General features: G+C 38.2%; 2 protein-coding genes and 1 long non-coding RNA gene across 3 annotated transcripts in view; all 3 read left to right on the top strand.

The window, feature by feature from the left end:
- LOC108674028 (GAS2-like protein pickled eggs) overlaps positions 1-10143 on the top strand; it is an 80330-nt gene extending 70187 nt beyond the window's left edge. Inside the window, exons 4-6 of the mRNA XM_018161926.2 lie at positions 1321-1528; positions 2705-2904; positions 3750-10143. Coding sequence (XP_018017415.2) covers positions 1321-1528; positions 2705-2904; positions 3750-4753 — 1412 coding nt within the window. The 3' untranslated portion in view covers positions 4754-10143. The remainder of the gene's footprint in view (positions 1-1320; positions 1529-2704; positions 2905-3749) is intronic.
- Positions 10144-26989: 16846 nt separating this feature from the next.
- Positions 26990-69610, top strand: LOC108674027 (organic cation transporter protein). The gene is made up of 8 exons (XM_018161925.2): positions 26990-27020; positions 27379-27553; positions 27776-27920; positions 28303-28460; positions 65658-65830; positions 66004-66062; positions 67748-67867; positions 69039-69610. Exons 1-8 carry the CDS (start codon positions 26990-26992, stop codon positions 69267-69269), a joined length of 1092 nt encoding a protein of 363 aa, XP_018017414.1. The 3' UTR covers positions 69270-69610.
- Positions 40731-43730, top strand: LOC125178588. The gene is made up of 2 exons (XR_007156955.1): positions 40731-41204; positions 43184-43730. It is a non-coding gene; the product is annotated as an uncharacterized LOC125178588 (long non-coding RNA).
- Positions 69611-72089: the final 2479 nt, after the last annotated feature.

Below are 72089 nucleotides of genomic sequence, written 5' to 3'. Positions count from 1 at the left end.
TTAGGCCGTTTTACGAAACAACTTACTTTCAAAAATAACTTTAATCAACACTGTATAATAAATGTTAAGTCGTTTTACGAAACAACGTACTTTCAGCTCGCAAACGGCAGAGGTGAATTTCGTATAAACATTAACTTGCAAACAACGTTAGTGTTTGTTGCAAATAACTATAGTCGATCTTACATAAAAATCGATTCATCGTTCAAGCGACGTTAATCCATCTTCAAACAATGTAAATTAAGCTTGCGAAAAATGCAGTTCACGTTGCAGTAATACATTATTCCAGATGCGAGCTATGCTTTCAACGCTATATACACTGAACCCAAATTCCAAAATTGAACAACAATTCAACTTCTTATCAACAAGTAACAGTTCCAAATGAAGCTTTTAGTTATCTTAAAGAAGTAAATACAAGATTTATTTGCACAACAAATCCGCTGCCATATATATTGACATAAGTACCTATATTATCAGTCTGCTTATATCGCAAGTTCACAAGGAATTTAAAAGCAAAGAAAACGATGATGAATCTGGACACCGAAACGTTTTCAATAGCGATATGGTGAATTTTCTTAGCGTTTTCTTTGCTTTTAAATTCCTTGTGAACTTGATATATTAACATGTTACGATACATATCATGTTACGATATATATCAGGTCACGATATATATATATCATGATATATTGACATGTTACGATATATATCATGTTACGATATATATATCATGATTAAAATCACTTGACTGCTTAAATCGCAAGTTTATCAAAAATTAAAAGCAAAGAAAATAGCCAGAAAATTCACCATTTCTTTATACTAGGCTGGCGGAGCATAAAGGAAGGAGTTTTAGAACAGGAAACCTGCTTGTGCATCCCCCTCATTCAGCAGTACGCGTCCATGCCGAGCAGTGAACGTGCCAGTGTCCGATAGTGATTTTCGAATTTTAGCCTCCACGACCGGTGTTTCCGACTTGCGAATTCTAGAGTCCCTTTATATTTTTAAACAAAAGCCTATTTTAAATGCCGCTAATAGTTCATATCCCCTCGAAATCGTAAATAGATAGATTTGTGCCCGTGTTTGCTTCATTCTTGTTTGTTTCTCATTTGACGATTTATGCATCAATGTGAATTTATTGCTAATTGTTTGTACCTGTGTTTTAGGTTTTGAACTGATGATGGAGCTGGTCTCCGAAACGTTTTCCTTTTTAAGAAATGGTGAATTTTCTGGCTATTTTCTTTGCTTTTAAATTTTTGATATATCATGATATATTGACATGTTACGATATATATATCATGATATATTGACATGTTACGACTTGTTCAGGTCACCGCGTGGTCGTGGGTTGCTCACACATCGGCTTCAAGACGACGCCTAACAGTGACCGTCAGCTGTCGTCAGTGACGTACGACAGGTGTGACGAGGGTGGCTCTCCACTGCCGGGTCGTCGTCGCAGCTCTGCTCCTCCACGTCGCGACTCCAGCGCCGCGCAGTCTCTTCGTCAGCGCTCCCAGTCACCCGCCAACGTCACCAGGTCTGAATGCTGCAACTCATACATTTCTGATGGAAGACTCAAATTATGACTCAAATTATAATTAACTTTTTTAACATTGTTTAGAACTGCCTTAATTTTGAAGTTTCTTTCAAATCGCTCTGATTTTGAAGTTTTTTTTCAAATCCCCGGATTTTGAAGTTTTTTAGCGCATTTTCTCATTTATGGAAAAAATGCACCATTGTGCTCGCCATGTCCGTCTGTCTGTCTGTCTGTCCGTCTGTCCGTGACCTCAAGTTTTCGTCGACGAGAAAATGCGCTGTCTGTCACTCACTGCTGTGAGTACTGAGGTATATTTTTTTCATATCGCCCTGATTTTGAAGTTTTTTTTCAAATCCCCGGATTTTGAAGTTTTTTAGCGCATTTTCTCATTTATGGAAAAAATGCACCATTGTGCTCGCCATGTCCGTCTGTCTGTCTGTCTGTCCGTCTGTCCGTGACCTCAAGTTTTCGTCGACGAGAAAATGCGCTGTCTGTCACTCACTGCTGTGAGTACTGAGGTATATTTTTTTCATATCGCCCTGATTTTGAAGTTTTTTTTTCAAATCGCCCTGATTTTAAAGTTTCTTTCAAATCGCCGGATTTTAAAGTATGTTTCAAACAGTCTTCATTTTAAGGTATATGTCTAACTTCATAACCAAGTTTCAAGTTACACTATAGTGCCGGTAACAATTGAATACCTACTGGATTATAGTAATCCCTCACTGTTCGTAGGTTAATTTTTTGCAAATAATCTACTTAACGTTTTTTTTCGTATTATTTGTGGCCTGCATATCATGGATTCATATCACTGATGTATGAGCTGAGGAAATGGTTATGATGAAAAAATTATGCCATTGACCTAAAAATTACGCCCACAATATGGATTAAATCTAACGTGTGAATTGCCAAACATGAAGTTAATGTCCCATCTTAATAAGGAATTTAAGGAATAAAAATGATCCCGGCTCCCAGGACCTAATCAGTCTTACAACATGGGAAACATTTTGAGCAACCGTTCACGTGGAAAATGATTTATTTCAAGTAATAAAACGAAGTTTTCAAATGTCGTATTAAATTTTGTCAATCATTTGGCCAGGAACTAGTGCATGTGTGCATGTGAGATGACTATGTAAACTGACTATAATATAATAAATTGCTTGTAATATTTGTCTATAGGGTTGCTGGCAAAGGACCTTTGCCTCAGTCAACCCTTGCCCTGCCCGAGGACGGGGATGGGAAGTCCCCCGAGCCCAATGCCTGGTGCGATTCATCGTCCGAAGTCAGCGACGAAGGCTACCGTAGTCAGGGAGCTCCCCGACCCTCACCCCGCTCCCGACGCCAACCCTCGAACCCCAAGGCTGCCAACGCCGATACCGGTGAGTGTTGTGACTATGGACCTCAGGGCTGGCAACGCCGATACCGGTGAGTGTTGTGACTATGAACCTCAGGGCTGCCAACGCCGATACCGGTGAGTGTTGTGACTATGAACCTCAGGGCTGGCAACGCCGATACTGGTGAGTGTTGTGACTATGAACCTCAGGGCTGCCAACGCCGATACCGGTGAGTGTTGTGACTATGAACCTCAGGGCTGCCAACGCCGATACCGGTGAGTGTTGTGACTATGAACCTCAGGGCTGACAACGCCGATACCGGTGAGTGTTGTGACTATGAACCTCAGGGCTGCCAACGCCGATACCGGTGAGTGTTGTGACTTTGAACCTCAGGGCTGACAACGCCGATACCGGTGAGTGTTATGACTATGGACCTCAGGGCTGACAACGCCGATACCGGTGAGTGTTATGACTATGGACCTCAGGGCTGCCAACGCTGGTGCCGCTGAGTGTTGTGACTATAAGCTTCAAGATATTGCCGATGCCGGGGAGTTCTTAGAAAACGTCTTGGTTACTTATGCGGATAGAGTTCAATTAAAAAATTTTACCGCTGATATAATTCGACATTTTTTGTGAAATTTAACATTAAAATTCAATACAATGTTCACACTCTTTGTACGAAATGGTAAAAAATCCTACTTTTATAACAAAGCTTGATGGTAGATAAAATAGTTACTTGGAAGATTTTCCCTGGACAGTATCATTTTATTCATCTTCATTATTACTCTATTAATTTCTTAGATCATATTTTGATATAACGTTTACTTATTATTATGTAGGGATGTCCTAAGAAGTGGCGTTTTAGGCCTCATATTTTCTTATACTTTCAGAGCGTCCCGAGTCATCCATGACCCAGACGTCATCGGAGGGCTCGTCTGTGTCGGCGGATGACTTCGGTATGCCATCCACTCCTCCCCGAAGCCCAAGTGATCTGCACAGTTTTTCCCGCACTTCTGCTCCCCAAGCGCCTCCCCGCACCAAAAATTCTCCTGCCAGCGTTGCCGCCAAAAATGCCGCCGCCAAGAAAAAGAAGACGACGGTCCCATGCGAGACTAGTCGACCCGCGTGGAACTTGGCCCCGAGCCCCAAAAAGAAAGAGCCCAAGCGGCGTGGCAGCTGCGCGGATCTGTCCGCAGGTTATCCCATGAGCCGCAGCCGCAGCACCAACAGTGACAACGGCTTTCAATCTCTCAGTCGCAATATTCCCGCCAGAAAATCCTTGTCTGCCTGCCGCACGAATAAAAATACAGTAGAACCTCCTGTACGTAACCCAGGGACATGGAACGGCCGCACGAGCGCGGGCAGGGCCACCGTCAACACTGACATGTACCGGCCTCCTGCCTCTCCTCGAGGTTTTCGGTCCGCTTCGGCTTCGCCCGGTCCTGTTCGACGCAACATGGGACATTCAGCCCCCGTGACTCCCCAGACCCGCTCCCCAAAGTCCTCAACTCCAAATTCTAACCTCGCCTCCCCTACTCACTTGGACGACCTGCCCGACTACCTGCAGCAGCAGGTGTCAGGTCTGAGTGACGTTACCTCTAAACCCAGCGTAGAGATGCTCCAGCAACTGGAAAATCTTGTAAACAGTTACAGGGTAAAAGTTTTAGACCATTTCGCTGAAGAAGGCAAAGAGCCTCCATCGCATCTAGCCGACGACTTCAGCTGCTCATGGGTTCGCAACGCTCACTCGCTCACCAATTCCCCGAAGAAAATTCCCCGACCTCTGCAACCCAGCTCTGAGCGACCTGTCCCCAAGCTAACTCCTCGCAGGGATGGTTTGGGGTCCCGGATCCCCGCCCCCGTATATTACCCTCCGCATAACACCCCATCCTGAAGCTCTCTTTCCTTGGAAGCTTCTGCATTATAGATTTTAATTTTATACGTAGATTTTAAGTTAATTTTAATTTCATTTGTGTATATTTGAAGGACTACTAAATCTTTTTCGTAATGAAGCATTAACTTAACGTAATCTCGTGTTTAGCTTGCTTTGCTGATTTCTAATTATGTAACTAATGAATGAAGTGTAGTCATTTATTGCATATTACGGCTGAATATTACAGGCACCTTATTTATGTCACGTACTTAACGATCGTGAAGCACGTCAAAATAAGTAGGCGAGTGACTTTGGTTCTGTTAAGATTCCAAGCGTTTCTCCAACATTGGTGATGAATGGTATTGTTTTAACCTGAAAATTTTATTTAAACGGTATTAGATCCTAACAAACTGCACTAAATAACTAAAGATAAATGATGTCGTTTTTACCGAATGTCAAACAGCTAACACAAATATATTATGGGCAAGGATTGATGTAGATAGAATGAAATGCAAAGTGATATTATAATTCAGGTTTTTATCAGTAGCGTATTAACAACAAGTTGACGGTATATTTGTAGGTGGTGTTAATTGATGTGCTGATCGCTACTGCGATAGTTATTTGAATTTAATAAATATGTAGAGCTAAAGATAGATGCACTGATGCTCAGGTCAACTATTTAATTGTTGATATTCCCTTTAAACGGTTACTCGTCAACATCGTGAATCTATGCAGCGCTTTCCGTTCTCTTTAGGTGCAATTAATTCAGTGATTAATCAGAATAATGTAATTAATTATTGTTTAGAACTTCGTATTTTATTCTTACTTAACTTGATTCTTCAAAATATTGCTGAAATTCTACTGTTGGATATTGCCTATTTACAGTAGTTGGTTTTTCATCTGTCATATTTTCGAGACTATTATGTCATGGGAGTAATTGTCTTCATGATTCATGGTTAAAATTGGTGCAGAGGCTCGATAACTGCGATATTTTTAAATATAAGTGTAGGTCAATGATAAGGTCAATGTAACTAATGTTTTTTCTAACTCAAAAGAGCGTGCTGCAATGCCAAGCATATTTTCTGCTCCTAAATATGACTGATGATCGGCGATGAGAGGCTTAGCTATATTAGCCATAATTACGACGCTTGTATGAAGTGACCGTTTAAATCGAGATGAATGTTCTCCAAACCTAGAGGCCGTGCGTCTTCACGGCCGTTGTTACGAACATCACTTGTTCTTGCCGGGCGTTTCTTGACCGTAGTTACGTAAATCATTTGTTCTTGCCGGGCGTCGCCGCGGCCGTATAGTTACGAACGTCGTTTGTTCTTGTCGTGCGTCTTCATGGCCGTAGTTACAAACATCATTTGTTCTTGCCGGGCATCGCCGAGGCCGTAGTTACGAACATTATTTGTTTTTGTATTGCGTCCCGTGGCCGTAGTTACAAACGTCGTTTGTTCTTTCCGTGCGTATCCGTGGCCGTAGTTACGAACATCATTTGTTCTTGCCGGGCGTCGCCGCGGCCGTAGTTACGAACGTCGTTCGTTCATGCCGTGCGTTTCCAGAATGCACGTAACTTGCACAATTCTTCTCGCTCTGAACGCTTCGTGGCAGAAATATAATTTAATGTTAAGAATTGATTGAAGCTATTTTATTCGCGCATCTTTGTATTGAGATTATATTTGCTCTAACAAACTTTATCCTTCATAATAAGTTTAATTCGATATTATAATTGGCTTGGATTAAGTGGTGCCTAGTAATTAGTTCTTATATCTATCTATTGTAATCATTTGAACTGTTATGCGAGTAGTCTCTGTTTTAGGATTTAATGTAGATAGTCTTGCTATTCGCTTTCTCTTTGTGGTGCTCATGTTAAATCAAGATTTTGATTGATAAATTCATAATATTTCCTTCGTTATTATGATGAGGCTGGGTTTAAGCCCCTAGAACTCCTACAATAGCCTATTGTCTTCGTGACTTATAATCTTAGCAAATCATGATTATCTTAATGTCATTAATTAGCTCCCTTCATAATCTTAGAGCCTTTAATTAATGATTATCTAAGCGTCCTCAATTTTCAATTTGCCTGCTCCCGCTACGTCTGTGGCTGCTCTGTAACTCTGTCAGTTGTCATACAAGTTTCCTTTGCTTTTAGGAACCCCGCAACACTTAGGCTGTCTTTGCTTTCGAAACTATGTAATACTTTCGAAACTATGCACTATGTTGAATTCTACTAAATTGGTCCTAGCTCGTTACTGTAGCTGATTTTTACTTACAACAGCTCGGCAGGTGTAAGTTTCTCTTACAAATTAGTTTACAAAGTCTAACCTGATTTCTTGGAAATTGGCGGCAATAAGATAAGGATATTAAATTTGAACAGCTTGCTTCCACTCGTAATGTTTTATTGTGGTGTTGTGTAATTAAAGCTTTCCAGCCCTCTGTATTTCCCCTAAGGTTTAGATGTACATTTAACCCTTTGAAAAACGCTTATCCCCAGTACAGGCTTCCTGTCGTTGTCTTGTGTTTTGCTTTTGATGGATCAATCATACTAGCTGGATTAGTTGATAAATGCATGGGTAACCTGTGCAATTAACGCACAATAATCTTGTTTCGAGCATTGAGTCGCTTATCTTCGCGCGTGAGCAAATTTAAAATCAATTACTTCGTTGAAAATTTGTCTGGTATAATTGATGCCTTACAATTTGCCTAGATAAACGGCCTATGACTCCTCACGATACCCGGTATTAGAAAACTAAACTATGACATTGCAGCACGAACGAGGACTGCAAGTCACTCCTCGCAATTTTGATAAAATTTTTCTTCGAGAGGATTCTCATTAGAACCCCTGAAGCCTCTTTTTTCCTTCATCTGCCATGCCTTCTCTAGTGTAGATTATATTAAGAAAATGCCTTTCCTTCGCGTTAATAATTAGAGTTAATTCGCAACGCTTCGTGATATTCAGAATTGACTTTCCTCCAGTAGTGAAATTAACTTCACCAATCGGCGAAGCTTCGGCCTTCTTCGCTTGCGTTCAACCGTCCCATTGCATTGCCTGTGTTCGTCCATAACCAAAACTCCTTCCAAATTCTTGCCAAGCGTAGTCTCGTACTCCACGCTCATTTCTGTTAGATGCACTGCAATTAAACTTCAATTATCTCCAAATGTAATAAATCTCACGGAAATTCATATCTTCTCAAAGGCTCGAGGTATGCTAACAATAAATGGCCTAGTCCCATTATTCAATCTGTATTGTTTTTGAAACGTCGAATAAAATTATTACCTTGCCATGACGAGAAAACTACGCGATTTCAGTAATTCCTCGATTGTTCAAAGAAACAAAATGTCCAGAAAAAGGTCCTTAACGTCTATGGATGTAAATACTGGAAGAATACAGACAGCTTCATATCTCTTAGAGATTGCTTACCCAATGCCACTTAATTAATTGATATCCTGCTGTTGGCACAAATAAATTGTGTTTACTATCCCTCTACTGAATTCTTACTCTCGGTAAACTTTCCCCAGAATAGATGTCGCTGCATGATAATTACTTGATAAGAATTGTTTATGAATCCCTTGTGTAGATCAGCTGTTATTTCTCCAGAACATGAGCTGTTTTTAGTAGAGTTTGACTTAAGGTGTAGTCCATTGCAATCATACCGGGTGACAATTTCAGCTGTTGTGCCAGGAAAATAACGATATAGAATCATGCCAGACCCTGAGACCGCCGATAATGACGACAACTAAGATGGTTTAGGGTGTGAATATCTCCAGCTCTGTGATATATGGCCTCGCGGAAATAGGATGCGAAGTCCATTATGGATGTGTCCTTGTCTGTGAAGAGACGATGCTACAATTTGTGTAACTTAATATTTTCTCCGAGTTTTATGCATCATGCTTTCAAGAATGTAATCTCAATGCTACCACGTATCCTATCTCTTTGACGAATTCTAAATTTTTAAGTTAACAAATTGTTCCCAAAATTCTTTCTGTATGATAGGATCGTTAAAAATTTCTGTTTCCCAAAATAGAAATTCTGCCCAAATCTAAGAAATTTACGCTAAATTTTGAAGAACTAGATGTTGCTGCAAAATAATATATGGATAACCTGATCAATAAATAGTAATATTACTTGTAATTTGCTTAATCGTTCCAGTATTTTATAAATCTCACGAGAGCGTTTCATTCATTTGCAAACTGAGGCGTGCATCTGCAAGTGCCATGTTGAACAAATGGTTTTATCAGTTTGAATTTAGGTTGTTTAGATGGTTTAAAAATAGAATTCGATCGTTTGCTGAATTACCAGTGATACGGCGGCGTGAAACTTCCGCAGTTGTAGGAACTATGAAACTTTCATCATGGTTGGTAACATCGGCACGTGTTTCCAAAATTGTGGTGACAATCGGTCTTAGAGTTACGATTTGCACATGCATTTTCTACTAGCGCATAAGGAAATTTTGCAGTAATTTCTTACATATTTTCTAGAAAAATTTGTGGTCCTATTTTCATGAACATTCTTGTAGCGGAAAATCATTATATTCTTTGTATTCGTTGTAAAACCGTCATGCCGGACATTCCATTTTTGCTTGCTTTTAATTAAAAACGGCAATTGTCATTTTCGAGGAGCACTGAATTGTGCTCTGCTCTTATATACCGGGACTGAGTGCTGCATTTCTCAAGCTAATTTAGTGTAATGATAATCGTATTTTCGTTCATATTTCTTATTATGGAATTTGTGTGAAAACAAATGCAGTTTATATGTAAATTATAAATTGTTCACAATAAGGTGATTTGTTTCCTCAGTTCGAAAGCATAATAATTTGGCGGACTTGAACGTACATCACTTCCTGTCAGCATGCAAGTAGTAAAGAATAAGTGTGTAACTCAGTGGTCGTATAGACGCTGTGCAAGTAGGCTGTTTGGAAGTCCATATTCCAAGATTTTCACACCGGGGGAGGAGGGTTGGGGGGAACGAACAAGATCTGTCATGAAGGTATGAATATTGAGGAAATACTATGTGATTATATTTTATTCTAAGGTGTGTTTCGTTAGAGTTTTGTCTGCAGTTTTGTGAAGTTTTTCTTTTTTTAACTGCTTGATTTATCAGGAATCCTATATTATTTCCATCTTAACGGTTGAAACTGTGTTAAATGGTCATCTGTTTTCCCAAAAAAGTAGTGGATTTAATTAAAATGAAACATTTGGGTCATTATCTCAACAATATGATTAAAAAATCTGTAATTAAGTGTCATCTCAATCAAAATTCACATATCCGATGAATGGAATTGTTTCGGAATGCATTTCTGTGTTTCATGGCAAAAGCAGAGATTTAGCTTCAAGTCAATGAGAATCTGGAAGGGAATATAATTTATTAATTTTGCTGTAGTCTTTCCAATCAATAAACCCTACGATAATGTATTTTTCAATATCCTAGTGCATACGAACTTTCGGGGCTGACTCACAATGTCCAGAGTAAAGTCTTTAATGTCTATGGACTTTTCGTGGCTAATTCAAGCTAAGCGAATGATGTCAATTACTAATTAGGACTTTAACGCTATGTTCTCATGTAACCTTGATTGTAGCCTTCACGTGTTACACGATCAAAAATTTCTTAAAACAGTCACATTTTATTAGTACAAATTTGGTCAATTTGATGTTGAGCCAATTTTCTATTTTGCTGCCAGCCATTTGTGCATTTTATCAAGGATGTGCATATTGTGCAGGTATCCGTTTCGAAGTCAGTGATTTTAATGACATTATTTACTCCAGTAATGACGTTAATTACTCCCATAATGACGGTAATGACTCCCGTAATGACGGGAGTAATTTAATGGCGTTAATAACTCCTGTTACGGTGCTCATATACACGGGGACGGTAGTGGCGTACTCAGAATGCACTCAAATAATTAAGTGGTATATTATTCGAATACTGACCCGCCAATTTACCCACAGCACGAGCAAAGATCGGGCGTAAAAATGGGCTAAACTGGGAGACGATGACCCTCACAAGGGCAGAAATTAGCAGCTGTTTTAACAAGGCCTCTAATTTTTTCACTGCCAACTTTAAAATACTAAATACTAACAGCCACTACGGTATATGTAATGTGCTACTGACATCTTGTATAGGCACTGCCGGCCACGGAGGGACCAAAAGTTACCCTTTATATGAGGCCGGTTTCATGATAATTACTCGAATCTATTATTTGAAAGTTTTACTGGCCCTAGGTACAAGCACCCTGATTACATTAAGTTAATGCTAAATAAATTTCTATTTATCATAAAACGTTCTTTTCAATTTCGACCTCGAAATTTCGAAATTTCGTCGAAATTTCGTCGAATTCGTTTCTGTTTCGGAAAGTATCGAGGATTAAAGTTAGCCAGTTGCATCTTGAAATCGAGGAAAAATGTTAAGAGTCCCTCGATTCCCAACCACCAGAGGCACTTGTGGAGTACTAAGAGCGACTAATATGGTTTATATGTGTATGGGGAGGGTTCATTTCACCAACACAAGTTTTTATACGTATTCTATCCTGATAAATGTGTGCAACACACTTGTTTTCTATCAATTTTAAAGATTTCAGGGGAGCCGTTGACAATATTAATTTTGGTTTAATGAATAAGTGTGCTTGCTACCAAAGTTGACGTATCACACCAATGAAATTCACTCTTGGCGCCTTGGTTAAACTTTCCTTATAATCTGCATAAAAATTAAAAATTCAAAGTCAGTAACGGGGATTTTCTTGTAGTCAATATAAAGCCCGGTCCACACGCTCAGTTTTCACAACGATTTGTCTGCGCAGTTTTCAGTCGGAATGAAATCGTTGCAATTTTTAGAGCGTCCACACGGTACCGACTTATCTGAGTAGTTTGCTCAGTTTTGCGCGATCTCGCCATGGAGACGTCTCGGACAAATTTTACGGCCGGTCTCCCCAAATTCGGCGAGCATAGAATATCTCCCGAAGTAATGAACGTAGGTCGATAAAACTTGATACACGTATTCATTAGGACTTAACAGTGATGTTTAGCTCGTGAACATTTTTGGAATTTCACCTTCATTCCTGAGTTATATGACGATACGTGCTGAAATTTGCAGTGAGCATTCTGCAACGATTAGAACTGCGCAGACAAATCGTTGTGTAAAACTGAGCGTGTGGACCGGGCTTAAGAGACGTCAAAAATCATGTGTACTCTACATGCCTGAATGTGCAGCAAAGTTTTTTGGTTCAACATTTCCTAAACTCCATCGCCAAATTATATTATGAAAAATTCATGGAATATGGTGCACTTGAGGAAATATTTCTGTATTTCTTATGTCTTTAAACTTGGTTTTGTTGCTGTTACCGCTTGCAGCGTAAACCAATGGCAAAATTTTCTCGCTTGGATCGCGTCCGTATTTTTTTCAGTAAGTTTTTCATGATCACTGTAATAGAGATGCGGCCACCAATTAAGTGAAGATTTTAATCCTGTCTGTCTTCGGCAGTTATTGTCTCGTGCTCAATTTACCGTGAAGGCCTTCAATAACAGTATTCTCAACAATTTATATCGATGTTTTGTAACAAATTGATTTTTTACCGAGCTGTGAACTTTCGGGCTTCCAAGCGTCTGCAGCAGAGGCTTGTTGTTGGTCTCTGGCAGCAGCAATATCAGGAAGGCTGCCAGACCGGCGAGAATGGCGTAGATGGTCAGAGGCAGCCATGATAGGTTTGCAGGCTGGAAAAATATGGATGGATACTTATTTATAAGCTACTCTTAAATTCAATTTTGGCAATTAACTTAAATTAAAAATTAGTGACCAAGAGAGTTGTGAAAAATGACACTAGTGCCGAGCCGTACCACACGGTGGGTTGTCGGCCGTGCCTGGCGAAAGAAGTACATTGTGAAGCGACATCCTGTAACTTCCAACTTTGATTGTAAATTCATTATCTTTTTTCAGTGCTTTCATAAAAATGAACTTAAATTTTCGTTTTCAAACGAAAATTTCAGAATAAATGCGTTATTAACTACATAACTTTACTTTAGAGCTTGGTAATTTTTTTCAAATTTTATATCGGGTGATTATATTGATAGTTTCTTGTAATATTTAAAAGAAAAACACAAATCTGAGGTGCCTTCCACGCAGAAGTTGGCTTTTGCACTTTCTTGATGAGGCTGACTTGACCAACATATGATCATAAGTGCCTGTCGATTGTTACCGATGAACCACCCATGATTTGTAGCATGAATTAGCTTTAATTGAAATCATATGCGTAATATTAACGAATTGTGTGGTTGAGGAATAAGATTATTCCACCAACTCACTGGTCGGCCAGCAGCCCCCGACAGGACAGCCCACCAAGCAGCCAATCGTGATCATCATTTGAAAGAGCTCTCGAATGTTGGCTTTGAAACACACCAACTCGAACTGTAGTGAAGCGTAGCATACGTTATAATGACAATTACTGTAAGGTCATAGAATTTTAGTATTATTAACCCCTCAAGCTAATTTTAAACTGTATTAAAAGGCATTGACATCCAACATTCATCCAAAAAACACCCATTATTCAGTTATGTTCTTTATGAAGTATCAAATGCGGTTTCGAACCTTAATTTATTTTTAGCCAATTGCTCCAGTGGTGAATATTGTCAGGTTGGAACATGGAACCTTAATTATTCAGTATGTAACAATTCATCAACTGAAACCGCCTAACGAACACTAATATTGAATTTTGATCTTTGACCGTGCATTCACTAGCCTCTTCAGTCAGGGTGAAATGATAAATTTCATGCGAAAAATTATACAGATCGCAGCTCCGCTTGTCATTGGACTCTGCTCCTGTCAGCACCTCGCCACATTCCGAACTGCATTTTGGAATTAGGAATAAAATGCGATTATTTTGCTTACTCAAGTAGAGATTTAATCTAGGATGAACAATATACGATTATTTTGCTCATTCAGGTAGAGATTTATTCTGAAGTAGCATCGTGATCATCGAAAACTTCTTGGCAATCGAACAATTTGGCCATGAAGCGGAAGTGAGCGAAAGCTATGGTAAATACTCACAAATTTGTTGCAGTAACGTCCGGTTGATGTTTGTTGATACAAGTATCAACTCGTACAAGTAAACTGAACAGGTGGAGCTATGGATCCAAAGAGATTGATTGATCACGTGCGACATCGGACCTGTGTGGCTGTGGTGTCCTATGACTAGATTGATTTATATTGATCAAGATGAATACTTAATATGTGGAACGAGTGGAATTGTTGGCTATGTGAAAGGAACGGGCCACCTGGGCAGGGTGGCCCAGTGGTTACAGTTCAGAATACCATGCAGGACTGGAACATAGCGGTGCGGGTTTGATCCCAGCTCTGTACGCCAGTTTCTAGTCAGAATTGGCGATGAGGCCGGGCGGTTAAAGCGCAGCATAATTGGAGCAGCGAGTTGCGAGTTCGAGACCGCAACAAGTCGTGAATGTCCTGCGATGTTAAGAATCTGCGAAAGGCCTACGGCCTAATGAACGCTGAAACCGCGAATGTTATTATATACTATTGGGAATCGCTGAAACTTTAGGCGTGGCACGGAAAGGTCACTCGTCGAATGACTATAGATTTTGAAACAGAACTATGCTATCTGAAACCTTACCCCAGATGCTGTGAACTAAAAATTACGCTGGATTTTTATATTATAAGTAGTTTGATTTTTCATTGGTCGTAAGAAGGATTCTATTTTGAAAAATATTGTTTTGGCTTGAAGTAAAGTTTGAACTCAATGAAATTATCTTTTTAGTTATATATACTAATGGTTACGCATCTATTTAGGTTTCAAGTTTTACACAAAAAGACTCTAGATCTGAACAAACCATTAAATATTTGAGTTTTCATGCACTGTACGAATGTACGAATGTAATTCAATTAATATAATTGCCTTACTAATAAAGAACCACCAATCATGGAGGCCGACTTCTACTTATACTATAACATAAAATATGCCGAGCCTCAAGTTATTTTAATAAGCTAACTTCTGATAACCATGCATAAAACGAAAGGCTAAATTTGAGATTTAAATAAACATACATCGGTCGTTTCCTTTTGCACAGCTGTGTGCAATCAATTAAAAATGTTCATTGCTGTCTAAAGAGTGTAGGTTTTGTCAATACTGGCATTTAATAAATGATCTTACATCTATCTATCCAAGTATATCATTAACAACTAACGAAACTGACACTCGGCAAATAATTCAGCTATTATCATCACTAATGTTAATGACTGCAATGTCCAACAATCAATCTCTGTCCGTCATAAATCATCAAACGGAAGACGAAAGAGGACATGGAATAATAAATTCTCCCCTAATGGTGCGACAGTAAACATTAGTTCACAGCATCTGTGGTAAAGTTTCAGATAGCATAGTTCTGTTTAAAAATCTATCGTCATTCGACGAGTGACCTTTCGACCGTGGGCTGATTCGACGCCCGGGACAGATGCGGACGGGTTGGTGGCGGGCATAATATTCACTGCAAAGAAACGGCGGGCTCTGTTCGAGTGGTGCAGAATTTTTTCGCGTGTTTTCGGACGATGCTGGGCTATACTACGTTAGGCTAGCTTGCTTTGGGCTGATTGCTCTACGTCAGTGGTTGTGAACTGTCTGGTGAACTGCGGTTGAAAATGTTAGTCAAGAAGTGTTATAGGTTACGTTCTTGAGGGAAGAGATCATGATAGTCCATTCGAAACACGGCAGTGGTGGCCTGCGCCTGGTATCCCCTTCTTGCCATTCTAGGTAAGATTGACAAGAAAGCTACTTTAGCAGCTATAAATAAGTTCGTATTTTCCAGCCTGGTAGCAGAATTTTCAACCATAGTGTATCAAAAGATACATGTAGTTATATATATGTGCCGTGTCATGAAGTTGAATTCACCTCCTAAACTAGCATTGTAAAGCTATAAATAACCAGCTAAAATAAGTCAAGAATGTTCATTGATACAATACACTTTTCAGTATACCAAACTTTCCACTCTGTCTCTCCACTCTTCCCCATAGTTATTCCAGTTCCTGCTTGCCCTGTTGCAAATTTGCTTGCAAAGTTGCTGCTTAGTTGCAATCACCTCATTAATACATATGGCTTTGCTTTAAATGCTCCGTCTTTTTCCTTCATATTCTTGTTTACAATTTTAAGCCATTTTCCAATATTCAGCAACATACTAACTACTAATAATCTTGACGGATCTCAGCTTTCATAAACTCAAACTCTTTTTATAACGATCATTTCAATTAATTTCGACTGTAAACCTTTACACTATTGAAATCATTTCATTTCAATAACTACCATTTATGAAAAGCTATACATATCACGGATTTCGGCGATGGTTTTGAAGACAACCAAATACCGCAATTGATTATTATAGAGGGTGGGGCAGAACCGATTGAGCGGTTTGGGGCAAAATAAAAGAGTAATGGGGGTACATTAAGAAGAAAGTTTATTTTCCCCGAGGTTAGCATAACAAGAATACTCATGTTTTGAAAACAATATCAGGAAAATGGTGGCCGTGAGCTGCAACACACTGTTGGAGTCGTTCTCGGAAGTTTCCTACAGCACGTTCACACATATGGCGAGGTATGGCCATAACCTCTGCAATAATCCGTTCCCTTAGCTGTGGTAGGGTGTGAGGCCGACTTCTGAACGTCCTTTCTTTTAGATGTCCTCAAAAGAAAGAAATTGCAAATGCTCAAATATGGTGACGCCACAGGCCACTGTAAATCACCCCTCAGAGACAATAGACGTCCGGGAAACATGCGTCTCAAAACATTGAGTGACATTCGGGCTGTGTGAGCTGAAGCCCCATCCTGCTGGAACCACACGTCTTCCAATGCTTCATTTTCAACAATATTTTCCATCCTGGGCTGCAAGAAATTTTGCAACATTGCAGCATAGCGTTCGGAATTCACTGTCACGGTTACTCCCTCCTCCGAGAACGACACCAACAGTGTGTTGCAGCTAACGGCCACCATCTTAAATTCCTGATATTGTTTTCAAAACACATGCAATCTAAATGGTATGTTATGCTAACCTCGAGGAAAATAAAATTTATTTTTGTACCTCCATTACTATTTTATTTTGACTCAAAACTGCTCAATCGGTTCTGCCCCACCCTGTATTATGCAAGTCGCAGACACTTTGAGCACATAAGTTGGACCGTAGAATTGCCGTCAGTAACACCCACGCTAATTATGATTTATTAGGAAGTTACTTCTGTTAAGGTGTCCTGAGATGCAATTTCTTGCTGATTAATCTACTTTTCCCGGAGTTATTTGGGATTGCTGTTAGCTAATTATTTATATATATTCTTAAAATTAGTTGATGGCACCTTAAATTCATGTTCCGGCCATGCTCCTGCGGTTGCTATAGTTACCGCTTTTTTAGCCTAAATCTTGAAAAAAGACTCTCATTACCGATTATGTTGCTATCACTTGGTGGCATAATATAATATTTAGTAAGATACATAAAATTATTCTATATTTGAAAGAACAAATAATGCTCTGACTCTAAAGGTCAAGCTATAGTGATCGGTTACGACACAATTTATATTATTAGAACTTGTGCAGCAGTTTGAACTTGAAATCCATTACACTTGTGCTGTGCAACTTGTAATATTGCATACAAATGAATACAAACAATGCCAAATCAACATCGAAATCATGCTGTATCAGCTCGAAAAGCCATAATTTCATGTAAGACAGGAAAACTCGAATTGAATTCGCCAAGAAATAGTAAAGCCACTTTTGGTCGAGTCTATTTCGGGTACCGACCGCATCGAGACTCCGCAAGTTCATCAAATAGGGACTAATCTTTATCATATTAAAGAAAAAATTATTTGTGGACAGTACGCTAGGACGAGCGTCGAAAGATTTTTTTTTGTATGTGAACGAACGATTTATTCACCCTTCATCATGAGAGCAAGCCAAAATGTCTTCTTGCAATCAATAAATTAAGATTCCAGAAAAATTACTATACGATCAGTAGAAAAAAATTCTTATGGACTTGGACGTTTTGGGATATCCGTGAGCATGACCCAATGAAACAAGAACGTAAAGTTAGGTCTCTGTTTGTATTTTTAATTCAAGGTAAGTATTACAGATGAAAATTATGTGCGGAGAAGCTAAAAGATGCACTTCATCACATTCTGTTGCATGATTATTTCAAAACCAACTGAACAAATTGTCATCACACAATGGCTACAGTACCAATTAATCAATATTCGTTCATTTCACACCTCCTGCCTGAGTTTTGACGCTAACATAGTAATGGCGAATAATTTCACTGTCTATACAGTGAAATAATGTACTCGTATGATGCGAGATGATGAGTACATCATGAGTAAATGGTGATGATAAATGAGTAAATGATGCGAGAAGTAAAATCGGATGTACTAGTATAGTGAAGGAAGAGTTCACTTTGCAACATAATAAATAGTCACAATATGAATGGAACGAAGCCAAAGTCAGCTCATGAACAATCCAAATGCTCAAATGAATTGATAATGAAATAAGATAAAATTTTCGTACTTTCTGGTGAGGCAAGATGAGACAGGGGAACGGTGGCTGCTGACATCTCGTCGTGTGTTCAAAATGCTTCTGCTAGGCAAGCCTACCAGTCGTCCACTCTCTCTGCTTGGTATAGGTTGGTAGTGAACGAACTTATCTGGCAAAGAAACTTTCCGTGGTAACCGAAGAAAATATTTACGTGAATTTTCCCCTGGCAAGTATCCCCTGGAATGCCAAAACCATATGCATTGATTTAATCATTCCAACATCTGAGATTCACTTAACGCATTTCAATGCGATTGAAAATTGATTCAGGCAGATCTCGGGTAACAATTGAAACATCGAATGCCATTATAAACTTCAAGAAAATTCACTGTTACAGTGGCCTGTCAAGATTGATTTACTTCAACACATTATTTTATGTTTACCAACAAGGATTTACTTTCGAATAAGTAAATACTTATTTGAAAGTAAATCATTGTTGGTTGTTTTAATTGAAGATTATAGTGACTGATACGAGATGTAATTATAATATCATTGGAAAATTAAATAATACACAAAAAATTCTACGTAAACTAAACTCCTACTCTATTTTTACGGCATTTTCTCATTTATGGAAAAAATGCACTATTGTGTTCACCATGTCCGTCAGTCCGTCCGTCTGTCTGTCCGTCCGTGACTTCATGTTTTCGTCGACGAGAAAGTGCGCTCTCTCTCACTCACTGCAGTGAGTACTGAGTTATATTTTTTTCCTGTTATGAGCGGTTGCAAACGCAGAAATAGCCTCGGTAAAAGTATTCAAATATTTTATTAATGCAATAAGATTTCGTTAGAAAGGCAAGATAAAGGTATTCCAATGTTTACTGCTATTCTTCGCTGTCCAAAAGAAAGACCAAACTTAGGAATGTGAGATGTAATAAATTGAAGCGCAGCACCGGAATAATGAGTAACTCAATTAAAACGAGTACAATTGTGCAACGCAATGGTGGTGAGATTTTTAAAGAAATGGTGGTGAGAATGAAATGGTGAGATTTTTATTTCAACGCGGCCATCAACAACGGAAAAGGAGCAAATTTATTCGATAATATCTTGTGTACAACCGATCAATGGCTGCAAGAATTTTATTTTACAATTTCAACAATCGCAAAATAATTGATTGAACAATTGATTTAGTAATTGAAAAGTACGAATGGAGAGATTGTGCGAAAAAATTGTACAAGAAGGCGAAATGATTTAAGCTTAGAAATTAATTACTAGCGTCAGTGAATTAATATATTTTGCCTCATAACGCCTATGCACTTATGATAAGCATTTTACTTATCAGAAATGTTATCTAGGTATAGCTATTTCATGATCAACCTACTTAATATGTATGTGAGATTTACCTGAGCAAAATATTCGTAGTTCCTTTTTTAAACCACGAAAAATTGAAGTAATTAAATGGAATGAAGAACTTAAGATTCAGTTCCATAGATATGCTTAGAAATTTAGAACTAGACGGTAATAATAAATGTTTAGTATAGTTTTAATTTTAATTTGTATTTTGATGTGATTCATGCATTTGAGTCATGATTAATTGAACAAAATTTGTAATAATTTTACGTAAATGCAGGATATGTCTGCAGAGGTCTCACAAATGGCATTCGGTATTTGTATAAATATTTTTAATGATGAAATTACCGCTAATGCCAATGAATAGCCTGACTGCAGTAGAACCAATTATACCTGTTTGGAAAGAATATTATGAATTTTACAATAGGTGTGAAAATGAATGAGAACGAATGAATTCTATTTATGATTGTTGGTGAATGCGAGAACGACACAAATTTTCATTGAAAAAATCATCATTGCCGAAAAGTTTTCCGCAAAAGCCTATTTCATTCATTCAACCTAAAGACGCATTTCATTCATTCGCCCCGAACAACCCGCAACGTTTTATACATTCACTTATAAGACGCGTTTCTTTTATTCTTCCCTACGCCATGTTTTACTAATATTGCCGAATGTGCACTGCATTCATTCAACCCAAAGACGAGTTTCATTCATTCTATGCAAAAAACGTGTTCTGCGCATTCTTTCCAAGGACGCAGTTCATTCATTCCAACAAATAAGCATTTCTTTCATTTCACCCTATAAGACGCGTTCCATTTATTCTAAGCAATAACATGTTCTATAGATTCTTTCCAAAGGCCCATTGCATTCATTTCCCTTATGACATGTTTTATATACTCCTCCATTGACATTGCATTTGGCTGCTCATGTTTAAATCGATGATATATCCATAATGGCCTCTGTTGAGTCGGTTATTTAAGAAAATTGAATATATTAAAAAAAACTGTCATTTCTGACTATTAGTCAAGACTATCAAGCAGAAAAATATTTCCCAAAACCTCAAAACTTTGAAGGCAAAAGGCAAAATTATTCGAATTGAAAAACATTGATAATGTAAAATGCAGATAAAAATTATAATCAAGCTGGTGCCAACGAAACAATATACTTTATTTATAACTGCTCAAGATTGTAATGAATTTGAACCCGAGTCCTCGTGAAGAACAGAGAATAAATGTAAAACGGAAACCATCACATTATTTGATGGTCAAAGAAAACTATGATAACCTCAAACCTAAAAGATAGCCGATTCCAATAGTAGGCCACCCACAAGCAGCACTGTGATTTTCTTAAATATGGGTGAAAAATGAGCTAGATAATTAATTAGAGATGGTTCAAGGCAACATATATTTCCAGTTGTTATAGTTTGTATCCCTATCTTGCCTTTTTCGCACGTTGAGAGCATAGATGACCAGCATGTATATCGAAAGATTAATGTGGCCAAACTAGGATAATTTCCGATTAGGGAACTGCTTAGAAATAAATAAAATGAATGCCAGTATTTATGAGAGAGTATTTTTAAGCACTGATTGAACATGTCCTGGTCAGTGACAGAACTAGTTCGATCAACTGTACAGATTTCTCTCACACTTGTGTTGACTGAGCGATGGCAGAGGGTGATCGTGCGTTAGTATCGCAGACACTTACAGCTTCCAAAAACATAAGAAAAGTAATTATACATGGTTCAGTGCAAAGTTTGTGTCGTATATGGAATGAAACCACAGTAGGAGTAAATGGACCAATTATCGTTTCATGATTGGTGCAAATTTGACTGATAAATTGTTCATGGTGCACATTTGACTGGAAATATACGGTATATTATGTTTTCTTTATAGTAAAAGAGGAATCGAGTTGGATAAGTCATCTCAGGTCTGTCGCTAATTTTAAATTCAAATATTTTTAAATAAGTTAATTGATAAATCAAATGGAAGCCTAATTTTAAATTAAAGCGTGCTGTTCTTAACTAGCCGGACACATCAGCAAAAAGCCGACTAGCTGCTTTCGATCATAATTTTTGCAGGTAGACAAGATTGAACCAGAAACTCATTGCTTCAGTCATGAGGCTATTAGCTATAAGCACTTAGGCGTCCTGCCGATAGAAAGAAAAGACTAGGCTATGTCAGGTGTATTGCCGATTTTAGACATAGTGGAACAATAATTTCCACCGCTAGCTGGGTCTCGAACCCGCAACTTTCTGATTCAATTTTGGTGATAGTTCCCACTCGGCCCAAACCCAGTGAATAAAAACAGCGGAGCCGGCGTTGATTAGATCAAATCTAGACTGTCGAAGATTATCTATTAACAAAGGTTCAGCTAAATTAAAGAAAGTAAAAACGTATAAAGAGTTGATTGAATAAAGTGGCTTCACACGCTGACTCTTATTCAATTTAAAAATGAAGTGTGATACTACACAAAAGAGACGAGAAATTTTTGCCTTAAATTCCAGCCATTGTATGCTTCCATTTTCTCTACAAGGAACGATGAGACATTCCAATGAAATATCCTTAAAAGACGCCGCCCGCTTGAAACTAAAACTTACACGCAGCGATTCAGGCAGCAATAAATAAGTAAAGAGACATGCATATGTCACGCAAGTGGCCAATTTTGGCAAACACAAAGGACTCAATAAAAAGAAGTTCGAACATCTTTCTCTCTGTCCACTGATTGTACAGTAATCCACGAGGTATCGGGATTTCTCGAAATCCTTTGAGGAGAAATAGAAGAGATGAAGGTCTCCGAATTAACGGAGTTCGGTTCTTATGAGAAAGCAGCATGCATAAAATTGAATCAGAAACGTTAATCGTAAAAGTTAATTACAGCAATTGATTACGAGGATGAGAATTAAACACAAACCTTCAACGCGAATAAAATGAGTCAACTGAGGGTTAAATTCAGTCATGTCCCATGACTCAGCCAATACGGCAAACGAGGTAATATCTGGTATTTGATGAAGAAAAATAAGAATCTACTGATTTTCCCTATGGTTAATAGGATATACGCGAGTGCAGAGTGACACAACCTGAACAGGACACCAATACTAAAAAGCTGCTCAAGAGAGAGCTTTGCGTTATGATTCACATGGTTAATTTTCTTATTTCCAACTCTATTTTTAGAAGTATCTCAGGAACTTAGTTCTGTCGCTACCCATTATTTGAGTAGGGCAAATTCCATCATATTAACCAGCTTGCAAAGGATTGTTGATCATATCTCCCCACTCTTAAAACGAGTCAATGATAAGACAGATCCATATCAGCAGACACAACTGTTCAACAAGACGGGGGCGACAGACTGCGATTCAGTGACATGGACGAGATCATCACCTCGCTGGGTGCCGGTCCAGCAACGTACCTGTTATTCGCAGTCGCGTCCTTGGGTGAGAATAATTTCTGCGTTGAGGAATTTATTCTTCGTGGAACTGATAAAAAATTAAAGTCTTTAGCTAGGTGATATTTTCAGTAATAGACAATAGACAGACGTTAGGCATGCTGATTGACACAACAGTAAACGATATTACTGTAAATATCCGAATCGCACATTTGCAATATGTACGTCCGAATCGCATTTGCATAAATGCAATATGTACGTGAGTCGCGTGTTATACAGTGAAAATTTAATTCCTTGTTTCCCGTGTACAGTAAGTATTTAGTAATGAATATTAAAGTGGTTATATCATTTTGAATGAATGTTTACCCTGAGATTTACGCACCCTTCCCATGCAGATTGCAACTGATATCCAGCCATAAAATCCTCATTACCAAAATTCAATTTTGCCGACTTACGCATGCATAAATGTTCCACTTTAGTATCATTGACATGATAAGCATTCATAAGCAGAAGGTAACAAGTCCAATGCAATATAAATATTTTAATGAATTAACTGTTTGGTGTTGAGTGGTTAAGACTACAAAGACGGACAGCGAGTTGGAGTTAACCCGTAATTAGCTGTGAAAATTCTAGGCGATATTGACTTGACGGCCGGGTGGTTATGAATGACTTATAAGCAAGAAAAATTTAATGCTGTATTTTTTCACTAATATTATAAATGAAATTAAAAAGAAAATGGTAGGGTCAAGTAAAATAACCTTACCTTAAATTTTGCCTCACCTTAAACTTTGCCTAACCTAAAATTACGAAATGAAAACTGAGAGTCTAGGTTGGTTTGTCCAGACAGTATACTTGTGCAGCTGAGTTTTCTCAGCTGACACCACTTGAGAGTTGCGAATACTCAAACTTCAATTAAATATCTTTAATTTTCTTGCGTTCAGTTCAATTTGTTCTGCCGTAGCCGCCCAAAAGTTGGATATGCAACGAAAATATCTATGATGTTGTTTGACTCAATTATTTGGTTTTTGCTTGCAATCCAAACCGATTTCTAAAAAAATTATTCCGTGATCATGTTTAAACGTTTAATGGAACCACTATAATATGATTTTTAAATTGGAGGCCTCCTTCAACCTGATGGCAAATACAACTATTTAACATACTATTCCACGCCTTAAATTTAAGCTTTTCCGCATAGTAATTCTACATATTTCACGCATTTAACATAAACATTTACCAATCTAACGCATTCTCTATATAATGGGCACCATACAGGACCAATGTCGGAGGTGGTCAATCTCATTGGATCCCAGTTCATATCTCCGCCTGTTCAGTTTACCTGTCTCGACCTCCATCAATCGGACGTCATTGTAACCAACTCGTGAGTCCTTAGCAAGGCAGAGGGAAGTCACCAGGTCATAATTTATAGTGTAATCAAATTACACTCGGACGCTTGCTATAATTCATGCTGATAGGGTAACGATGCGGTATTGAGTGGACAAATAAACAGAATTATTTTTTTGAAGATTTAGTAAAATATTGCTTTACTGTGCATATGACATCATGTGGAATTAGAAGGCGTTATGCTTCTTTCAGAAGAATTGTTAATTATTAAGATTAGTCATTCCATAGATAAAGGAGTAGTGTAAAATTTAGATAAATCCTCCACCAATTTATTGAATTTTGCGTTAGTATTCGAATACGGAGCCCTGAAGGATCAAAATAGTCTGGATGTAATAAAAGTAATCGTGGAATAAAACGGGCAATCACTCGATAATTGAACGTTTGTTCAGATCGGCACACGATATTTGTAGTATGATCGAACGTGTTTAGAGAGATAATCACTCTATGCCTTAGTTGATTTCGTAGTAATACAAAATGATGAAATGCACTTGATGAGAAACAAGCCCGCGGTATTTGAGATAATCGAGTTTTAGTATATAACGCATGTTATCTACACAAGTGAACTTGATGGGTCTTGCCTGCGAGTTCATGTTAAATGTAAACTTTGTAGGAGCACCTAACAAATTCTCTCGCATTAAGTCCCATGCCCAAGTCCACTTCACTCTATCCAAGTCTTACAATGGAGGCCGCTGCGCAGGATAAATACGCAAAAATAGATCTAATTGGATTGAATTACCCGGCAATTAAAAGGTGCTAAGCGAGAATTTTCAATGGTCATAGTATTAATCCGAAAAAAATAACAACTTGAGTTAGCAATATTATCTTACACTGTTCACCCCAGAATAAATCTCTAATTAAGTGAGCAAAATAATCTTATTTATTCCTAAATGCAGTTCGGAATGCGTCGTGTGGCCGGCGGGAGGAGAGTCAAACGAAACACGGAGCTGTAATCTTTATAAATTTTCGCATGAAATTTATCACTTCACCCTGACAGAAGAGGCAAGTAATTTCATGGCCTTCAGTGGAACATCAGAAGTTGAACATAATCAATAGTTTTTGATTCGTCGAAGATGAATGTTAATTGTTAAATACTTGAATTTTCCGATTCGAACCTATGCACTTCAACATCACATACATTGGAGCCATTCTAATTGATCAAATGAAATTGCATATATAAGATGACATTTAATATATTTAAAATAACAACATTGTAAACAATAAACGTTTTTGCATGGAAGTTACATAACATAACGCTGAAGAGTAGGCCTGATGTGGCCTGTCGCCGACGAGTCAATGCCTCAAAAATTTTAATAGGAACTTGAGAAATGATTAAAATACTATGATCTTATTTTAATCCCTATTGTAACATGTAACGCTTCACTACAGTTTGAGTTGGTGTGTTCGAAAGCCTACGTCCGGGAGCTCTTTCAAATGTTGTTCACAATTGGCTGCATGGTTGGCTGTCCTGTCGGGGGGCTGCTGGCCGACAAGTGAGGGAATAGAATGTTTTGCCTCTTAAGGTCCGGGTATTGTATCGCTTGTAAAGAAAATTCTGCTGCAAATCATTAGTAATTCATCGATAACAATCAGTAAATGGCATCATAAGACTTCATTAATTAGACTGAAGGTACTTTGCAGTTTAGGCCACTGGAGATTTGGCAAATTTGAGACTAGACTGATTAGTTTCAGCCAAGAAGTTCATGGCTTTTTGTATGTATTGAACGTCAAAGAGATTATGGCCTTATGAATAGAAACCTGCTCTATGACTTATTATAATTATAAATGATAGCCGCTCTGTCGAAAATATTCATGCAATAAATTCACGCAATTCTATATGATATTAATTGATCAATGTGGTGCTTCATAGAGCCAATATACTTCTTGTTTGGTTTTTAATAAGATATAGGGATGAACGCCAAAAATGCGAAGGCATACACGTCGATCGCAAACACTTTATGGACAGTAGTCATATTCTGAATCCAAGACTGAATCCTTCATGTAATCCAAATACTGATTGCATTTATTTAACTGATGTGCAAAATTGAACCCTCTCGTGTATACATTTCTGATAGAATAACATATTACACATCAAGAGCAAAGTGGCCGTATGCAAAGGTCTGAATTTAATGATAAAATAACTCTTTCATACAGCCTTCATCCTGACGCAGAATAATTAAGTTCTTGTTAAAAATAAGCAAGTCACAAGAACAATATCGTAGTCTTTTCAATTTGCTCTTGTCATTCTATCCAGTCACTCAATTTTTCGCAGGCATTTCAATTAGTCGTTACTATTCGATCCTTATGTCGGTAGCTGGAGTGATTCATTATGTCGCAGGCCTTACACTCTGACATTCTCCTAGGCTAAGAATCAAATGAACCCAGATTCAACCCTATATTACAGAAATAGCTAATAAAGTTGAAATTTTAGTAGTCCTTTAATCGACGTGGAATTTAATATCACAGTAGAAGTTACAAATGTCGCTTCATAATGCACGTGTTTCGCCAGGCTCGGTCGACAACCCACCGTGTGGTACGGCTCGGCATTGGTGGCATTTTTCACCACACTCCTAGTCACTATACCGAACCTGACCAGCATCCTCGTCTGCCGATTCTTCATCGGTTTCTCGACAATGTTTATAATTTCTCCTGTATACACCATAGGTGAGTTCCGGAGCTCATTTAAGATGTTAAAAACCTATGAAGCTCAGTGTCACTTCACTGGAATGAAGCTATGAAAGCGGGGAGGTAAAGATCACAAAGATTGCAACAGTGAGTTATGGGCTCGAAATCCGCAAAAAAATTGTGGAAAATTCTGATTGAAACTATTAAGGCTCCTAGGTTGATGTGAATCAACGACAGGCCAACATGGCCTAATCAATGCAGATACAACTAAATCCTATATTACAATAGAATGTTCAATTGTCACCCCGTTACTGTCTCATTTACCGTCACTGCGATGTAATTGTTAATCGTTCAACTCGGATTGCTTTTTATTTTATATTGCATTTTAACTGTGCAGGTTTAGAATTCTGTCCGATGCCCTTGCGGTCCACGTATGGTGTGTGCGTGGCTTTACCGTACGCCATAATGCTGAGCCTGTTTGCCGGACTGGCATATGCATGTCCGGACTGGCGGATGCTACAGCTCGCTGGTTCCTTCCCTCTCGCATTACTGCTTCTTTTAAGTAATCCTTTGTGAGTAATGCATGTACCCTACTATTGTTATTTACTTCTAGGTTATCCTCATAAGTAAGCATTCATCACGAAGGCCACTAAACAAACAGATTTTCGTTAGCATGCAAGATCACGTTTTATGTTATAACAATCACAACTCAAATTCTTTAATTTTCCAAATTCGTTGGTCAAGATGTGATGAAACTGTACCCCAAGTTCCATTATTTTCCCGGCTGTGTGCAGTTTACTGAAAGAATCGCCACGTTGGCTAGTTACTCGGGGACGGCTTACAGAAGCCGAAGCTTCGCTGCTCCAAGTCGCGAAGTGGAACAAAACAACGTACAACTTGCCGGACAATTTGATGGGCGTCCTGGAAGGCATTTATGCGGTAAACATTTAGGGGTGAACCCTCCAACATTAAAAAGGCTGAATACAATGTTTCGGAAATATTTCGGAAGGCTGAATACAATGTTTCGGAAATGCGGAATCAGAAATATTGAAGTGTTTCCGATTTAGACACAAGATGATCTTTCTCTAGCGGTATATGTTTTTTTCTGGTCGGTGTTCATACATCAGACTGTGATCCTACATATAATTTTAACGATGAATTGGCAAATTCATCCTTGATTTAATTCATATCGAAATAATGTATGGTGAATTAACACCAATAGTAAAATTGTGACCATCAAAAAAATCTTCATTAATTCCATCAAAAATATCCACCAGAGATACAGAGAATAGAATTGATGGTGCTTATTTATCAAACACAGAAAGAAAGTGGGGAGAAACCATCTTCTACGCTCCTATCCCGCTTCAAGACTCTGGTGTCGTCGCCGTACCTGCGCAGAGTGACCGGCATTCTGGTGCCTGTGTGGCTGATGCAGAGTTGCCTGTACATCAGCATACCGCTCAGCGCTGACCAATTCCCGTACGTTAAAAGCGTCATAAAATTAATTCACGATTTTTCTTATTTTACCGTACAATTTTTTTCGTCGTCTAGTAGTGTTATTCCACGACTAAATAATCGGGGCACAAAGGATGTAGGTCTAGGCAATGCAATTAATTTTTACAAATTAGATAAATAAAAATTGTTACTTTTTAAACGTGACAAAGAAAAGCACGACGGCTATGATTTGAATTTAAAAGACTAGGCAAAATAACTGCTACCACCCACAATATAATCAAATTTGATTTCTAAATCATATTAAATGAGTACCTATATAAACGAGTAAAATTTAAATGCCAGCGCAAAGAGTTGAAACAAAATTAGTGCATCAACGAAAAAACGTTCAGAGTGGAACAACTTTTCAACAGTTTACATTGTGATGTAATGCAATAGTTTTCACATCTTTCGAATCTAATATAGTTGACAACAAAAAATGTATATGACGTGCCGAAGTCAAGGAATTGCAGATTCCATGGAATGGGCAGCCAGTTTGCCGATTCTGTAGAATCAACATTTCTATACTGTAGGAATCTGTGGTTAGGTCAGTCAGCCAAGTTTTTTTTATTATTTATATATAATGGAACTTGACCGAATTCGGCCTAACCTTTTCTAACTCTAACTGTCGATTAATGTTCTAACTCTAACGTCCGATTTTCTTAATCAGCAACGAAATGCTGATTCTACAGATTCGGTAAACTGGCTGCCGATTCCATAGAATTGGAAATTCCGCGACTTCGGCGCAACTTAAATATATACATGGGGAAAATGATAAATATTGCTTTTGAGCGCAAAAATTGGTTAGATTTCGCTTTACCAATTTTCGGTAAGACAATAATTTAGGTCCTAATAGGTAAGATGTGATCATTACAAAGCTGAGCGCACAAATAAAAAAATGAATACAAAATCGACATGACCTGCATGTTAACCAGTCGAATTAATTGGAGCCAAAAAGAAAGTAACATTTCAATGTTGATTTGGATAAATTTATACGACTTAAATGAGGTATTAATGTATTTAAGAACCGTAAACAATGAGAAACAATTGCGAATATAATTTCGGCATATGGCGGCACGACTAAATACAAAACACTGAAGTTAATTATGGCCATGATCTTAGTAATGCAACAATGGCACCCTTGCTCCCGTTAGCTCACCCTACGTGGCTATGGCCGTGTTGGGTGTTGCGGAAATCCCTGCCTATTCGGTCACGGCTCCCATCACTGCGAGGCTGGGCAGGAAAAAGTTCCTCATAGGAGGACTTCTTCTCACATGTGCTCTGCAAATCCTCGTCGTGGTTCTCACTGTCATAGGGTACCAAAATTGTGAGTAGCTAATAGATTTAAGCAACTAAGTTCCTTATGAAGAGCTAAAAATTATGGCAAAATTCAAGCTATGCAATCAAAAATACAATATGCTAAGTTAAGACCTAAGTTCATTGAATTCAAGCGATGCTGGGGATCAAGTTTAACATTGATCAAGTTGATAGATAACTAAAAATGCTGCGCCAAGCCAATCCGAAGCTTAAAACAAACACTGCGATTTCAGACGTGATGCCATAGTTTATATAATCAAACTGAATCTTCCAGGAGCAAAATTTTCGATCGCAAAATATGTTAGGTTGCAAGGAATTGCTGCTTTCAATCCCACTACATTAATTAGTGAAAAAATATATATGCAAATAATTAAATATAGGAATAAATAAGAGTAAAAAGATAAATAAATGGTAACAATATACTCATCGAAGTAATTTCAGATTGGCTGAACATTGTGCTCAACGCGTCCGGGTACACGATGATCTGCAGCGTTTTTCAGGTGGGATGTCGCGTTAATTATAGAACCAAGTTGAGTATTTTGTACGTACATCACTTTTTGACCGAATGAAATTACAAATTCTAATAAGAGTTCTTGATAATTTAGGTCTTCACCAGCAACAAAAACGCATAGCCTTTTTTAATGAAATTATTTCATGGCAAAATAATGTAACCAGCATATGGTCAAATTAATAAGTTTCCAGAGAGACATGAAAAAATTGTAGTTGGAATTTAGGGCTTCATGTGAAATTCCATTGAACATTCGATGGCTCGGACTACACGAACATTAAGCTGATGTAAAATTTGAAACTAAAATTGGAAGTCTTAAAGTTCATGATTTTTCGCTGAAATATCATCCGTGCTGAACAAAGCTGAATCAACTAAAAATTTTTCAATGTATATAATTAATTCATCGCGAAATTATGAAATGTCTAAGATGGTGGTAGTAGTATTAGTAGTGGAATGGTTTGCTAGCTCTCCAGCTATCAAGCTATTTTGCATCGGAGGTCAAAAATTAACATTACCAGCAAGGCGGAAGTTCGCAATTATTAATAACTTTTAAAATCATTCATCACTCACAGGGGCGGGAGGCCTCAATTGTCCAGTCCGCTGTAGCTGACTCGAAAGATGCAGCGTTAGCATTGCAAAGAGACGGAGTCACTGGGAGGGACAGGTGAACAGCAACAGAAACGAAGTAACTAGAACAAAAGATCGCTTATACGGGACGTCGGCCGCCCGCGCGAGAAAAGAATATAACTCAGTACTCACTGAAGTGAGTGACAGAGAGCGCATTTTTTCAAAATCGACGACAACGTGAAGTCACAGAAAGACAGACGGACGGACGGACATGACGAGCACAATAGCGCCTTTTTCCCATATATGAGAAAATGCGCTAAAAAGAGGAGGGAAATGTAAGGAATCCAACCTACATGAAATCACAACCCCACAACCGAGACGCGCCGTCAGATACTGCTAGCTTATCAGTGGGACGCCCAGGAAAAATGCTCCTAAGAATGCAAAATATTATACATAGGACTTCTTACTAGCACCGACACACGCCAGAAGTTCTCTCAGTGAGGAGCACAGCGGTGCACAACCGTTATTGAGCACCAATCAGCCCAATGCAGCACACCAAATGCAGAGTGTTGTTCTGATTGTCGAAGTAAGAGGTGTGCTGTGCCGAACTTCACAGACAGCAGGCGGCTTAATTCGGCCTGCTGTCACGTCATCTCGGAACTTAATACCAATGGATGTTACAGTACTGTCCCGTTCCATGGCCTCGAGCCGGCGAAGGTTCTAGCTTGAGATCAACTCCTGAACACTGATCAACACTCCTGGCCTCTCAATTTAAAAATTCTAAAATGACTCGACAGACACCAAGAAGTGTTCTGGTCATCTCCCGTTAACCTAACAGTTGGCTAAACCGTTCATCTTCATTCGCTTGCTCTCCCTCCTTTTACGTTTAAATATTTCTGTATGGACCAAGAATAACCACTGACTATCGAGGTGTGGATGATGCCTTCAAGTGTGGTTTTGTGCCCCTCTGGAGATGTGTAGTTAGTGCGCCCAGGTGTGTGGTGAGTGCCCCTAGGTGTGTGGATGGTGCCCCCAGGTGAGGGGTTAGCGACCCATGGTGTGTATTTACCCTATCAAAATTTTTAGTTGGTGGCGAGCCTGAATTAGGAACCGCCTAGGACTCGGACCGAACGTAAATCAGCTTCTCTATATGTCCGCTTTTTGGTCTACATTCCGGTCCCCGAATCAGACAGCTACCAGAGCCTGGTTAGGGGACTGAGGGGATTCTGCCAACTCTTGCCCTACTCTCAGGAGACCATAAAGTCGGCCAGGAGGTTCTGACTAGTCGCTGATTGCGATCAGTTGGCCAACTGACCCAGAATAACTTTGCGCAGAGTGTAGTGACTATTTGGCCGAAGCCTAGGCGGTCCCCGAATTTTGTTAGGGTAGTGCCTCCAGGCGAGTGGTTAGTGCCCGCAGTGGGACTCCGCCCGGGATTGGAATTCTCTGCCCAGGAGTGGGACTCTCCGCCCTGTAGTGTAGTGTGATTATCTGCCATATAGTGGGGCTTTCTGTCCTTGAGTGGGACTCTGCCCTGGAGTAGGATTCTCTGCCCTGGCGTGGTTACCACCTTGACGGCCCTGCGCTGTGACCATGCTGCCGTGAGAAAACTTTAGTAAGTCTTCAAGGCTTCCAATATTTCTAAGCTGAAAAGCGAAGTTGTGGCAAATAAATCAAACCGCCTAGCCGTGGGCCACATTGAACAAGTCTTCGGAGGCTACCATAAATATTTGACAAAAAATAGAACGCGGATTCATTCTCCCGCAAGTGCGCCAAGCCGCCGCCGATTGAGCCTGCCGTCAGTAAACAGTCCACAACATCGTTTTGTTCTAATTATTATGTGCTTTACACCACCAAATATGGGAGCGAATAGCCCAGAGTGTAATGACTGTCTACCATTATTGATTACACGTTTCATCTAAGCATGATCTTGCTTCATCTAAGCAACTTCATGACCTTTGCCAGTGCTCGAACTGCAACCAGCGTACGACGTAATGCGACCAATCAGCTTAGTTCTCCTTCGGTGTCCCAGGAAACCTGCCGTGCACCAGCAGGTCACGGATCGAATGTAGCTTCCGCGGCATCGTTAAATTACGGAACTTTTAGCTCACAGCATCCGAGGTTAGGTTGTCGGTAGTAATGTTAAAAAATCAATAGTCCTTCGATGAGTGACCGCTCGATCGTGAGGTGATTCGACGCTGAGGACGAATACTGGTAGTCGGTAGGGGCGAAGGATGAATACTGGAAGGGCCCTACGCGTTTTGTCAAGTTGGTGTAAATAATTGTTTTGGCAGATGAAGCGGGTCAGGCAAACCCGGCCTTGTTGCTGAAGGATGGTTGGTCAAATTCAAATGATATGTTTTGGCTTGCCACTTGTAGCCCATCACTTGCAGCCCATAAAGTGATAGTCAAGAATTATTGAAAACTACGTTATAGGAGGAAATGATCGTGATATTCCATGCAGCGCTGGGCCAATTGGTCCAATATTTTTCGTTACTACTAATAATAATGAATTGTTGTGAGAGAGAGGGGAAAAGAGATCCGAGAGAGAGTGAAAAGTTTCCAATGCAGTCGATTCGTGAAAGTAGTAACATTAGTGAAAAGCTCTGACCTTACTTTCATAAAAACAATTCACAACACAACGAATGAAACCCAAAAGACGGGAGCATAATTTAAAAACCCTAAACCCTAAAACCAAAATTAAGATAATAGTTTAACTTAATAGAGAATGATGCCAAAACAATGGTATATGGCGATAGCCTTAAACCAGTGGTTCCCAAACTTTTTCAGGCTGGCGCCCCCTTTGGCTCCCTACTGAATTTCTAGCGCCCCCCGCAGACATATAAAATCATGCGCCTTTTTCTATAAAATTTAGTTCGCTGCAATTGTAGTAGATAATGGTGAAACACAAATGTGTATTTCACAAATAGGACTCTTTTTAGTGAACCAATGTGTTTTTCAGATGTTTTAACTGTTTCAGCACTGAAAACCTAGGACGTCTCGGGCAAATTTACGGCCGGACTCGTGGCCGGTCTCACGACCAATCTCCAAATTCGGTTATCAAGGAATATCACCCAAACTAATGAACGCAGCTCAATAAAACTTGGAACATGTATTCATCAGAACTTAACGGTGACGTTTACCTTGCGAAAATATTTTAAATGTCACCTTCATTCGTGAGTTATATTGCGATACAGACCGAAATTCGCAGTGATCGAAGAATTTCTTCCAAACTACCGAACAGATTTGAACGAAATATTAAAAAAAAATTTTGATTGAGCCGTCGTTTCTAAGATTTTTTTCATTTCGCCGTCATTCTTGATTTCACACTTCCTTATTCGCTTTCGTTAGCAAGTTATACAGATATAGGAGGTACGACCGGCTTTTCAACCGGCTGGTTTAACCAAGAGCCGTTTACGTGTAGCCGTATAACTAAAAAACGAAGGCAAAACGAAAAAATTGTAACGAGCTAAACATCACCGTTGCTGAGGTTAGGTATTAAAATACTAAATTTCGTTCAAATCTGTTCAGTAGTTGGCAAGAAATTTCTTGATTACTGCGAATTTAAGCACGTATTGCTGATTAAATCACGAATGAAACTCGCGAACGAAGGCACAATCGAAAAAATTTTCAAGAGCTAAACATCACCGTTCGGTATTTAGGACTGTAAATTTAAAATTTCGTTCGAATCTGTTCAGTAATTTGGAAGAAATTCCTGGATCACTGTGAATTCGGCCCGTATTGCCATATAAGTATGGCAAAAGCATTTGAAGGCAAAATTCAAAAAATTTTCACGAGCTTTACATTACCGTTAGATCCTAATTCCTTGTATTCCATGATCATTGAATTTAGAAATTGGCCGTGAGACCGGCCGCGAGTCCGGCCGTTAATTAGTCGGAAACGTAAACCCAGGAGAGGTTAAAAAAAATATAACTCAGTACTCACTGCAGTGAGTGACAGCGCGCATTTTCTCGTCGACGAAAACGTGAAGTCACGGACGGACTGACGGACAGACAGACGGACGGACATGGCGAGCACAATAGTGCATTTTTTCCATAAATGAGAAAATGCGTCTGGGAGTTTGTGCTGCACGTGTTGTGTACAAATCGCCAAACAAACGTTCGAACTTCGACTTCGGACTGCCGCCCCCCTATCGCCCCCCTATCACCCTCTTCTTCTTTACCGCCCCCCAAAATCTTTCCATCGCCCTTAGGGGGGCGATATCGCCCACTTTGGGAACCACTGCCTTAAACTTATAAAAATTTTCAATTCCAAGTGTATTCCGAAGTCTACATTGTTAAAAATCAATCGTTATGCGGAGAGGAAAACACCTAAAATCGAAATTGACTGAGATGGTTGGGAAGTATTAGTAATATCCCCCTATAATGTTCGAGTTCAGCAATTAAGAGACACTTCACATATTTAACTGAGGCTTCCATGTTGTTTTCAGGTGAATTTGATGTTCTGCAGCGAGTTATTCCCCACATCCATTCGATCTTTTGGCACGAGCCTGGCCTTTTTCATGACGAGCGCTGGCTTCAACCTACCTCCGTTGCTGAAGATTTTTCAGGTTCGTGTGCACTAAATTTCGTCAAGAAACTTCACGAACTTTTCAATCTTGTTCATAAAGTCCAAACAGAGCACAGACATTCGAGTCCTTATGAACTGTAAAATATATAAATTTATTCCGAAGTTATTAGCATTAATTTTATTTCAGATTAGTTTACAACTCCGTATTCTTCCACGTATTTTCCAGCCTGCAGGCCTATCATGGCTGCCTCTGACTATCTACGCCATTCTCGCCGGTCTGGCAGCCTTCCTGATATTGCTGCTGCCAGAGACCAACAACAAGCCGCTCCTGCAGACGCTTGGCTCGGAAAAAAAATTCACGGGACCTCAGTATGACAGCGTTCAGAATAGCCTTGCTAAAAGCCATTTTAGTACGGCTGGGCAGGAGACAATAACTGCTGAAGACAGGCAGGATTAAAAATATAAACCTCAAATATAAATTGTGCCCGGAGAGCTCACGTGAAAAACGTAAGAAATGGAAACATAAAAGAGTAACTTGCCATTGGCTTGTGTTTCAAGTTTTTTGAACCACTAAGCTCATGCAGTTGCGAGTTAACCAAGTATGAAACTGCAATTCCTAAGGCAAGCTCGCACGCTCATTAAACCTAATTAAAAATTGTCATCGACTCTCCATGGAGCATTTGAAGGGAAGTAAACAACGTCACAATCTCTGGTAATAGATAAAAAACATCGCCGTCTTGACCATAATCAAAGAATGAGAGCAAGCGTGACCACAATCTTCATTTCGGAGAGGAATAACATCATATTAGTGGAGGGAATCACCCTTGTATAAAGTGTACACGTATTAATTGACCTTAATGCCACGTTGTTGTTTGCTAACTTTTGCGGCGCGAAATTTGAGGAGTCGAAGAAATTTCTGCATCGCAAAATTATTTCCGCCATACTTTAGAGTTGCCCTGCGAAATCTACCTTTTTCCCGAACAACTTTTCACAGAGAGCTACGCATTTGCCAACAAGATTCTCGTCCTGCACCAGGCCATTTATACAGGAATGATGAAATACAATCCTAAAATTAGAAATGAAATAAGTCGTTTATGGGTGTGGAATTTGAAGTTTAATTGAACGGCACCGGACAATGCTGAGTGGAAAATTAGATTAAGCTCCGTCAATAAACTGGATTGGACTGAACTAATAGAAAGAAAATATTCACGCCGTGCCCGTACGACTGCGCCGTGAGATTCACCTGCGTCGCAGCCGATGATCTCTCAACTGCGATGCGTGCGCTGATAGACTAGCAGTGTGCCAGTGATCAGTTGCCGACGTCCTTACTTAAATGGAATATTGTCCCCTTAGCACCGTTTGACCCCTTAAATATTGTCCCCTTAGCACCGTTCATGGTCGAATCTTTTAATCGCCAATTCACCGACCAGGTTTTTCCAGATAATTTCAAACCTGCCTATATCACGCCGCTATTGAATAAAAACTGACCTTGACGCTTTTCAACCCAAATCGTATCGACCAATCTCCAACCTGTTTATTTCGTCAATCGAACACCTAGAATGCGTTTCGGTCTTGAGAATCTTGAACAGTCCGGTGTAATGCCATGCCTCCAGTCCGTATACCGTCATCAAGCTAGACGGAAACCGCCGTGCTGATGGTGTTTTCAGGCATTCTTCAATGAATAGATCACAGCGACATTAATTGCGGCATTGACTTTACTCGACCTGTCGGCAACATTTGAAACGGTTGACCACATGACTTTTTTTTGCATCGAATCGACGTATCGTAATCGAATCGACATATTTTGCATCGAATCGTAGCCCAGCGCATTGGTGCGCTGGATCGAGTTATACACTTCTACGCTATCGTCGGTCAACTGCGTCGTAGCATAGGGGAGATCCTCGGCCCAATCACATGTATTTTATATACTGTGGACATTTTGATTTAATTACATTTTTTCATATTTGATTCACATGGCATTAACCCGCATCTATACGATGACGACAACCAAATTTATGGCTACTGTGCGCCGGCGGACGTTGACGGGTTGCAGGGCCAGATGCCTGCTCAATGCATTGAAAGCCAAATTTATTAGGTTTGCGATTTCTCGGAGCCAGCATCTGCTTCCAGCCGAAAATGTTCACTTGAGCAACGAGATTTTCATGCCTGCGTCATCGGTTCGCAACCTCTGCATTCAGCTGTACTCAGGACTGTCTCTGATCAATCACATTGCCAAAGTCACCCATTCTTTGGCTCATTGTGATGGATTCGTAGCGTCGGCCGCTGTCACAAAGCCAAAGTCACAAAACCAGCAGCTGTGCGACTTGTGTATGCGCCAAGCGAAATTAAGACCATGAGACGCCGATATTACACGAACTTCACTGGCTGTACATCCAGCTGCGCATGAAGTTAAAATTCGCCGTTCAAACGTTCCGCAGTCATATGGTCTGACCCCTCCCTACCTCGCGTAAGGTTTGCAGTGCGTGTCGGATCTACCACCTGGCCCCACAGAGGTTGCCTGCAAATTTCGATCACAAACCCTCCGTAAAGGTGACCAATCTGATCAGTTTTTGCACGTGAACCCAGTAGGGCTAAAACACTACTGCGTTCGTCGCCAACGGCGAGCCATCCACACGCTTGTCCACCATCGGTGTCGGAGTGTTCCCGGTCACCGCTGCCGGAATCTGCTGGTATCTGTGACATCGAATCCATCGGTATCGGTTTTTTGTCGACGCCTACAGACGAAACTATTTCGTAGAGCCTTTAAATGTTTTGATTAGTCATAAGTTCATAACCTATCATCTATTGCCATATAAATAACTGCCTGAGAGTTTTTAGATAAATCGAAGCTAAGAAATCATGGAAAACTAAATATCAGAGCCTGATGAGTTTATAAACGAATTCGGTCCATCGCTCTATAAATGAACGTGCATAAGTTATACGTTGAAATATGAAAACAACCTTCGACTTGATGACCAACTACACATATTCTTGTAAGACTTAAGGAAAACCTCGGCGAAACCGATGGATTCTTGAAAAAAAAAGTGTACGTGAAGTTAATAATACTTTGATTGAAATTGACTACAAACGAAATAATTTTTTTTCGTTTGAATGACAAGAAGAGATTACTGAGAAAAACTATATTGTAACGAATTATATTTTTAAATCTGGCATTTTTTTGAATGCATACAAAAGCATTTAATCCTATTTTCGAATAATTAACAGAGTTCAGCTGACTTACTAGTTATATAATTTCGATGGATCCGCAACATACTCATTCTGGACGACGAAGAAAAAAAAAGTAGTTCGTAACAAATCCCTTGGTAAATTGTGGCAGGAATGGTGAACTAAAAAAATTTTACCTGTTCTTACTTATTAAATGAACGTATGCTAAGATGACTCGGGATCGTAATTTCGCGTATCCATTTCTAACAGTATTATGATTTGAAAAGTAACTTTCAGATATCATAGTGTTTGTATGCATAGTCGAAAAGTGAAACCGTCGCTGTTGGGACAGTAGATGTGTTTAATGACTGAACAGTTTCGTAATTGTTCATTGCATGAAGAAGCATGGCCATGAACTGCCCATGGAACAATATATTTGCTTTCCTTTGTCATTGAAAATTGTAAGGAATTTGCATCCTAAAGAGAATGATAGTTTTTTGTGTCGATTCTTTGCTTCCTGGCTATTCAACATCTTGCATGAATGGTATCAGAAGTCACTCAAGTAACCAAACTTTGGACTTGGAATTTAGGTATATGTACTGAATCCACGTGCAAATAAATCAGGAATTGCAGAATGGCATAACCATTTTTGTATAGTACGGGTGATAGGCGTCTTTTGCTTGCTCACACGGTTTAAGATCTTTTAAAATATTGTATTAGGACTGGATCATATTTTGAAACTAAGTCTAATTATACCTATGCTATCGTATAATTATTTTTTCATGGTTTAACTCTCATTGTTCATTAACAGTACCTATGTGTTCCAGCAATCCATATTTTTATGCTTCTTTAAGTAATGAAGCATCGATGGAATGGTCATGGATGCTGCAGAAACCTGGTAATTCAAACTTCTGTCAATCTTGGCAACGAACAAGATGTGGCTGATATGTGCTACAGGTGAACACCTAAATACCTCAAGCAGACAAGAATGCTTTATTAGTTCAGTAATTCAAACCAGTGTCAATTTGATCTTTATTGAAGAACGAGAAATGCAGCGCCAGCATGTCTGCTCCAATTTTCCGCTAAGGTGCTTTATTTGTCCACTAATTCTAAATTGTGTCAATTTGGCCAGTGGTTCACCGCTTGCACGCGTTCATAAAATTGCATTTTAGTACCTAGATTAACATCACTGCGCCGGCTTGCGCTATAAACTTTTCCAATCCGGTAATTTGTATCCCTATTTTTATCCGAACATGGATTTAGCACATGCATTTACTGGAGCCATGCAGTGCAGAAAAGGCAAAGCAATGTCACTAAACTCGTTTGAATTGTTCATCCGATTTCCACAGCCTGCCCTGAACAACCCCTGCAATGCAATTTGTTAGAATTGAAATTAGTTAAAATTAACTATCATGATAGGTATTAGTCCAAGCAGTAGATCGTTGTAGCATAGTATTCACTTATACTTGTGCCTTCCAGGAGCTTCACATAAAAAATTATTGTTCATAATTTGTTCATACCTTGATATATTGTAAATAACCTTCTGAACTCTCTGTATAATTGATGAATAGTAATCGCACGTAGGTAAAGAGATTTTACAACATATGTGTCATCTTATGAAGAGCGTGCGTGATAGTTTATCTACTACAATTTCCCACCTAGCATCTGACACTGAATGAACGCATTATAGAGGTTGTTACTTGTTTCAACATAATCTAATCGTAATCAATGTTATTTTAGTATCGTTTGCCTGGAGGAAAGATTACAATTGTAGATCATATGCAAATAACATTCACAGGTAGTCGAGTAGTGGAGAAATTTTCATAATATCTCCTTTAAATTCCCTCCTGTACAATTTCACTCCCAACAGCCAACCTTTTGCGTTAAATAGCCAATCCAATTCTTCTCGTCACGCTGTATTATCATCTTTTTCCTAGTTTTTCATATTTTTGTCTACGTTAACACGCTGATTCCGAAGTGGTACATATGCGTATCACGAAATGTAATTCTCCAGGAAGTACTGGTGCGTAATTCAGGGTTGCCAGATGGTCTAGCTAAAAAGCGGAAATATTTGCGAACAAAAAAGGCCTATAACTCAATATATTTGTAGGCTCCGGTGCAAAAATTCCATTCTTTTATTTAATTAGGAAGTACCGCTATCATAAATTTTAGCCGGCCAACGCAATTGAAAAATAAAACTAAATCGCGGAATTTGTCCCGAAGAAAAAACCGTCTGGCAATACTTTTTCATAATAGTACAAAAAATGATATAATAGTACAATATGATGCAATCGGAGTCAACGTGATATATTAGCACTTAACTTACCCCTGAGAAAAATCTATAGTTTAACTCATGAGGTTGGTATGAAAAGGGCTATGAAATCTTCATGTATATTAATCTGTTTTATCGAGAGAATGTTGCTTCAGAATTTTCATTTTGGTCATTTGCTCAACTTAACGTTTTCAAAGATCATTATTTTTTGCCGTCGGCAGATAATATGAATGACTTTATCGAAATGATGCGAGAGTATAAATATATACAACTATTGCGAAGTCCATATGTTTTACTGTATGGAGACAGTGGAGATAATCAAAGAACTATACTATCTAATTGTGTTTCATATCATGGTAATTTAAGCCTTATGGTAAGTGAATATCTATCTTGTTATTTACGTTTATATGTTCAATCTGTATTAAATTTTTATTGAATTAATTTCTTCACTATTGCACAGTAATTTCAGTCAGTAAAATTTTTCCCCCATTTTATAACTTCGGATGAACATTATATTATTTTATTAAATACTTTGAACGATCGATTGATGTTTCACATATTTTTCGTTTGTTGCTATTTATATTCCTACAGGGAATTTATAAGGTAAAATTCATCTCGTGAAGGATTTTTTGAGTTTTCCATTAGTAGGAACCAGCGCATTAGGTAAGGTCTATGTATAAGCCTCAACTGGTTACCCTGTGAAGGCCCGTTCACACTAGGGGCAACACACGAGAATCAAGCGCCTCAAAGCGCATGCAGAGGCGCTTTGCAGCCTCTGCATGCGCTTCTTGACCGATTGACGAGCTAGCGATTGACAGGGGCCATGCCTCATGCAACACAAGCGCGGCGCTTAGTAGATAGCTATTTAAGAATTGATATCACTTGTGTGCTTAAATCGCAAATTAACTAAGAATTTAAATTAAGTTAAAAATTTAAATCAAATTAAAAATCTAAATTAGTTAATTAAAGAAATTCAATTTGTTCTATGGTTTCAATGTATTAATTTGTAACTTCTGATTTGTGATTCTAGATTCTACGAACTGACGATGGAGCTGGTCTCCGAAACGTTTTCTATAAAGATATGAATTTTTGTGGACTATTCTTTGCTTTTAAATTCTTAGTTAGTAGATAGCTATCTGTGGTCTAGTAAGGTTGATGGTGTACGCTGGTCCGGCACAACAAATGTCGACTAACACCACTCTCGTTTGGAGTCACTCTCTAGTAGAGAGCCTAATTGATCTTTATATAGAACACGGATGCCTATGGAGTGTTCGGTCAAAGAAGTTCAAAAATCGAAATGCAAATGATGTAAGTTATTTTTACAGGACCTGTTTATTTTATGTGATTTTAGCAACTCCTGACAATTTATGCATTACCGTTTAACGATTTCAAAGGATGATATAATATCTGTACGAATATTGGAACTTTTTATTTAAGAATAGACTATATTTTTTATAAACTGTATCTTTTTGAATGTGCTAAGTCTCTAATTATGATGCCTATGCTAAATTCTCGTTTACAACTGGCATAGTGCGAAGAATGACGGACCGCAGCACACCCGAGAACAATGGCCCACAGCTCAAATCCGGTTACATTCATCCTCATTGACGTCTAGGTGGCAACTAGTGTTCAAAGCGCGCGGTCTCAAACTACCGCGTACAAAAGTAGTGTGAACGGTTGTGCGCGGTGAGGCACTGCAGCAAACGACTCAAAGCGCATGTCGTTGCCACTAGTGTAAACGGGCCTTAAGAATTTATAGCCACTTGTTATTTCAAATGAACTCCGTCCACGTGCAACCTGGCATTCAGTGTCTTATGCAATCAAATTTCCTCGGAAACATAGACAATGTATTACATTGTCCATCTGGCTGGATTAATTTACGCATTTCCGTTGATTATCGTCGAATTCCACAGAGTTGTGCTTGGCCTTTACAAGTAATTCTCTGCCACCTGCAGCAACTGTTGTCATATAGTTTTTCATTTGGTTTGTTCCAGTTGTTGTCATTTGGTTTATTACTGTATTTGGTTTACCCCAGTTGCTGTTAAAAAAATTGCATGACGATAGTTCTCTGTATAACTATTTAAAAATTAGTTATACACTATAAACAGTTATAACTACCTTTAGTATTTATTTTTTACCTATTCAACTATTTTTAACTATTTAACTAATTTTTAAGTAATCAACTATTTATTTATATTTTATTTTATTTATTAATAGTTATAACTATTCTAAAGTACATACTTATACGTTATAACTTGTAGCAGAAAATGTTGCCAAGTATGTAGAGAATGCAACTGATGTATCGATCAGCAAATAAATTAAATTAATTGGCCATTCTTTACGTCCTGACAGATGCCGAAAAGCTCCAGAAATGCTCGCCTTGGTCCCTGATGATTATAAAGAGAATTGTTTACACTTCTAACCTTTATAAACTTTTCCGAAATAATAAATTTGGGCGTGGAGAAGAAAAAAGCCACCTCATTACAGCTTACTATTAAAATACAGAGAATTCAAGCCTGGCGCAGAAAGAAGGCAGTCAACAATCTTCAAGGAAAGGGGATAATGAGACGTCAATTCTGGATTAAAATTTCGATTTTCAAGAAAGATCAAAACCCTGGTAGATGTAATAATAGTTTACGAAGCAATGATCGGTTACCTAGCTAAAAGTAGTGCTTCGAAAATTATTGTGATTTTATATGTATAGACCGGAATATATGGTGAGAAGCGTTTCCCGTTGCCAATTTTCGAAAGGCCTTTTTATATTTCTCTAGGCCACAGATCTGCAACTTGACTCAAGTGATAGGATGTGTGAAGTGATGTTATCAGGTTAGGTAAGGAGGCCACGTGATAGGATAAATGTTGTAGTGAATGTTCGTACAACAATGATTTTTCTCCATTTCGCGTTTTTATATGTTATTAACCTTAGCTAATGGTTCAAATTGAATTATTTCCCGTTCCGGTGCGAACATTAACCTGTGACGGCCTTTGCTCTAGAGTCTAGACTTTGACGGAGGAGCTGCTGATCGTCTAATGACGGCCCCAGCTAGTTGACAAGAAATTTCAAATCTTTTTAGGAAAGATTTTTAATTTATAGCCTCAAGGAACCCGGTTGACACATCCTTAAATTCCCGTATAAAAGGATGTCGCAATCCCAATGTACATTAAAATCGCTTGATCCACATACTAAGTTGAGTAAATTTTTTTCCCGTCAACTGTATCAGTAATTTAGTAGCTGTAATCGGTAATTTCGAAATGAACAGTAGGAAGGATGGATTTTCAATAAATAATTGTGTAAAGTTTCACCTTTTTTTATTATTGTTCCAATAAAAAACGTCCAAAATTCAGATAAACGCTCAATGGTGATTTAGGCGCTCCCCAGGCTACATCACGTCACATGCAGCGACGGTGGCGCCATCTCTTGCTAAATTAAATATCTATCGAGCAGCTTTCAACTTACCCACAAGATGGCGCCACATACTGGATCTCTGCGTCGTACGACGCGTCACATTCAGCGACGGTGGCTCCATCTCTTGCTGAATTAAACATCTATCTGAAAGCTTATAACTTGCCCACAAGATGGCGCTACATACTCGATGTCACTGTAGAAATTTCGAAGCTCCCGCCATGCCTCACGGCTCACGTTACAGTTAGGGAAGGTAGTGATATCTCGTGGTACGTTACACATGTATAACTGTATAGTGCTACACATTTAATTAATTGCGAGACCAAGTTAAGTGGGTCAAAATGTAGATTTAATTTATTCAATAATACAAATTCGATTTCACGGGTAGTTATACTTATTGTGTGCCTGTATGTATGGATAATCTTGAGGGTTCACTGTATTTTGAGTAAGTATGTATAAGATAAGAAGCAGGAAATCATTGTTCAGTCAATGATTTCCGAGAACTATTAAGTACAATTGAATAGTCGGAATTTGCCGCTTCCATCGATACTTTTATTGATCTAGACTTGTTTCAAACGAGTATAATTGTTCTATTGAAGAAGTCTCACTGAAACGAAGACTAAGCTGTACAGACACTAATGTATGTATAACTTAGGATGGTCAGTTGATAAACGCAATTACAATCGGAGAGTCAGCGGCGCGGCAGATAGTCAGTTCCTCATACTGTATTGACAATAAACGAAGAAAAAATGTTGTCGCAAGGATGAGTTACACAGCCAGTTTTTCACATGACTTAATATTATTCAAGACTTCGTCGGTGAAAATCAGGTTTGAAAAATAAATAAAATTTTGCCCACAGTAGAGAATATTTTTATGTTTATCTATTTCAGATAAGATAAACCGTCTTTTGTCGTAGAATATTCGAACAAGCCAAGAAAAACACTTTCGGACTCTATTTGGCATTCTTCAAGTCTACACTGCAGCTACTCATGAACTGATTCCATGGTCTACACAATACGAGTCATTTCATACAATTTTGATTCAAAAATTTTTCTCGGCTTAGTATTTATAAGTGACTGGTCATGCTTTGTAACATGCTGGACTTTTGCAGACGTGAACAATAACGTTGGGTGATTTAAACATCTGGGAACTATTCATTGATACAATCAATGGTTGCATGAACACCATTTCCTTCAATAACAATCAACGTATGCGACATGCTTGAAGTAAAGCTCGGGGAAAGACAGTTGAGTATATTATCGTTAATCAATACACTAATTGGTGATACAATTCACACCACAACTACTCGAGTTTACCAGCCCTCTGCACGTACGGGTACCTATCTAAGCCCTATGAAGCTGCACTCGGAAAGTTGCCGCTCAGCTGCGCTGATCCCAGCTCAAATTGTGTAAACAGTTCAAACCATAGGATTGAAATTCAAAAATATTATACTCCCTTACAATTATTTGGCTCGAGTTTCTACAATATAAAAAATGTATGGACAATCGCTCTCCATCACAGTTGAATGATCGATCCTTCATACTGAACATAATCTGATTTCGCGAGCGATCAACCGCAACGTTTTGTTACAAAAAATTTAAAAGCAAAGAATAGTCCACAAAAATTAATATCTTTATAGAAAACGTCAATAGTGATACGATACGTTTTCTATAAAGATATGATTTTTTTGGACTATTCTTTGCTTTTAAATTTTTGGTGAACTTGCGATATAAACAAACAAGTGACATCAATTGTTTTGTCTACAGTTAAGACTTACAAAACTACAACCCATAAAAAATATTTACAAACCTGGATTTACGTATAAGACTTTCCTTATTTACTTGTCCCTCGACTACCCGACTGGCCAACTGCTGCTGGTGTGATTTCGATAACTTGCGGCAAGTTGATCTTCGATTTTCTTCGCTTCAGCGTCATTTCCTAGAATTTTTAACCAATTAAAGAAATCTTTGGAGAAGCAGCATCGACGACTCACGTGAAGTCCATGGCTTTATTGACAAAAGGCGGTAGTCCACTCGCCTTGTCTGCTGCATCCTGCTCGTTATATACGAGAATAAAGTAGCATCAAGATGACAACAAATTTCCAGATTTTTTTAACAACTAATAGAACGTAGAACGGTGCGTAGAAACTTTTGAATTACAAACCAATTCGATTTCAACCTGCTGGAAAGCCTCAATTGAATATATATTGCCACTTCAACTAAAACGCGAAATTTGGCTGTCGAAAGAGTAAGGTTTGCATCTTGGGCTCAATTAAAATGTAAATTGTGCGAAAACATATTGAATGAAATGCCCATACATCTCAAATAACTGTTCACAAGCATCTCCTATTAAGCTGGATAAAAAACTACGTGCGCACCTGCGAAATTTAAAACTGAATCAAGCATTCAAATTTAGGCAGCCTAATTAAGGAGAAACGTTCACGGTATGTAACGAATTTATATTATGAATAGGCAAGCAGTTAAGGAACGTAGAGATCCAGAATAATGACCTGCCGTGTTGGACTTGCGAAACAAAATGAAGATAAAATAGTCCATTACATGATTATCGATAGAAGTCATTTCGTGAAGATAAATAAAATGAAGAAATAAACCAAATAAAGTCCAGCGTTAGGATCAAAACTAATTAAATTTTTGAGGAGGAAAAGCACCGATCTCTTGACAATGATACCATGTTTTCATAGAGTTTCTAAATGTTAAAAAATTGGATTTTCTAAAACTTCTGAAATTCCAGTTGCTGAAACAGTTCATCTGCATTGAAAGCGTTAGTGTGCCTGAATTTACCTTCATTTTGAAATAATGTTTGCTAAACGTCCTAACGTATCAAGATAAATGCTTTACACTAACATCTAACAATTAGTAATCATTGTAAGAAAGGCTGCGAAGAAAAACTTAATTTCTTTAGAATGGAAAATTCTTTATACTGAAAAAAATTCTGTCCATTAGAATTTTATCTAAAGATTTCACAAAAATTAACAATCAACTAGAAGTTGATTGCACTGTGGTGCTATAGCGTTAAGCACGAATAAATTTAGGAGTGATCAAGGACAGTGGCACATATAAAAACGTCTCAGCCGCAAGCCGTGCACCACCAATTTTGTGAACCAATCGGCACTGAATGGAACGCCTTGCATATTCCCGAAATACCACCAATCAGCCTGCCATCAGTAACCGGTCTGTGATATCATCTTGTTTTAAATATTAAGAGATTAACACCACAATATACTGGAACGAACAGCCCAGAGTATAATGATCGTTAACCACTGAACGTTGCATTGAAACATCACTTCATACCTTGACTATATAAGTCGAAAAATGCTACCGCTGCCGAGCCGTACCACACGGTGGGTCGTTGACCGAGCCTGGCGAAAGAAGTACATTGTGAAGTCACATCTTGTAACTTTTACTGTGATTGTAAATTCAATGTTAAGCCTTTTTCAGTGTTTTCATAAAATTTAAAGTTTAATTTTCGTTTTTCAAAACGAAAATTTCTGAATAAATACGTTACTATAACTTCGCACCTTTACTTCAAAGCTTAGATTTTTTTTCAATTTCATGTTGGTTGATAATATTGATAGTTTCTTGTAAAATTAAAAAAAAATAAACACAAATCTGAGGTGGGTTTCACTCCGAAGTACCGTTGTAAAAATTCCATTTATTTTTTCTTGAATTTGATTATGAAGTACCCCTATCATAAATTTTAGCCGACCAACGCAATTAAAAAAAAACTACATCGCTAAAAAACTACCTCCGGAAAAGAAGACCGCCTGGCAACACTGATTGTTAGCATGAATTTGCTTTAATTGCAATCGATATGCGTAATACTCAAGAATTGTGTGGTTGAGGATTAAGATTATTCCACCAACTCACTGGTCGGCCAGCAGCCCCCCGACAGGACAGCCCACCAATCAGCCAATCGTGAACATCATCTGAAAGAGCTCTCGAATGTTGGCTTTGGAACACACCAACTCGAACTAAAGTGAAGTGTAGCATACGTTATAATGACAATTACTGTAAGGTCGTAGAATTTTAGTATTATAAAGTCCTCAAGCTCATTTTAAACTAAAATTAGAGGCATTGACTCGCAACATTCATTCATCATCAAACAACAACATCAAAACATTCATCAAAAGTAGCCTCGTGATCATCGAAGACGCCTTGGCAGTCGGACAATTTGGAAATGCAGCGGAAGTGAGCGAAAGCTATGGTAAGCACTCACGAATTTGTTGCAATGACGTCCAGTTGATGTGTGTTGATACAAGTAAACTGAACAGGTGGAGCTATGAACTGGGATCCAAGGAGATTGTTCACGTGCGACATCGGTCCTGTGTGATGTCCATTTATTAGAATGATTTATATATTGATTAGACTGAGATGTATATTTACGATGTACTATTAACTATGCAATAAATAATTTCCCGGCAAAAAAACTATAAAGTTTTTTTATTAGCAAAGCTTTGATTCAAACGCACATCGCATATTGAAAGAGGATCCTCTTCAAAGAGAAAATTGAAGGGTTAGTCAAGATTTCCATTTGACAAATGATCTTACCGTCTCACCAAGCATATCATTAACAACTAGCAAAATCGTCACTCAGCTTATAATTCAGCTATCGTCATCAATAATATTAATAACTGCTATTTCAAACGATCAATCTTTGTCTGTCATTAATCATCAAACAAGAGACGAAACAGGACAATGAATAATAAATTTTCCCCTAATACATAGTTCTAACGTATATGACTCTTTATCAATGCAAATTTTAAAATCGGCTTCAGAAATGCCAGTCGTTTTTCCGTATATCCGTAAAAGTTACGAACGAAGGCAAAATCTAAAAAATTGTCACGAACTAAACATGCATCACCGTTGGGATGTTAGGTTTGTATATTCAAAGTTTCATCCAAATCTGTTCAGTACCGGTAGTTTAGAAGAAATTTCTTGGTCACTGCAAATTTCGGCACGAATTGTATAACTCACGAATGAAGGCGAAATGGGGAAAAAATTGCTAACGAAGGTACAACCGAAGAAATTGTCACGAGCTAAACATCAACATTGGAAGGGTAGGAATGTATATTCAAAGTTTCCTTCAAATCTATTCAGTAGTTTTGAAGGAATTTCTTGGTCACTGCAAACTTCGGCCAGAGTTGCTTATAACTCACGAATGAAAGTGAAATGGAAATTTTTTTCACGCACTTAACATCACCGTTAGGCCCTAATGAATAAGTGTGCCAAGTTTCATCGGGCTGCGTTCATTAGTTCGGGAGATATTCCTTGGTCATTGAATTCGGAGATTGGCCGTGAGACCAGCCACGAGTCCGGCTGTAAATTTGTCCGAGACGTGTGGTAGTTTCCGACAGGCAACCCGTCATAAATTAGGCCACGCTAGCTAAGCTCTGGATGTCAAAAAATCTTTGATCGCGATGTAACTTCATAAGTTTTTTAGCTTAATTTATAAACACCTAAGTACTCAGCAGTCAGTACGTACGTCAGAATGCTCGACTTGAACAACTATTGTATCACGGCTGGGATGCTCCATTTCTAACGATAATTGATTGCTGCGTTTACGTAATAAGGAATGACTCGTGCCTTGAAGCAGAGGCTCAGATGCAATATATTGTATATGTTCAATAATCATTGTCGTCTGTATGCAGTCACTATGCACGAAAATCAAACTGTGTGACTCAACAATAGTCTGATTTCGACTTTGAATTCTGATTGACATTGAACAGATTTAAAGCTTGCACACATTTCTTTATCAGATATCAGAAAGAGTTTCAGATTGAATGAAATGATTTTTTTTAGTTTTAATTGCACATGAGTAAAAAATATATATATGAGCAATCAAAACTAAATCCCATTTGACATCCATTATATTTTCGGCTCTATATACTACTACGTGGAGAGTTACTTATCATCCAAAAATCTCAAGAGAATGAGAGCAGATATTTATTATTTAAAATATTAGATGACAAATAACATTAGCAAGTAAAAACTGGTGTACTAACACTAACAATTTTGGAGCGGATCACATGACAGCTCCATTTTGGAATATTTAGGTAGCCTTCAACTAAGTTTTATTCTCTTCTGCTGTTTATGCTATTTCATGCAAATGTTAATTTCAGCCTATAATTATTAGTTATTACCACGGTAAGATTGACAATAAAGGAGCTAATGAGTAGATATTTTCCAGCCTGGTAAATCAAAATTTCAACTATAGGTATAGTGTCAAAAGATGCATGTAGTTTTATGTGCCATGTCATGAAGTTAAATTCACCTCCTGAAATAGCATTGCAACGCTATAAATAACCAACTAAAATAAGTCAAGGATGTTCATTTATACAAAACACTTTTCAATATAGCAAACTTTTCACTCTGGCTCTCCAGTCTTCCCCATAGTTATTCCAGTTCCAACCTGTCCTGACAGTCCTGTTGTAAATTCGCTCGCAAAGTTGCTGCTTATAGTTGTAATCACCTCATAAATATACATGGCTTTGCTTTTAATGCTCTTATCTTTTTCCTTCATATTCCCGTTTCCAACCCTGAGACCTTTTCAAATATTCCACCACCATTTTATCTACTAATAAACGTGACGGATCTTAGCTTTCGCATAACTCGAACTCTTTTCCTAACGATCATTTCAATTAATTTCAACTGTAAACCTTAACACTATAAAAACCACATCATTTCAAAAGTTACCAATCATAAAAAACAGTACATAATACGGATTTGATGTTGGCTTTCGGTAATGGTTTTGAAGGCATCGAAATTCCGTAATTGAGTATATTATGTAAGTCACAAACACAGTGAGCAGTTAAGTTAGACTGTTAGACCATAGAAGAGCCGAGTCAATAACACCCTCGCTAATTATGATTTATGAGGAAGCTGCTTCTGTTATAGTTTCCTGAGATGCAATTTCTTGCTGATTAATCAACTTTTACCGGAGTTATTCGGGATTGCTATCAGCTAATTAGTTATATTTTTTTAAACAAACTATCAGGTTCACTGATGTGGCCGCTTGAATTCATGTTCCGGCCAAGCTCCTGTGGTTGCTATAGCTACCGCTTTCTTAGCCTGAATCTTGTGAAAAGATATGCATTACCGATACAGTTGCGATGGCGATTTTCCAGTTGTCTCCTACAGTAATTCGAAGAAATAACTGACTGAAATGATCCCAAACGGGCTTAAAAAAGTTTGAAAATGGAAACAATACTCAAGTTTTTTTTGTTATCTTTTCAACTAGGATTGGATTTAGAGCAACCAACCATGGGTAAATGCAATAAAAAATTGCAATCGTCTAGGCTGTCTAGGCAGATTCTAGTAATCCTTCTGGGATTCTGGGACCTTGTATAAACCATGACGAGAAGATGACGTGACAAACCATGAAGCAGCTATCTCAATCAATCGTCAGTTAGGGAAATATCGGGTTTCAAAGGCCGGATCCATTGTGAATCAAGTCACGAAAAGCATAGGAATCGACAGCTGGCCATGGGCCTTATCTACAGTATTTCTTCAGTGCCGACACTTCTATGAGTATACTGTATACACGTATACTTCGATAAGGTATACATGTATACTTCCCCACGCAGACGTCGGTAAGAGAGGCTTGGAAGCTTCATAATCAATCTTCCTTCATAGAATTTGCCCTTCAAGCCTGGAATTATCCTTGCTGCACGTCTTTGAACACTCTTCACCAACTTTTTATCCTTTTCAAGTTTCGCTGACCACACGGCGTTTCCAAACTCTATATAGGTCCGGGCGTACGATAGCAACAAACAACAGCTTCATCGCTTCTGCATCTAGGAACTCGTACGAGCATCTGATCAGTCCAAGAAGTTTGTTGAATTTATTAGCTTGCGTTTCAATATGCTTGAAAAATTTCAGCTCCTGGTCGACACGAACTCCCAAATCTTTTTTCACAATAGACTTTTCAATCATTACCCTCTAGCTAGGAGCAACCATGTCTTTTCATACTGTAATCTTGCTGTCTATTATTCTTCCCGAGGTGAAGTACTTTACACTTGTCAGCATTAAAACGCAACTGCCACGTCTCAGCCAGTTAATTAAACTGTCAAGGTCATCATGCAATTTCACTTTATTTGACGCATCCTTCACTGTATTAAAAACTTTTGTGTCATCGGCATACATGGAGCACACACATGACACTAGTTCGGGCAGGTCGTTTACAAAAGCAAGGGACAAGACAAGCCCAAGAATTAATTAACGCTTCCTTGTGGCACGCCACTGCGCACTGATGCCCAGTCTCACACGGTTCCGTTAATACTGTATATTTTATTGATTATACATTTACAATTTATAAATTAATTATAATTTATTGACAGTACGCTCGTACGAGCGTCGTAATATTTTTTTTCGCAAATGAATGATTTATACACCTTTCGTCATGGGAACAAGCCAAAAATGTCGTCTTGCAATCATCAACTATAAGATTCCAAGATAATTTCTATATGGCCAGTGAAAAAAAATTTCTTATGGACATGTCGCTTTTGGATATCCATGAATATGACCCAATTAAACAAGCACGAAAAGTTAATACGCTAGTTGTATTTTGAATTCTAATTAGTATTACAAAAGAAATTAATGTGCAGAGGAGCTAAAATTTCTGAGATGCCCAGATGCACTTCATCACATTTTGTTGCTTGATTATTTCGATAAGAACAAACCTAAAATTCACCATACGATGGCTGCACGACCAAAAAGACAATATTCGTCTTTTTTCATAGCTCGGGCCTGAGTTTCGACTCTGATAGTATTGGCGAATCATTTCACTGTCTATACTCTGAGCGAGAATTAAAATCGAACGTACTCGTATAGTGAAGGAAGAAATTGAAGAGTCCGCTTTGCAACATAATAAATAGTCACAATATGAATGGAAGGAAGCCAATTTTGGCTCATGAATAATCCAAATGCTGAAATGAACTGATTATACAAGAAGATAAAATTTTCAGAATTTCTGGTGAGGCAAAATGAACCAGGGGAACGGCGGCTGCTAACATCCAGTCGTGTGTTCAATGCTTCTGCCATGCAAGCTCTCCAGTGACCAGTCGTCCACTCACTCTGCTGGGTATAGGTTGGTTGTGAACGAACTTATCTGGCAAAGAAACTTTCCGTGGTAACTGAAGAAAATATTGACTTAAATTTTTCTCTGGCAAGTATCCCCTGGAACGCAAGAACCATATCATTGATGTATTCATTCGAACAAATGAGATTTTCTTAATGCATTTCAATGCGATTAAACATTGATTCAGTAAGGACCCCGGTAACAATTGAAACATCGAATGACATTATAAACTGTAAGGAAAATTCACAGCTACATGGCCAGCAAGGTTGATTTACTTCAACACATTATTTTATGTTTACTGGAACATTTTACTCATTCGAAAGTAAATCATTGTTGGTTGTTTTAATGGAAGATTATAGTGACTGATACGAGATGTGATTATCATATCATGAGAAAATTCTGCAATGCACATAAAAATCAAGTAAACTAAACGCTTACTTTTTTGCTGTTTTGAGTGGTTGCAAACGCAAACATAGCATCGGCAGAAGTATTCAAATATTTTATTAATATGCAATAAGAATTCGTTAGACAGGCAAGATAAATTTATTTCCAATGTTTAGTGCAATTCTTCGCCGTCCAAGTGAAAGATCAAACTTCGTAATTTGAGATGCATTTAAATTCAAGCGCAGCACCGGAATAATGAATCGATTCAAAACGAGTACATATGTGAAAGTTGTGAAGTTTTAAATTCAACGCAGTCGTCAACAACGGAAAAGGAGCAAATGTATGCGATAACATCTTGTTTAAAACCGGCCTCAGGAATATTATGATGAGCGAATAAGCAATTAATTTAGTAAAATAAAAGTACGAATGGAGAGATTACGGGAAGAATATTGTTCAAGAAGGCGAAATCATTTTAAATTATATAGAAGTTATTTGCATTAATTAGTATCATCAGTAATTCAATATTGATGCCGCATAACGTCTAAGCAGTAATGAAAAGCAATTTGCTTATCAGAAATGTAATTTAAAGCATAGCAATTTCATGATCAACCTACTTACTAAGCATGTGAGATTTACCTAATCAAAATATTCGTAGTTTCTTATTTAAGCAACTAAAAGCTGAATTAATTTTACGTAATGAAGAACTTAAAATTCAATTCAGTCTTTAAAACCCAATAGACGGTAAAAACAAATATTGATATAATTTTAATTTTAACTTGTAATTTGATGCGATTTATGCATTTGAGTTATGATAAATTGAACAAATTTTGTTAATAATTTTATGTAAATGCAGGATATGTCTGCAGAGGTCTCATAAATAGCATCTGGCTTTTGCATAAATATTATTGATGAAATTCCCAAAAATGCCAATATGAATGACCTGACTGCAGTAGTAACAATTGCCTGTTTGGAGAGAATATTATGAATTTTACTATACGTGTGAAATTTATTGAGAACGAATGAATTCCATTCATGATTGTTTTTGAACGCGAGGACGACAAAAATTTCCATTAAAAATATTATTATTGCCAAAAAGATTTCCGAAAAGGCGTGTTTCATTCATTCTCCTCGAGGACGCATTCCATTCATTCTAGATATAAAGAACGCATTAAATTTATTCTACAAGACATATTTCATTCATTTGCCCCTAAGATACATTCACTTAAAAGACGCGTTTCATTCATTCTTCCGACGACGTGCTTTATGCATTCTGCCCAAAGGTTTACTTCATTCATTAAACCTAAAGACTCGTTTTAGTCATTCTATGCAAAAACGTGTTCTGTACATTCTTTCCAAGGACGCAGTCCATTTGTTTTCCGTAAATACGCGTTTCATTCATTCTTCCCTACGACGTGTTTCATGCATCCTGCCTAAACGTTTACTTCATTCATTAAACCTAAAGACTCGTTTGAGTCATTCTAAGCAAAAGATTGTTCTGTACATTCTTTCCAAGGACGCAGTTCATTCATTCTACGTAAATACGTGTTTCCTTCATTCCACCAAAGACGCTTTTCATTCATGCTACCCTAAGACGTGTTCCATTCATTCTATGCAATAACGTGTTTTATACATTTCTTCAAAAAGTGAAATTCCCAACGGTCCGTTTCATTCATTCTCCGAACTGACGCGTTCCATTCATTTTCCCAAAGACATGTTCTATATATTCCCAGTATTGACTGTATACATATGGCTGCACATGTTTAAATCGATGATATATCCATAATGGCCTCTGTTGAGTCGGTTATGTGAGAAAATTAACTATATTAAAAAACTGCAATTTCTGGCTATTAGGAAAGACTTTCAAACAGAAAAATATTTCCCAAAGTATCGCGCGATCAAAATAATAATCAAGCTGGTGCTATAACGAAACTATATCCTTTGACTATAACTGTTCAAGATTGTAATAAATTTGACCCCGAGTCCGCATGAAGAGAAGAGAATAAATGTAAAACAGAAACCATCACATTATTTGATGGTTAAAGAAAACTAAGATGACCTCAAACCCAAAAGATAGCCAATTTCAACAGTAGACCACCCACATTCTGCGCTGTTATTTCTTTTAATAATTATGGCTGAGTTATTAGTTAGATAATTAATTCGAGTTGGCTCGAGGTAACATATATTTCCAGCTGTTAGTTAGCATCACTAGCTTGCTTTTTTCGCACGTTGAGAGTACAGATGACCAGCAAGTAACGAAAGACGAATGAAGCCCAAACTTGGATAATTTTCAATTAGGAAACTCCTTGGAAGTAAATAAAACAAAAGCCAGTGCATATGAGAGAGCAATGATGTAACACCTTTTAGTCAATAATAGAATTAGCTTATCAACTGTTCAAATTTATCTAACACTTGTGTCGACGTACCGAGCGATGTCGACACTTGTGTCGACTGATCATGCATTAGTATCAGAAGCATATGCAGTATTCAAAAATATAAGTTTTTATACATTGTTCGATGCAAATTTTGTGCCGTATATGGTTGATAATGTTCCAAGAATAAAATGTTAAAAAAATGGAAAGTGAATGACAATAGAGTATATAGGCATTAAATACTCTGCATGAGAACTTCGCTCATGAAAATTATTTAAGGTTCAAAATTGCCGCCAAGGTATGGTGCACTGAAAAGAATGCAGGACAATGAAGAATATTAAATTGCATTGCTTCTTTTGTCGACTCCATGTTTCCGTACACTAATTTTTGAGACTGCATAGAAAGACCGTTATTAGAATTGTTTGCTATAAATTATTCATAAAACTACAGTAGGGGTAAATGGATCAATTAACGTTTCATGACTAAAATGGTTCATGGTTCAAATTTGATTGGAAATGTACGGTATATCACGTTTTATTAATAGCTGGATATGCCATCTGGGGCGCCAAACATTTATAGCTGGATATTCATCGAGGTGGATATGCCATCTCAGGCCTGTCATAACTTTTAAATGTAAATATTTTTAATTTAGGTAATTAACTGATTAATTAGCAAACTAGCTGTTTCCGATCATAATTTTTGCAGGTAGTCAAGATTGAATAAGAAGCGCACTGCTTCAACCATGCATAGTTCTCTTAGCTTTAAGCACTGGCATCCTGCCGATAAAAAATGAAGACTGGGCTATGCCAGGTCTTTACCGATTCTTGACTGCAGAACCATAATTGCTACCGCTAGCTGGGTCTCAAACCCGCTACTTTCTGATTCAATTTTGGTGATAGTTACCAGTCGGCCCAAACCCAGTGAATAAAAACAGCGGTGCCGGCGTTGATTAGATCAAATCTGGACTGCATGTCGCATATTATCTATTAACAAAGGTTTAGCTGAATTAAAGAAAGTAAAAACGTTAAGAGTTTGTTGAATTAATATGCTTCACACGCGTACTCATATTCAAACAAAAAAAATTGTGATTTCACTAAATATACAAGAGGATTTTTGAAAATCCTACCTTAAATTCCAACAATAGTAGGGTAACGTGGGGCAGCGCGCCCCCCCCACTTTTTTCAAACTAAATTTTTGATGAAGTTTTAATTGATACGAGATGGTTTTTTGTTTTGTTTAAAGGTGCAACTAATGAGGAATGTATTATGTGAATTAGACGCCTATAGAGTTATTCAATTTTTAATGAAACACTATTTTGTAAAAAGTGTCAAAATGGGCCCATTGTGTAATTTCAAAATCTTCATCTATAGTAATGGAAAAAAACTTTATTTAGCGGCAAAAAAATTTTTATTTGGACTAAAACAGTTATTCGCAAAGAACTTAATAAAGCAAACACTTAGCAAAACGTAAATCCGTACACTTCATCCCAGTGAAACTGCCGACCGGCGGTAGAGAACACGGACCAATATCTGCCATACTTAGCGAGAAACCCGCTATGGGCCCGTGACCCGCAGTGGGCTCGCTGCCCCATGTTACCCAACGTTTCCATTTTATCGACAAGGAACGATGAGACGTTCCAATTAAATATCCCCCAAAAACGCCGCCAGTTGAAACTAAAAATTAAACGCAGTTATTCAGGCAGCTGTAAATAAGTAAAGAGATTGACATATGACACGCACGTGGCCAATTCTGGTTTACACAGAGGGCTTAGTTAACAGGAGTTCGAATATCTTTCTCTCTGTCTTCTGGTCGTAAAGTAATGCCCGAGGCATCGGAATTTCTTGCGATCAATCGAGGAGAATTAGAAGAGAAGTTCACCGTATCTAACGAGTTCGGTTCATATAGAAGAAAGCAGCATGTATATAATTGAATCTGAAATGATAATCATAAAAGTAAATTACAGTAATTGATTACAAGGATGAGAGTTAAACACGAACCATGGACTCAAATAGCATAAGTCAACTAACAATGAAATTCAGTCATGTCCTATGACTCATCCAATACGACACACGCGGTAATGTCTGGTATGTGATGAACAAAAATTAGGATCTACAGATTTTCTCTATGATTTATAGGATTTACGCGAGTGCAGTGGGACACAACCAGAACAGGACAACAATAATAAAAGACTGCTCAACAGAGAGCTTTGCGTCACGAGTCAGAAGGTTAATCTACTTATTTCCAGTTTTATTTTCCGAAGAAGTTCTGGAAATAACTTTTGTCGTTACCCATTATTTGCCATGAGAAAATTCCATCATATACACCTGCTTGTAAAGGCTATTGTCGATCATATCTCCCACTCTTAAAACGAGTCAATAAACAGATAGATCCATATCAGCAGACGCAACTGTTTAACAAGGCGGGGGCGAGAGACTGCGATTCAGTGACATGGACGAGATCATCACCTCGCTGGGTGTGGGTCCAGCAACATACCTATACTTCGCAGTCAACTCCTTGGGTGAGAATCAAATCTTCGTTGAGGAATTTATTCTTCGTCGAATTCATTAAACTTAAAGTCGTCTTTTATCCGGTGATCGATGCATCAATAGACTGATGTTAGGCTTACTGATTAACACAACAGATAACGATATTATTGACGATATTTTTGATGACAATCTCGTTGATTGTATAAGCAGTGAATGGAACAATCATTAGTTCAGGACTAACCATGACTAACCCATGAGTAACTCGCAGCAAATCCGAATCGCACATTTAACTCTTTCACATTTAACCCTTTTTTTAAGCCGCACATTTAACCATTTTTTAAGCCATACATTTAACCCTTTTGTACAGTAAGTATTTCGCAATGAATATTACAGGGGTTATATCATTTTTGAATGAATGTTTACCCTGAGATTTACGCACCATTCCCATTCAGATTGCAACTGATTTCCAGCAATAAAATCTTAAATCATTACCAACATGCAATTACCTGACGCGTGTACAAATGTTCCACTTAAGTATCAACAAGTCCAATGCAATATAAATATTTTAATGAATGAACAGTTGGGTGTTGAGTGTTTAAGATTACAAAGACGAAAAGGGTGGGGGTTAAAAACCCGCAATTAGCTGTGAAAATTCTATGCGAAATCGGCTTGGTCACCGGGTGGCTCTGAATAACTAATTCAAGAAATTTTCAGAGCTGCATTTTGTTCACTAATAAGATAAATAAAATTAAAAATAATATGATCGGGTCAAGTAAAATTTTTTACGACCGTAAAACTTTACACCTAAAATTACGGAATGAAAACCAAGAGTCTAGGTTGTTTTGTACAGACATTGAGTATACTTGTGCAGCAGAGTTTTCTCGGCCGACACCACTTGGGAGTTGTGGATACTGAGACTTCAATTAAATCTGTTTAATTTTTTTTACGATCAGTTCAATTTGTTCAGCCTTGAACGCCCAAAAATGGATGGGTAAAGAAAATATCTATGTTGTTGTTTGACTGAATTACTTGTTTCTTGAATGCAATTCAACCCGATTCAGAAAAAAATAGTTCCGTGATCATGTTTCAACTTCCAATGAAATGCACTGTAATCTGATTTTTAAATCGAAGGTCTTTTTCAACCTGATGACAAATAAAACCATTTAGCATAGAAATTCCATCTATTCCACGCCTTAAATTCGAGCTTTTCCGCTCAGTAACTCTATCCATTTCACGCATTTAACATAAATATTTACAAATCTAACGCATTCTCTTTAATGGGCACCATGCAGGACCAATGGCGCACGTCGTCAATCTTCTTGGATCCCAGTTCATAGCTCCGCCAGTTCAGTTTACTTGTCTCGACTTCCATCAATCCGACGTCATAATAACCAACACCGGCAACACGTGAGTACTTAGCAAGGCAGAGGGAAGTCACCAGGTCATAATTTATAGTGTAATCAAATTACACTTGGACGTTTGCTAATTTATGCTGATAGGGTAACGATGCGGTATTGAGTGGACTAATCAATTGAATTATCAGGCAAGATTTAGGAAAATTTTGCTTCATTGTGTGCATATGACATCATGAGAAATTAGAAGTTATGCTTCGTTCAGGATAATCGTTATGTTATTAAGATAAGTCATTCTATATATAGAGGAATAGTGTATTTAGAAGAATCATTCAACCATTTATTGAATTTCGTGTTTATTTACTATTCGAATTCGGGGCCCTGAAGCTCAAAATAGTCTGGATCTAATGAATGTAATCACGGAATAAAACGGGAAATCACTCGTTTAATTTAAACGTTTGTTTAGATTGGCACACGATATTTGTAACATGAACGTGTTGATAGATATTATCACTCTATGTCTTATTTGATTTCGTAGCAATACAAAATGATTGAATGCACTTGATGTGAAATAAGCCCGAATAATTTGAGATAATCGAGTTTTAGTATATTAGGTACGCATGTTAACTACACAAGTGAACTTGATGGGTCCTGCCTGCGAGTTCATGTTAAATGTAAACTTTGTAGGAGCACCTAACAAATTCTCTCGCATTAAGGCTTGTAGTCAAAATGCAGCGAAGTCTGAGAGCGAGGTTTTCGCGACCATCGTGTAAAATCCTTGATCTGCCCGAAGCTCGGCCGGTCGTTACCCTCGAGCTTGTACTCTTTGTAATATGATATCCTAGCCAGACCCTTCTTCGCGGCAACTGGTCGCTTTCAGGTGGCCGAGGAATGGCCAGCGGTCGGCTATAACTAATTGGATAGGCCGACCACTGGCCACGTATTATTCTTCGCCCCTCATTGACTTCGCCTTTACCATGCCACCCGTTGTGAATTGACAGTTGGAGTAATTTACGACGTCTCTTTCCCCTCAAACATTGCACAACGTCTCCATTTGAGCAGCTAGTATGCGGGATTTTCCCTCCGCGTATCAGCAGACTCGATCATAAATATTTTTTGGTGGAAAATATCTATAACAAGGAAGCTGATCAAGGAATGCCGAATATACTATTCAATTGACAATAAAAATTACAACCCGTTTATATATCGAAAAAAGTGTAAAATTCGCAGACTTGATGAACAATAATATTCAAAGTTTCTTGAAATTTCCTCTCATTAAAACTCTTTAAATACAAAGTTTACATATTTTTTGTTACTGGTCGACGCTTATAAATAAATAGCTGGATAAGTATGGAAAAATCCATATCGCCATCTCATTTGCGAGTGGAGTAAAGTCTATCCTAATTAGTGAAGAAACGCTTAGGGAAGAGCCGAGCCTGTTCGAAGCCTCTCGGCTTTCAATCAGGGCCTTAAGTCCCATGCCCAAGTCCACTTCACTCCACCCAAGCCTTACCATGGAGGCCGCTGCGCAGGACAGATACACCAATTCGCTTAACAAACCCGTTACGTAAATAGTTTTCCTTCTGTAAAAGTCATTATATCTAATTAGTTTGAATTAACTGGCATTTCAAAGATGTGAAGCGAGAATTTTCAATGATCAAAGTCTTACTGAAAAGAAATCAGAACCTGATCGAGTGAGCTATATTATCTCATATTGTTCGCCTCAGAATAAATCACTAATAGAGTGAGCAATATAATCTTTTTATTCCTAAAAGCAGTTCGGAATGCATCGTGGGGCCGGCGGGAGGAGAGCCAAACGAAACACGGAGCTGTAATCTTTATCAATTTTCGAATGAAATTTATCACTTCACCCTGACAGAAGAGGCAAGTAATTTCGTGGCCTTCAGTGGAATATCAGAAATTAAACATTATGAATTGTTATAGATTCGTCGAAGGTAAGTGTGAACTGCAAAATACTTGAATTTTCCAATTCCAACCTCTAAACTTCAACATTGGAGCCCTTCAAATTGAAATGAAATTGCATGTTTAAGATGGCATTTAATATATTAAAATCGCTTGTTTGCTTCAATCGCAAGTTTACCAGGAATTTAAAAGCAAAGAAAATACCACAAATATTCACCATATCTTTATAAGAGAAAACGTTTCGGAGTCGAGCTCCACGTCAGTTCATAACACAAAATTCTGTTCAGAAAAAGTTCAGTCCTAGAAACATAAATAAATAAATTAGTAAAGTAAAATGCACTGTCAGGTTTCAAAACGGAAAATATTATAATTAATAATATAATTTTCATGTCTTATTTATTTTCCGTTTTGAAACCTGCCAGTGCATTTTATTCTACTAATTGATTTATTTGTGTTTCTAGGACTGAACTTTTTCTGAACTTTTTCAAAACCTTACAGTGCATTTTACTTTACTAATTGATTTATTTGTGTTTCTAGGACTGAACTTTTTCTGAACAGAATTTTGTGTTATGAACTGACGATGGAGCTGGACTCCGAAACGTTTTCTCTTCTAAAGATATGGTGAATTTTTGTGGTATTTACTTTGCTTTTAAATTCCTGGCCTTTAATACGTTTCAAATAACAACATTGTAAAAAAATAGACATTCTTTGATGAATGTTACGAGTCCATGTCTCACTATTTTTGACAAAGCAGATTAATAGGAACTTGAGAAAAGAATGAAATACTATGATCTCATTTTAATCACCAATGTAACGTATATAACATCTCACTACAGTTTGAGCTGGAGTGTTCGAAAGCCTACGTCCGGGAGCTCTTTCAAATGCTGTATACAATTGGCTGCATGGTGGGCTGTCCTGTCGGGGGGCTGCTGGCCGACAAGTGAGGGAATAGAACGTTCTGCCTCATAAGGTCCGGGTATTGTATGGCATGTAAAGAAAAACTCTGCTGCAAGACATTGAATCATTCGTGATTCATCGGTAACAGTCAGTAAAGGGCATCATGAGACTTCGTTAATAAAACTGAAAGTACCTTGCAGTTTAGGCCGCCGATGTAGATTTGGCAAATTTGATACTAGCCTCGATTAGACTGATTAGTTTCAGCCAAAAAGTTTATGGCTTTTCGTAAGTCTTGAATTTCAAAGAGATTATGACCTTATGAATAGAAATCCGCTCTTTGACTCATTATTATGATAGTCGCTCTGCGGAAAATATTCATTCAATAAATTAAAGCAATTCTAAATGATATTAATTGATATATTGGGTGCTCGATGGCTCATAGAGCCCATAGTTCTTGTTTGGTTTTTAATAAGAAAAAGGGATGAACGCCAAAAATGAGAAGGCATACAAGCCGATCGCAAATACTTTATTGACAGTAGTCAAACTCTGAATCCAAGACTGATTCTTTCATGTAATTCAAATGCTGATTACATTTAGTGAATCGGTGTATTAAATTGAACCCACTCATGCATACATATTTTATACAATGTCATATCACACAGCATGAGTAAAGTCGCCGTATGCATAGGTCTGAATTTAATGAGAAAGTTACACTACCATAAATACTTCATCCTGACGCAGAATAATTGAGGTCTTGTTAAAAACATGAACAAGTCACATAAACGATATCGTCGTCATTTAATTTTGCTCTTGCCATTCCATACAGTCACTCAAATTATCGCAGGCATTTCAATTTGTCGTTACAATAATTCCATTTCTCGGTAGCTGGAGTGATTTATATCATGTCGCATGCATAAATTAAACTCTGACATTCTCCTTGACAAAGAATCAAATGAAGCCAGATTAATACCTGTGTTATAAAAATAGATATTACAGCTGAAATTTCAGATTTCCTTTAATCGACGTGGAATGCTACTAACAATCACAGTAAAAGTTACAAAATGTCGCTTCCTAATGCACGTGTTTCGCCAGGCTTGGCCGACAACCCACCGTGTGGTACGGCTCGGCACTGGTGGCATTTTTCACCACACTCCTCGTCACTATACCGAACCTGACAAGCATCCTCGTCTGCCGATTCTTCATCGGTTTCTCGACAATGTTCATATATGCGCCTGTATACGCCATAGGTGAGTTACTGCGCTCATCATGTAGAGAGGGCCCTCCAACGTGTTGATGGGATGTACTATTTTACAGCAGCGAAATTGTAACGTTGATGTTTAGAAGAAAATGTTCAAACAGAAAATGTTCAAACAGTTTTAATCTTCGGGGCTCTGTGTCTCTTCTATATGAGAGTTCCGAACTAGGGGTGACCAAATGATTAATATTCATAAAATTCATGAAGCGAGTTGTGGGTTATAGATCAGCAAGTGGTTTTGAACAATTCTGGTCGAAATCTGCAAGGTGGCCGGGTGGTGAGAAATCGACGAAAGGTCGACTTGCCCGAAGAAATGCTGACATCATAGATCATATAATATTATTATTATGAGTTATGTTGTATAAAATGTTTACTGACCGTTATTGCGATGCAATTGTTCTTCTCTCAATCCGGATTGCTTTGCAGGTTTAGAATTCTGCCCGATGACCTTGCGGTCCACCTATGGCGTGTGCGTAGGTTTGCCGTGGGCCATAATGATCAGTCTGTTAGCCGGACTAGGTTATGCTTGTCCTGACTGGCGGACGTTCCAACTAGCTGGTTCCTTCCCCATTGTATTGCTGCTTCTTTTAAGTAATCCTCTGTGAGTATATGCATCTTTTATACTATTCCTGTCAACTTTCACGTTACCAAAATTAGTATGCATTCCTCAGAAGATCCTTTGAGTAAATTATTTTCTTATACTTACAAGTTAGCAAAGTTAAACTGTATCTCAATTTTATAATTTTCCAATCTATGCGCAGTTTACTGAAAGAATCTCCACGTTGGCTAGTTACTCGGGGACGGCTTAAAGAAGCCGAAGCTTCGCTGCTCCGAGTCGCGAAGTGGAACAAAACGACGTACAACTTGCCGGACAATTTGATGGGCGTACTGGAAGACATTTATGCAGTAAACATCAAAGGGGTGAACACGGTCGCAAATTTAGAAAATGTTTCTTAGCTTACAGTGTGACGCGTGTGTGCGTTACATATTTAGGTGTTTTTTACTAGGAATATTTTTTCCATTGGTAGCCTTTTCTCGATTCAGCGTACAGTTGTCAGACTGTGATCAGACGAAAATTAGGAAAGTAATCATTATTCCCTTCTCAATGATTAAGTTCTTATGTTCTTTGGTACGCTATTTAGGTACGTAGGTTGTAATCCCTTTCGTATAAATGTGCCTTTCTTCTATTGATTTTACTTGTATTCTATAAATGTTTTAGTTAATAATGGAGTTGGCTTCAAAACTTTTTAATGAACATATGGAGAATTTACTTGAAGTTTTTTTCGTTTTAAAATTCTCCTCCAACTTTCGATTTGAGGAAGCTCTATACCTAAACCACAGAAAGATTGTGAGGAGAAACCATCTTCTACGTTCTTGTCACGCTTCAAGTCACTGGTGTCGTCGCCGTACCTGCGCAGAGTGACCGGCATTCTGGTGCCTGTGTGGCTGATGCAGAGTTGCCTGTACATCAGCATACCGCTCAGCGCTGACAAATTCCCGTACGTCAAAAGCTTAAAAAATCAATTTAAGACTGCCTATCTATGCTTTATTCTAAATGCGCTTGCTGCGCAAGAACGAAAAAATAAATGAATCCCAAAATGACACGACTTGCTTGCCTGCGAAAATTACGCGATTCATAGTTGCACCCTTGCTCCCGTTAGCTCACCCTACGTGTATATGGCCGTGTTGGGTGTTGCGGAAATCCCTGCCTATTCGGTCACGGCTCCCATCACTGCGAGGTTGGGCAGGAAAAAGTTCCTCATAGGAGGACTTCTTCTTGCATGTGTTCTGCAAATCACCGTTGTTGTTCTCACTGTCACAGGATACCGAAATTGTGAGTAACTACAAGATTCACGCATTTTGGTATCTATGATCAGAGGAAAATGATGACATAATGACATCGCTTGTAGCACTACTCTAAAAGTTTGAATGTAAGTAAATAAAAAAGTAACAAACAAATGTATAAATGATTAAATAATAAATATAAATTGATGGAATAAATTCCAGATTGGCTTCAGATTTTGCTCGTCGCGCTTGGGTACACGATGATCTGCAGCGTATATCAGGTACGAATATACGTTAACTATAGAACCATATTGACTAACGTAGTACACACTATCTGTGTAACCCAACTGAAATGAAACATTTAAATCTGAGTTCAAGATAATAATATTGTTGAGAGTTGACATGAAAGGCATTTTTTATAATAAAGTTATCTTGTTTGTACCAAGAGAAAAAGCAATTATATAGCCTAGTTTGCATTAGTAAATTGCCCGACAGACATAGAGAGGTTTTATTACTTTTGGATTCAAGGGTTTCAAATGAGTTTCTATTTAATTTGAAATGATTTTGCATACACAGTTATATTTGAAGATCAAATCTGAAGAACGTGATTCATAATAAAACTTTACTGGTCCTTCACTAACCAGCACATCAGGGACTATCATGCCGCAACAGTCCCTTTTCACACATATAATTTCAACATTACCTGCATAGAAACAGCTCAATATAATAATATAAATCTCATCAATAACACACCTAGTCAATTCAATCACCAGCGCACTCTTTTCACATCATAACCAATTCACTCACCACAATTAAACAACTCCATCATTAAGGCATATACAATATATACTCACAGTTCTATATCTTATCACTTCTAAAAACAATCAATTTCAAAAAGGAATCATTAAAATAGCACACTTCCACCAAAACAACTCCTGTAAAGAATTCCAATACTCACAGTCACAATTCATATCTAATCAATTGCAACATTAGACAGCACTCAAGCAATCATCAGCTCACTCTGCCAATATCGTATTTAAACTCAAACGCAATTCCGAAAACATCAAAAGAATTGACCACTTCCATATATTTTAAAACCTTGCCTACTCTCTCTGTATTTCACATTGTTGATTTTGCCTAAACTTGTCTAGCTTTTCCCCATCTACCATAATCTATGTAACCANCTCTACAAGTCCGCGTTATTTAAAAATGAAAACACTTTCACTTGTTTGGCTTGTTCATTCTATTTGCACTCACTTTTACTGACTTCACTGAACTGAACTGAAATTCGGTTATTCTCTGGCACGGATCATAAAAAAATGCGAAAAGAGTTCCGAAAACGGCACAGTGAAAAGTTAAAAATTTAGAAATTTGGGACCACGAGCACGAGCGTCCGCTCTCGACCACGGTTTAACGGAGACCAATTGAATAGGGCCTCATACACTATATGGAATCTGATCGTCTGGCGAGTCTAATTCCGTCATCTTTAAACGTACCAAATGCGCCAGTGTCTGGGGCCTAACGAGCCGAACAGATTAAAGGCGAGCCGAACTGAGCAAAATTAAAGGCAAACCAAGCGGTGTCCTCCACTTCTTGCTGTGGCGCTCGGCTCCGCTCAGCCGCTGGACTGGAGTATCAGTTCATCCGCGTGATTTACGCCATATAAATATTAAATTCTCGAAATGACTCATAGCTGCTAAACAGCTAAATGAAAATGAGGGTTTCACATGAAGTGGACGGCATGAAACCAATGTTTAAAAAAACAATCAGCTCAAACATGTTAATATCCTCAAGCATGAGATACAATATAATCGTAACTCGGAATGGAAAAACTAAATTAAACCAATTCGTGAAGTAAGTATAAATTAAGTTAAACGTTTCAGGAGTATTGAAATTTTCCAGTACATTTCGAGTTCACCAAATGACACTTAGATTTGCTTCATTGAGGTTCCCATCTTGTTCACAGGTGAATATTTTGTTCTGTGGCGAACTCTTCCCCACTTCCCTGCGATCTCTGGGCTCCAGCCTGTCTGTTTTCACCTATAGTGCTGGCGAAATCATACCCCCGTTGCTGAAAATTGTGGTGGTTCGTGAGCACTAAATTGGATTTTGAACCATTGCTATATCTTATAATTGCTATATTTAATTGTCATACATTAAGATCTTTGTTGCCGAAGTACTGCTGATCCTATGGTGGTTTAGGCTTTGCTTCACCCCATACTGCCGGGCACGTGCCAGGCATATGCCAGTCACGGTCCGTTCCCTGCCATGCAGGTGCATCCATATGTTCGGTCCGGTCACGGGTCGCCCTCACTTCTGTTCCGTTCATATCATGTGCTATGCCAGTCCGAACAGCGTACCAGATTTGACAAATCGGGTAGATGGTGCCTAGTATGAATATTTTCTTTTTTGTATATTTGCTAAAAATCTGGTATGTTGACCTGGCAATCTGGTATACGGTAGTCGACAAAAATATAATTGGCGACCGGTTAAAACATTGTTCGCATTGATCGTGGCTTGACTGTACCTGGCATGACAGGTGCCTTGCACGGATGGTTTGAATGCTTCTATAGAAATATAGAAGCATTACACGGCATTCGGAAATATTGGACTAGACCGTGACTGGCACGTGCCCGCCAGTATGGTGTGCACCAAGGCTAACAACCCAATTTGAAGCATAATTATAAATATGATTATGGATAATTGTGATGAAATGAATTGCCTTGATTCATTACGTAAGCCATTAATAGTTTTATAGTTTCTTTGTGATTCCGTTAGTCGAAAAAGTCATATATTGAACGCAATAGCAAACTTTTTGTGTAAACGCGCTTCATTAATAACTTTTCACTTTGATAAGGCAATCAAATTGAACCGATATATATCTAAAATTCTGCAATTACCCCATAAAAATATATATAAAAAAGGTTTAATATGAACGATAGATAAATGAAATTCTGGCTATTTGCATTTTTTACTCAAGAGGTGCGCATCGTCTCTATCCGTACAATATTTCAATCACACAAGTTCTCTGTTGCCAAAATTTTACGTCCGCGTTCAATAGAAGAACGATGATTAATTCTGTCAAATTCCAAATTATATGATCGGAAACTTGTGGCGTTTGCCGGTTCAGAGTACGAAAAATCGTGTAAACTGTGCATTGCTTAATTTTTTTATCACAGTCAGAAGTCATGAATTTCAGTTGAATGCATAGGAAAAACATCAGTTAATCACTTATTATCTATCCGCGTGTTTTCCAGCCTGCAGGCCTATTATGGCTGCCCCTGACCATCTACGCCATTCTCGCCGGTCTGGCAGCCTTCCTGATATTGCTGCTGCCAGAAACCAACAACAAGCCGCTGCTGCAGACGCTTGGGAGCTCGCAAGATCACAGCTCGGAAGAAGATATCTTTGTTACCAAACCTCGGTATGACAGTGTTCAAAATAACCTTGGCGGAATCCCTCTTAGAACGACTGGACAGAAACAATGAATGCTGAAGACAGCTAGGCAGCATTGAAAGTATAGATCTCAAAATTACAGTATGCAGTAATTACAGTATAGATCTCAAAATTACAATATGCATGAAGAACTATCGTAATAAAATTGAAGATGGAAATTATAAAAAAGTAACTTGCCATTGGCTTGTGATATGAATAGATGAGCCATGAGGCTAAATTGCGAATTTATAAAGTGCGGTACTGCGGTACTTCCCATGATCCTCATAGCGATACTCAAAGAGGAATGGCTTCTTATTGGTGGAGTGAATCACCCCTGTGTGATTAACTCGTGTTAACCGTATTTGTTAAACGTACTTTCCTGCCAACTCGTATGGCTGAAAATTTTATGAGTCGAAAAAATTCGATTCATATGCAATCATTCGAAAAAAAAACATTCGAAAATGCTTTTTGCCATTCTTCCGACCTGAATCTACCTTTTTCCAAACAATATTTCACTTTTATGCATTTGCAGAAAATCTCCTCTTGCTCAACGCAATTTATGTAGTGATGGTGAAAATCCATTCAAAAATTTAAAATAGAACTAACTCGTTTGTGTAGTAAGCAGTTTGAAGTGTAATTGAACTGCAATAATTAGAAGTGGTGGAAAATTAAAGGTAAAGCTCATTTGACAAACTGGAGGGGAATGAAGAGTTCTGAAACTGCTGCATTAATAGTTGAAATGATCCAGCAATACAAACGTAAATCACTACCATTATAAAAGAGAAGTATATTTGATTAAAACAAAAATCTACCACCGGCTCCCCCAAGGAGTCACAACTTTTTTTAGAGAAAAAAAATCCTATTTCATTATTAAATGATTTCTACTTACTTTTTCGCAAACGAAGAATTGCTTTTGTATGTAAAGTCAACCTCATTGAACATGTAACTTTTTAAGGTAACCGTTGTAATCTTATAAACTCGCGACACTGAGCGCAGCAACAGGAAACACACAGGTGAGCTCGCAGCACCAACGTACAGTTTATCGTCCGTGGCGCGGTCTCGACAAAAATGTCTTGAGAAAGAAGCTGCAGTCATCCCTATACTGTGTCGGCCTGGCTCGTGAAATACGTTTTGCATATTCCTATAGATTTTAGAAGTAATCAATTCATTCAATTGAGGCAGGCCCAATTTCTAATGGAAGCGCTACAAAGCACGATTTAGATGCGGTCCCAACACTGCATTAGGTGCCGCCCAGGACTCGGGGATCGCGTGAGCCAGCCGCTCATAGTCCGCTTCGGCTCAGGGTTTGAAGATCAGCCGCTATAGGCAACTTGCAAGCTCGGTATGACTCGGCTCGGCCAAGTTGTCTCATTATCTCTGGCGACAACAAAATCGAAAAGGATACAATGACCAAAATTTGATTTGTTCCTGTGGCCAAGCAGCCTCAGTACAACTTTAGACAGATTGTTGCAACTATCCGGCAAAAGCAATGATAGTACCTGAATTTTAATCGGGTAATTTTCGGTACGTTTCTGTAGTTTTAATCTCTAATCTCTAACTATCCTTAGAGGAAGAAAAAGTGAAACACTTCGATCTATTTTAAGCTAAATATAAGCAGAAATCAAATGAAATCTTACAATTCTTCTCGGTTATTATTCTGCTGGAGGTCGGAGATGAAAACTATCAGACGAAGCACAAATTTTAGACGAAATTGAGCAACACCTTAATTTTGACTTGTAATTTTAATTTATACCGGAATTATAGTAGCAAATACAATTACAGACAATATTATTTTTTCCGTTATAAATAGAGCACGAGAGATATTCGTAGTTAAGTTGCCATTAGGATTTTTTCTTTCTTCCATGTCGAGAAAATTACATGTAAATTGTTACAGTTGTCCTCAAGCTCATTTTAAACTGAAATTAGAGGCATTGACTCGGGAAGTTCATCCAAAGTAGCATCGTGAGTATCGAAGACCCTCTGTCAATCGAACAATTAGGCAATTCAGCGGTAGTGAGCGAAAGCCATGCTAAACACTCTCGAATTTGTTGCAATGTCCGGTTGATGTGTGTTGATACAAGTAAACTGCACAGGTGGAGCTATGAACTTGGATCCAAGGAGATTTATCACATGCGACATCGGTCCTGTGTGGTGTTCATTGATTAGAATGATTTATATTTGTCAAGAGATGTAAACTTACTATGCGAAAGGAGTGGAATTACGGTGCGGAATCGCTGAAACCTTCGGAGTGGCACGGATGAAAGTTTATATTATAAATAGTTTGATTTTTCATCAGGTCGTAGGAGGGACTCGATTTTGAAAAAGAGGTTATTTTGGTTTGAGGTAAATTAATAAATACAATGAAATTAATTTTCATCTTTAGTTACTATATAAAGGTTACTTATAAATTCAGGTTTAAAGTTTTAGACAAAAAAATCCAGACTTGGCCAAACCATTTAATTTTTGAGTTTTCATGCACTGCACGAATGTACGCATGTAATTTAATTTATATAATTGCCTAACTAGTAAAGAGCTAGCAATAATGGAGCCATAAATTTATTTATAATATAAAAAAAATACCGAACCTCAAGTTATATTTAGTAAGATAACTTCTGATTACCATGCACACAACGAAATGCTTAATCAGAGATTTAAAAAAATACATCGGCAATTTTCTTTTGCACAGCTGTGTACGATCCATTAATGGATCGCACACGGCTCTCTACCCGTATATGACAGGTAGAGTGCCGAGTACAAGGCGCTCTAATAGATTTCTACCCATATAAAATTATACTTGTAGAGATCGGTTGCAATCGCAATGCGGATAGGACGTGCACATCCCGGAATAAAACTTATATACTTATACATCGTAC

This window comes from Hyalella azteca, unplaced genomic scaffold (genome assembly GCF_000764305.2).
Source record: "Hyalella azteca isolate HAZT.00-mixed unplaced genomic scaffold, Hazt_2.0.2 contig11130, whole genome shotgun sequence".
NCBI classification, from domain to species: Eukaryota; Metazoa; Arthropoda; class Malacostraca; order Amphipoda; family Hyalellidae; genus Hyalella; species Hyalella azteca.
This window is presented reverse-complemented; position numbering and strand designations above follow the sequence as displayed.

Coding starts and splice junctions, on each gene's coding strand:
- LOC108674027 (XM_018161925.2), top strand. CDS start 26,990: ATGTTTATAATTTCTCCTGTATACACCATAG. Junction 27,021..27,378: donor TTCTCCTGTATACACCATAG/GTGAGTTCCGGA, acceptor TTAACTGTGCAG/GTTTAGAATTCTGTCCGATG. Junction 27,921..28,302: donor TCCTGGAAGGCATTTATGCG/GTAAACATTTAG, acceptor TATCAAACACAG/AAAGAAAGTGGGGAGAAACC.